General features: G+C 48.0%; 1 protein-coding gene across 1 annotated transcript; it reads right to left on the bottom strand.

The window, feature by feature from the left end:
* Positions 1-22588: 22588 nt before the first annotated feature.
* Positions 22589-45253, bottom strand: CHCHD1 (coiled-coil-helix-coiled-coil-helix domain containing 1). The gene is made up of 3 exons (XM_063963682.1): positions 45000-45253; positions 30142-30260; positions 22589-22948 (listed from the first exon to the last, which is right to left on the bottom strand). Exons 1-3 carry the CDS (start codon positions 45133-45135, stop codon positions 22841-22843), a joined length of 363 nt encoding a protein of 120 aa, XP_063819752.1. The 5' UTR covers positions 45136-45253; the 3' UTR covers positions 22589-22840.
* Between the last annotated feature and the right edge of the window lie 26836 nt (positions 45254-72089).

The raw sequence follows: 72089 nt of genomic DNA, 5'->3' as shown, positions 1-72089 counted from the left end.
ACCTATATAGCCTTCCTGACTATATATTGTGATGATTTGCCTGCCAAGGTGTCTTATATTGCCCTCAGGGCACCCCCCCCCCCAGCGCCCTGCACCCATCAGTGACCGGAGTGTGAGGTGTGCATGAGGAGCAATGGCGCACAGCTGCAGTGCTGTGCGCTACCTTGTTGAAGACAGAAGTCTTCTGCCGCCGATTTTCCGGAATACTTCATGCTTCTGGCTCTGTAAGGGGGCCGGCGGCGCGGCTCCGGGACCGAACATCGAGGTCGGGTCCTGTGGTCGATCCCTCTGGAGCTAATGGTGTCCAGTAGCCTAAGAAGCCCAAGCTACCACCAGTTAGGTAGGTTCGCTTCTTCTCCCCTTAGTCCCTCGCTGCAGTGAGTCTGTTGCCAGCAGATCTCACTGAAAATAAAAAACCTAACATATACTTTCTTTTCTAGGAGCTCAGGAGAGCCCCTAGTGTGCATCCAGCTCAGCCGGGCACAAGATTCTAACTGAGGTCTGGAGGAGGGTCACAGTGGGAGGAGCCAGTGCACACCAGGTAGTCCTAAAGCTTTCTTTAGTTGTGCCCAGTCTCCTGCAGAGCCGCTATTCCCCATGGTCCTTACGGAGTCCCAGCATCCACTTAGGACGTCAGAGAAAGTATGTGAACACTTTGGAATTTCCTGGATTTGTGCATAAATTGGTCATAAAATGTGTTTGGAGTCTGCTGAAACTAATACCACACAAATTATATGTTCTCATGTTTTTATTGAACACACCATGTAAACATTCACAGTGCAGGGTGGACAAAGTATGTGAACCCCTAGCCTAATGACTTCTCCAAGAGCTAATTTGAGTCAGGAGTCAGCGAACCTGGAGTCCAATCAATGATATGAGATTGGAGGTGTTGGTTAAAGATGCCCTGCCCTATAAAAAACCACACATCAGTTTTGAGTTTGCAATTCTCAAGAAGCATTGCCTGATGTAAACCATGCCTCGCAGAAAAGAGCTCTCAGAAGACCTATGATTAAGAATTGTTGACTGGCATAAAGCTGGAAAGGGTTACAAAAGTATCTCTAAAAGCCTTGATGTTCATCAGTCCACGGAAAGCCAAATTGTCTATAAATGGAGAAAGTTCAGCACTGTTGCTACTCTCCCTAGAAGTGGGCATCCTGAAAAAGATGACTGCAAGAGCACAGCGCAGAATGCTCAATGAGGTGAAGAAGAATCCTAGAGAGTGTCAGCTAAAGACTTACAGAAATCTCTGGCACATGCTAACATCTCTGTTGACGAATCTACCATACGTAAAACACTGAAAAAATAAGATTTTACTCACCGGTAAATCTATTTCTCGTAGTCCGTAGTGGATGCTGGGGACTCCGTAAGGACCATGGGGATTAGCGGCTCCGCAGGAGACTGGGCACAACTAAAGAAAGCTTTAGGTCTACCTGGTGTGCACTGGCTCCTCCCACTAAGAACCTCCTCCAGACCTCAGTTAGGATACTGTGCCCGGAAGAGCTGACACAAATAGGAAGGATTTTGAATCCCGGGTAAGACTCATACCAGCCACACCAATCACACCGTATAACTCGTGATACTATACCCAGTTAACAGTATGATAACAACTGAGCCTCTCAACAGATGGCTCAACAATAACCCGTTAGTTAGGCAATAACTATATACAAGTATTGCAGACAATCCGCACTTGGGATGGGCGCCCAGCATCCACTACAGACTACGAGAAATAGATTTACCGGTGAGTAAAATCTTATTTTCTCTAACGTCCTAAGTGGATGCTGGGGACTCCGTAAGGACCATGGGGATTATACCAAAGCTCCCAAACGGGCGGGAGAGTGCGGATGACTCTGCAGCACCGAATGAGCAAACTCTAGGTCCTCCTCAGCCAGGGTATCAAACTTGTAGACTCTTGCAAGAGTGTTTGACCCCGACCAAGTAACAGCTCGGCAAATTTGTAAAGCCGAGACCCCTCGGGCAGCCGCCCAAGAAGAGCCCACTTTCCTCGTGGAATGGGCTTTTACAGATTTAGGGTGCGGCAGTCCAGCCGCAGAATGTGCAAGTTGAATCGTGCTACAGATCCAGCGAGCAATAGTCTGCTTAGAAGCTGGAGCACCCAGCTTGTTGGGAGCATACAGGATAAATAGCGAGTCAGTCTTTCTGACTCCAGCCGTCCTGGAAACATATTTTTCAGGGCCCTGACTACGTCCAGAAAACTTGGAATCCTCCAAGCCCCAAGTAGCCGCAGGCACCACAATAGGTTGGTTCACATGAAAAACTGATACCACCTTTGGAAGGAATTGGGAACGAGTCCTCAATTCCGCCTTATCCATATAAAATACAGATAAGGGCTTTTGCATGACAAAACCGCCAATTCTGATACACGCCTGGCCGACGCCAAGGCCCACAGCATGACCACTTTCCACGTGAGGTATTGTAGCTCCACGGATTTAAGTGGCTCAACTCAATGCGACTTCAGGAAATCCAACACTACGTTGAGATCCCACGGTGCCACTGGAGGCACAAACGGGGGCTGACTATGCAGCACTCCCTTAACAAAAATCCGAACTTCAGGCAGTGAAGCCAGTTCTATTTTGGAAGAAAATCGATAGAGCCGAAATCTGGACCTTCATGGAACCCAATTTTAGGCCCATAGTCACCTCTGACTGTAGGAAGTGCAGAAATCGACCTAGCTGAAATTTCTCCTTTGGGGCCTTCCTGGCCTCACAGCACGCAACATATTTCCACCATATGCGGTGATAATGGTTTGCGTTCACTTCTTTCCTAGCTTTAAATAGCGTAGGGATAACTTCCTCCGGAATGCCCTTTCCCTTCAGGATCCGGCGTTCAACCGCCATGCCGTCAAACGCAGCCGCGGTACGTCTTGGAACAGACAGGCCCCCTGCTGCAGCAGGTCCTGTCTAAGCGGCAGAGGCCATGGGTCCTCTGAGATCATTTCTTGGAGTTCTGGTTACCAAGCTCTTCTTGGCCAACCCGGAACAATGAGTATAGTTCTTAATCCTCTCCTTCTTATTATTCTCATTACCCTGGGTATGAGAGGCAGAGAAGGGAACACATACACCGACTGGTACACCCACGGTGTTACCAAAGCGTCCACAGCTATCGCCTGAGGGTCCCTTGACCTGGCGCAATATCTTTGTAGCTTTTTGTTGAGGCGGGACGCCATCATGTCCACCTGTGGCCTTTCCCAACGGTGTACAATCATTTGGAAAACTTCTGGATGAAGTCCCCACTCTCCCGGGTGGAGGTCGTGTCTTCTGAGAAAGTCTGCTTCTCAGTTGTCCACTCCGGGAATGAACACTGCTGACAGTGCTAACACATGATTTTCCGCCCATCGGAGAATCCTTGTGGCTTCTGCCATCGCCATCCTGCTTCTTGTGCCGCCCTGTCGGTTTACATGAGCGACCGCCGTGATGTTGTCTGACTGGATCAGCACCGGCCGGTGTTGAAGCAGGGTCTAGCCTGACTTAGGGCATTGTAAATGGCCCTTAGTTTCAGAATATTTATGTGTAGGGAAGTCTCCTGACTTTTCCATAGCCTTGGAAGTTTCTTCCCTGTGTGACTGCCCCCCAGCCTTGAAGGCTGGCATCCGTGGTCACCAGGACCCAGTCCTGTATGCCGAATCTGCGGCCCCCTAGAAGATGAGCACTCTGCAGCCACCACAACAGCGACACCCTGGCCCTTGGAGACACGGTTATCCGCCGATGCATCTGAAGATGCGACCCGGACCACTTGTCCAACAGATCCCACTGGAAAATCCTTGCATGGGACCTGGCGAATGGAATTTCTTCGTAAGAAGCTACCATCCTTCCCAGGGCTCGCGTGCATTGATGCACCGACACCTGTATACGTATTAGGAGGTCTCTGTCGAGAGACGACAACTCCTTGGACTTCTCCTCCGGGAGAAACCCTTTTTATCCTGTTCTGTGTCCAGAACCATACCCAGGAACAGTAGACGCGTCGTAGGAACCAGCTGCGACTTTGGAATATTCAGAATCCAGCCGTGCTGTTGTAGCACTTCCCGAAATAGTGCTACTCCGCCGAACAACTGCTCCCTGGACCTCGCCTTTATAAGGAGATCGTCCAAATACGGGATAATTATTTCGGCCATTACCTTGGTAAATACCTCTGTGCCGGGGACAGACCAACGGCAACGTCTGGAATTGGTAATGACAATCCTGTACCACAATTTTGAGGTACTCCTGGTGAAGAGGGTAAATAGGGACATGCAGGTAAGCATCCTTGATGTCCAGTGATACCATGAAATTCTCCAGGCTTGCAATAATCGCCCTGAGCGATTCCATTTTGAACTTGAACCCTCGTATATAAGTGTTCAAGGCATTCAATTTTAGAATGGGTCTCACCGAACCGTCTGGTTTCGGTACCACAACATTTTGGAATAGTAACCCCAGCCTTGTTGAAGGAGGGGTACCTTGATTTCACCTGCTGGAAGTACAGCTTGTGAATTGCCGCCAGTACTACCTTTCTCCGAGGGCAGCAGGCAAGGCTGATGTGAGGTAACGGCTAGGGGGAGTCGCCTCGAACTCCAGCCTGTATCGCAGAACCTAGGGATCCACCTGTGGGCAAGCCCACTGGTCCCTGAAGTTCCCGAGACACGCCCCTACCGCACCTGTCTCCACCTGTGGAGCCCCAACATCATGCGGTGGACTCAGAGTAAGCGGGGGAAGATTTTTGATCCTGGGAACTGGCTGCTGGTGCAGCTTTTTCCTTCTTCCCTTGTCTCTGTGCAGAAAGGAAGCGCCTTTGACCCGCTTGCTTTTCTGAAGCCGAAAGGACTGTACCTGAAAATACAGTGCTTTCTTAGGCTGTGAGGAAACCTGAGGTAAAAATTTTTCTTCCCAGCTGTTGCTGTGGATACGAGGTCCCAGAGACCATCCCCAAACAATTCCTCACCCTTATAAAGGCTGAATCTCCATGTGCCTTTTATAGGCAGCATCACCTGTCCACTGCCGGGTTTCTAATACCCTCCTGGCAGAATGGACATTGCATTAATTCTGGATGCCAGCCGGCAAATATCCCTCTTCCTTTATATCTAAGACGACGTATTTAATATGCTCTATGTTAGCAAACTATAATCCCTGTCTTAGAGTTTATATTATCTGACTGGGTATCAGACCACGCTGCAGCAGCACTATTTATGCTGAGGCAATTGCAGGTCTCAGTATATAACCTGAGTGTGTATATACAGACTTCAGGATAGCCTCCTGCTTTTTATCAGCAGGCTCCTTCAAGGTGGCCGTATCCTAAGACAGCAGTGCCACCTTTTTTGACAAACGTGTGAGCGCCTTATCCACCCTAAAGGGATATCTCCCAACGTGACCTATCCTCTGGCGGGAAAGGGTACGCCATCAGTAACTTTTTAGAAATGACCAGTTTCTTATCGGGGGAACCCACGCTACTTTACACACTTCATTCATTCATCTGATGGGGGAACAAAACACTGGCTGCTTTTTCTCCCCAAAAATAAAACCCCTTTTATGTGGTACTTGGGTTCATGTCAGAAATGCGTAACACATTTTTCATTGCCGAGATCATGTAACGGATGTTCCTAGTGGATTGTGTATATGTCTCAACCTCGTCGACACTGGAGTCAGACTCCGTGTCGACATCTGTGTCTGCCATCTGAGGTAACGGGCGCTTTTTTGAGCCCCTGATGGCCTTTGAGACGCCTGGGCAGGCGCGGGCTGAGAAGCCGGCTGTCCCACAGCTGTTTTACGTCATCCAGCCTTCTATGTAAGGAGTTGACATTGTCGGTTAATAACTTCCACCTATCCATCCATTCTGGTGTCGGCCCCACAGGGGGCGACATCCCATTTATCGGCCTCTGCTCCACCTCCACGTAACCTTCCTCATCCCACATGTCGGCACAGCCGTACCGACACACAGCACACACACAGGGAATGCTCTGACTGAGGACAGGACCCCACAAAGTCCTTTGGGGAGACAGAGAGGGAGTATGCCAGCACACACCAGAGCGCTATATAATGCAGGGATTAACACTATAACTGAGTGATTTTTCCCCCAATAGCTGCTTGTATAAACAATATTGCGCCTAAATTTAGTGCCCCCCTCTCTTTTTAACCCTTTGAGCCTGAAAACTACAGGGGAGAGCCTGGGGAGCTGTCTTCCAGCTGCACTGTGAAGAGAAAATGGCGCCAGTGTGCTGAGGGAGATAGCTCCGCCCCTTTTTCGCTGACTTTTCTCCCGCTTTTTTATGGATTCTGGCAGAGGTATTTATCACATATATAGCCTCTGGGGCTATATATTGTGATATATTTGCCAGCCAAGGTGTTTTTCTCTAACGTCCTAAGTGGATGCTGGGACTCCGTAAGGACCATGGGGAACAGCGGCTCCGCAGGAGACAGGGCACAAAATAAAAGCTTGAGATATCAGGTGGTGTGCACTGGCTCCTCCCCCTATGACCCTCCTCCAAGCCAGTTAGATTTTTGTGCCCGGCCGAGAAGGGTGCAAACTAGGTAGCTCTCCAGAGCTGCTTAGAATAAAAGTTTAGTTAGGTTTTTTTTATTTTCAGTGAGTCCTGCTGGCAACAGGCTCACTGCATCGTGGGACTAAGGGGAGAAGAAGCGAACTCACCTGAGTGCAGAGTGGATTGGGCTTCTTAGGCTACTGGACGTTAGCTCCAGAGGGACGATCACAGGTTCAGCCTGGATGGGTCACCGGAGCCGCGCCGCCGTCCCCCTTACAGAGCCAGAAGAGACGAAGGTCCGGTGAAAGCGGCGGCAGAAGACATCCTGTCTTCAAGACTAAGGTAGCGCACAGCACCGCAGCTGTGCGCCATTGCTCTCAGCACACTTCACACTCCGGTCACTGAGGGTGCAGGGCGCTGGGGGGGAGCGCCCTGAGACGCAATATAACACAAATATACCTTAGCTGGCAAAAGGAATACATCACATATAGCTTCAGGGCTATATGGATGTATTTTTTCCCCTGCCATTTTACACAAAAAAGCGGGCGTTAAGGACGTCGTGAAGGGGCGGGGCCTATCTCCTCAGCACACTGGCGCCATTATTCCCTCACAGCTCCGCTGGAAGGACGGCTCCCTGATTCTCCCCTGCAGTACTGCATCTGATTCAGGGTAAAAAAGAGAAGGGGGGGCATTTTGGCAGCAAATAACTAGATTAACAGCAGCTATAAGGGATTAACACTTATATAAGGTTATCCCTGTATATATATAGCGCTGGGTGTGTGCTGGCAGACTCTCCCTCTGTCTCTCCAAAGGGCTAAGTAGGGTCCTGTCCTCTATCAGAGCATTCCCGGTGTGTGTGCTGTGTGTCGGTACGCGTGTGTCGACATGTATGAGGAGGAAAATGAGGTGGAGGCGGAGCAGTTGCCTGTGTTAGTGATGTCACCCCCTAGGGAGTCGACACCTGACTGGATGATTGTGTTTAAGCAATTAAGTGATAATGTCAGCAATTTACAAAAAACTGTTGACGACATGAGAAAGCCGGCAAATCAATTAGTGCCTGTTCAGGCGTCTCAGACACCCTCAGGGGCCCTAAAACGGCCGCTACCTCAGTGGGTCGACACGGATCCAGATACAGATACTGAATCTAGTGTCGACGGTGACGAGACAAACGTAATGTCCAGTAGGGCCACACGTTACATGATCACGGCAATGAAAGAGGCATTGAACCTTTCTGACACTACAAATACCTCAAAGGCGGGTATTATGTGGGGTGTGAAAAAACTGCCAATAGTTTTTCCTGAGTCTGAGGAAATAAATGAGGTGTGTGATAAAGCGTGGGTTTCCCCCGATAAAAAACAGCTAATGTCTAATAAGTTATTAGCACTATACCCTTTCCCGCCAGAGGTTAGGGCACGGTGGGAAACACCCCCTAGGGTAGATAAGGCGCTCACACGTTTATCTAAACAAGTAGCGTTACCGTCCCCTGATACGGCCACCCTCAAAGAACCAGCTGATAGGAGGCTGGAAAATATCCTGAAAAGTATATACACACACATACTGGTGTTATACTGCGACCAGCAATCGCATCAGCCTGGATGTGCAGTGCTGGAGTCGCATGGGCGGATTCCCTGACTGAGAATATTGATACCCTGGATAGGGACAATATTCTGTTAACTATAGAACATTTAAAGGATGCATTGCTATATATGCGTGATGCGCAGAGGGATATTTGTACCCTGGCATCAAGAGTAAGCGCAATGTCCATCTCTGCCAGAAGAGCATTATGGACCAGACAGTGGTCAGGGGACGCAGATTCCAAACGGCACATGGAAGTATTGCCGTATAAGGGGGAGGAGTTATTTGGGGCTGGTCTAACAGACCTGGTGGCCACGGCAACGGCTGGAAAATCCACCTTTTTACCCCAGGTTACTTCACATCAACAGAAAAAGACAGTCTTTTCAAACTCAGTCCTTTCGTTCCCATAAGTACAAGCGAGCAAAAGGTCACTCTTTTCTGCCCAAGGGCAGAGGAAGAGGAAAAAGGCAGCACCATGCAGCCGCTTCCCAGGAGCAGAAGCCCTCCCCTGCTTCTGCCAAGTCTTCAGCATGACGCTGGGGCTTTACAAGCAGACTCAGACACGGTGGGGGCCCGTCTCAAGAATTTCAACGCGCAGTGGGCTCACTCGCAAGTGGATCCCTGGATTCTACAGGTAGTATCACAGGGGTACAAACTGGAATTCGAGGCGTTTCCTCCTCATCGGTTCCTGAAGTCTGCTTTACCAAAGTCTCCCTCCGACAGGGAGGCAGTTCTGGAAGCCATTCACAAGCTGTACTCCCAGCAGGTGATAATCAAGGTACCCCTCTTACAACAGGGGAAGGGGTATTATTCCACACTATTTGTGGTACCGAAGCCGGACGGCTCGGTGAGACCAATATTAAATCTAAAATCTTTGAACACTTACATAAAAAGGTTCAAATTCAAGATGGAGTCACTCAGAGCGGTGATAGCGAACCTGGAAGAGGGGGACTATATGGTGTCGCTGGACATCAAGGATGCTTATCTCCACGTCCCAATATATCCTTCTCACCAAGGGTACCTCAGGTTTGTAGTACAAAACTGTCATTATCAGTTTCAGACGCTGCCGTTTGGATTGTCCACGGCGCCTCGGGTCTTTACCAAGGTAATGGCCGAAATGATGATTCTTCTACGAAGAAAAGGCATCTTAATTATCCCTTACTTGGACGATCTCCTGATAAGGGCAAGAACCAAGGAACAGTTAGAAGTCGGAGTGGCACTATCTCAGGTAGTGCTAAGTCAGCACGGATGGATTCTAAATATTCCAAAATCGCAGCTGATTCCAACGACACGTCTACTGTTCTTAGGAATGATTCTGGACACAGTCCAGAAGAAGGTGTTTCTCCCGGAGGAGAAGGCCAGGGAGTTATCCGAGCTAGTCAGGAACCTCCTAAAACCAGGACAGGTCTCAGTGCATCAGTGCACAAGGGTCCTGGGAAAAATGGTGGCTTCTTACGAAGCGATTCCATTCGGAAGATTCCATGCAAGAACTTTTCAGTGGGATCTACTGGGAAAATGGTCCGGATCGCATCTTCAGATGCATCAACGGATAACCCTGTCGCCAAGGACAAGGGTGTCTCTCCTGTGGTGGCTTCAGAGGGCTCATCTACTAGAGGGCCGCAGATTTGGCATTCAGGATTGGATCCTGGTAACCACGGATGCCAGCCTGAGAGGCTGGGGAGCAGTCACACAGGGAAGGAATTTCCAGGGCTTGTGGTCAAGCATGGAAACATCTCTTCATATAAACATTCTAGAACTAAGGGCCATTTACAATGCCTTAATTCAAGCAAAACCTCTGCTTCAGGGTCAGGCGGTGTTGATCCAGTCGGACAACATCACGTCAGTCGCCCACATAAACAGACAGGGCGGCACGAGAAGCAGGAGGGCAATGGCAGAAACTGCAAGGATTCTTCGCTGGGCGGAAAATCATGTGATAGCACTGTCAGCAGTGTTCATTCCGGGAGTGGACAACTGGGAAGCAAACTTCCTCAGCAGACACGACCTTCACCCGGGAGAGTGGGGACTTCACCCAGAAGTCTTCCACCAAATTGTAAACCGTTGGGAAAGACCAAAGGTGGACATGATGGCGTCACGTCTAAACAAAAAACTGGACAGATATTGCGCCAGGTCAAGGGACCCTCAGGCAATAGCAGTGGACGCTCTGGTAACGCCGTGGGTGTACCAGTCAGTGTATGTATTCCCTCCTCTGCCCCTCATACCGAAAGTATTGAGAATCATAAGAAGGAGAGGAGTAAGAACTATACTCGTGGTTCCGGATTGGCCAAGAAGGTCTTGGTACCCGGAACTTCAAGAGATGCTCACGGACGAACCGTGGCCTCTACCTCTAAGACAGGACCTGCTACTGCAGGGGCCTGGTCTGTTCCAAGACTTACCGCGGCTGCGTTTGACGGCATGGCGGTTGAACGCCGGATCCTGAAGGACAAGGGCATTCCAGAAGAAGTCATCCCTACTCTGGTAAAAGCCAGAAAGGAAGTAACCGCAAAACATTATCACCGCATTTGGCGTAAATATGTTGCGTGGTGTGAGGCCAAGAAGGACCCTACACAGGAATTTCAACTGGGTCGTTTCTTGCATTTCCTGCAAACAGGACTGTCTATGGGCCTAAAATTAGGGTCCATTAAGGTTCAAATTTCGGCCCTGTCGATATTCTTCCAGAAAGAACTGGCTTCAGTACCTGAAGTTCAGACATTTGTGAAAGGGGTGCTGCACATACAGCCTCCTTTTGTGCCTCCAGTGGCACCTTGGGATCTCAATGTTGTGTTGAGATTTCTAAAATCACACTGGTTTGAACCATTGTCTACGGTAGATTTAAAATATCTCACGTGGAAGGTGTCGATGCTGTTGGCCTTGGCTTCAGCTAGGCGTGTGTCAGAATTGGCGGCTTTATCATGTAAAAGCCCTTACCTAAATTTTCATTCTGACAGGGCGGAATTGAGGACTCGTCCTCAATTTCTACCTAAGGTGGTTTCTGCATTTCACATGAACCAACCTATTGTGGTACCTGCGGCTACTAGGGACTTAGAGGACTCTAAGTTGCTGGACGTTGTCAGGGCCTTGAAAATATATGTTTCCAGGACGGCTGGAGTCAGGAAAACTGACTCGCTGTTTATCCTGTATGCACCCAACAAGCTGGGTGCTCCTGCTTCAAAGCAGACGATTGCTCGTTGGATTTGTAGTACAATTCAGCTTGCACATTCCGTGGCAGGATTGCCACAGCCAAAATCAGTAAAAGCCCATTCCACAAGGAAAGTGGGCTCATCTTGGGCGGCTGCCCGAGGGGTCTCGGCTTTACAACTTTGCCGAGCAGCTACTTGGTCAGGGGCAAACACGTTTGCTAAATTCTACAAATTTGATACCCTGGCTGAGGAGGACCTGGAGTTCTCTCATTCGGTGCTGCAGAGTCATCCGCACTCTCCCGCCCGTTTGGGAGCTTTGGTATAATCCCCATGGTCCTTACGGAGTCCCAGCATCCACTTAGGACGTTAGAGAAAATATTTTACTTACCGATAAATCTATTTCTCGTAGTCCGTAGTGGATGCTGGGCGCCCATCCCTAGTGCGGATTGTCTGCAATACTTGTATATAGTTATTGTTACAAAAAATTCGGGTTATTATTGTTGAGCCATCCTTTCAGAGGCTCCTTAAAATTTATCATACTGTTAACTGGGTTCAGATCACGAGTTGTACGGTGTGATTGGTGTGGCTGGTATGAGTCTTACCCGGGATTCAATATCCTTCCTTATTATGTACGCTCGTCCGGGCACAGTATCCTAACTGGCTTGGAGGAGGGTCATAGGGGGAGGAGCCAGTGCACACCACCTGATATCTCAAGCTTTTATTTTGTGCCCTGTCTCCTGCGGAGCCGCTGTTCCCCATGGTCCTTACGGAGTCCCAGCATCCACTACGGACTACGAGAAATAGATTTATCGGTAAGTAAAATCTTATTTTATTGCTGCTCAGGGCACCCTCCCCCCAGCGCCCTGCACCCTCAGTGACCGGAGTGTGAAGTGTGTATGAGGAGCAATGGCGCACAGCTGCAGTGCTGTGCGCTACCTTGGTGAAGACTGATGTCTTCTGCCGCCGATTTTCCGGACTCTTCTTGCTTCTGGCTCTGTAAGGGGGCCGGCGGGGTGGCTCCGGGACCGAACATCAATGGCCGGTTCCATGCGGTCGATCCCTCTGGAGCTAATGGTGTCCAGTAGCCTAAGAAGCCCAAGCTACCACCAGTTAGGTAGGTTCGCTTCTTCTCCCCTTAGTCCCTCGCTGCAGTGAGTCTGTTGCCAGCAGATCTCACTGTAAAATAAAAAAACCTAAAATATACTTTCTTTCTAGGAGCTCAGGAGAGCCCCTAGTGTGCATCCAGCTCAGCCAGGCACAAGAATCTAACTGAGGTCTGGAGGAGGGTCTTAGTGGGAGGAGCCAGTGCACACCAGGTAGTCCTAAAGCTTTCTTTAGTTGTGCCCAGTCTCTGCGGAGCCGCTAATCCCCATGGTCCTTACGGAGTCCCCAGCATCCACTTAGGACGTTAGAGAAAAGAATGGAGTTCATGGGAGGATACCACTGCTGTCCAAAAAATACACTGCTGCAAGTTTGAAGTTTGCAAAAGAGCACCTGAATGTTCCACAGCGCTACTGGCAAAATATTCTGTGGACAGATGAAACCAAAAGTGGAGTTGTTTGGAAGGAACACACAACACTCTGTGTGGAGGAAAAAAAAAGGCACAGCGCACCAACATCAAAACCTCATCCCAACTGTGAAGTATGGTGGAGGAGGCATCATGGTTTGGGGCTGCTTTGCTGCCTCAGGGCCTGGACAGATTGCTTTCATCGACGGAAAAATAAATTCAAGTTTATAAAGACATTTTGCAGGAGAACTTAAGGCCATCTGTCCACCAATTGAAGCTCAACAGAAGATGGGTGATGCAACAGGACAACGACCCAAAGCACAGAAGTAGATCAACAGAATGGCTTCAACAGAAGAAAATACGCCTTCTGGAGTGGCTCAGTCCTGACCTCAACCCAATTGAGATGCTGTGGCATGACCTCAAGAGAGCGATTCACACCAAACAACCCAAGAATATTGCTGAACTGAAACAGTTTTGTAAAGAGGAATGGTCCAAAATTCCCCCTGACCGTTGTGCAGTTCTGATATGCAACTATAGGAAACGTTTGGTTGAGGTTATTGCTGCCAAAGGAGGGTTAACCAGTTATTAAATCCTAGGGTTCACATACTTTGTCCACCCTGCACTGTGAAGGTTTACATGGTGTGTTCAATAAAAACATGAGAACATATAATTGTTTGTGTGGTATTAGTTTCAGCAGACTGTGTGTGTCTATTGTTGTTACTTAGATGAAGATTAGAACACATTTTATGACCAATTTATGCACAAATCCAGGAAATTCCAAAGGGTTCACATACTTTTTCTTACATCTGTAGTTGTAATCCCAACTATAACCTGCACACAGAGATTCAGCTGTCATCTTCCCATACCAACAAATCCTCATATTTAAATGTGGTATTTTTTTCTCTTAAGTGCTGCTTAATGAAGGCTCTCCTAATCTCATATATAAAAAGATATCCCCTCCAAATTCCATACAGACAATAGGATTTTAATTGCCTACCGTTAAATCCTTTTCTCGTAGTCCGTAGGGGATACTGGGAATCCAGTTAGTACCATGGGGTATAGACGGGTCCACTTGGAGCCATGGGCACTATAGAAGTTTGATAAAGTGTGCTGCTCCTCCCTCTATGCCCCTCCTATCAGACTCAGTCCAGGAAACTGTGCCCGAGGAGACGGACATACTTTGAGAGAAGGATATAGATAAGGAAAGTGGTGAGATTGCGAACCAGAACAAGAGGAAAACCATGCTAACCAAACTTGAAAACCAGAACAGCAACAGCTGAACCAAACAGTAGTTAAACAACTAACCGTGCAGGAAGAACGAAGCACGGGGCGAGAACCCAGTATCCCCTACGGACTACAAGAAAAGGATTTACCGGTAGGTAATTAAAATCCTATTTTCTCTTACGTCCTAGGGGATACTGGGAACCCATTTAGTACCATGGGCAAGTACCAAAGCTCCAAAACTGGGTGGGAGAGTGGTTCGAATCCGGCCAAGTAGCTGCTCGGCAGAGCTGTAATGCCGAGACACCCCGGGCTGCTGCCCAAGAGGAACCCACCGACCTAGTAGAGTGAGCTTGTACAGATTTTGGAATCGGCAAGCCTGCTGTGGAATAAGCATGCTGGATAGTGAGCCTGATCCAGCGAGCAAATGACTGCATTGAAGCAGGACACCCAATCTAGTTGGCATCAGAGAACGAACAGCAAGTCCGATTTCCTGTGACGAGCAGTTCGCTTTACATATACCTTCAAAGCCCTTACAACGTCTAAGGACTTTGAAGTAGTGGAAGGGTCAGTAACAACCCGGGACCACAATTGGCTGGTTGATGTGAAACACCGACACCACCTTAGGAAGGAATTGCTGACGAGATCAGAGTTCAGCTCTGTCCTCATGGAAAATCAAGTAGGGGCTCCTGTGAGACAACGCCCCCAGCTCCAATGTGCGCCTTGCCGAAGCAAAGGCCAACAGCGTGACGGTCTTCCACGTAAGATACTTTACGTCTACCTCCTGTAACGGTTCAATCCAGTCTGAGTGGAGGAAACAGCATAACCAAATTGAGATCCCAAGGTGCCGTGGGAGGCACAAAGGGAGGTTGGATGTGAAGAACACCTTTCAAGAACGTCTGCACCTCAGGGAGAGAAGCCAATTGTTTCTGAAAGAAAATAGACAAGGTTGAAATCTGAACTTTTATGGAACCTAGGCATAGGCCCACGTCAACTCCCGACTGCAGAAAAAGCAGGAAACGTCCCAGATGAAATTCCACCGTGGAATAATGTCTGCTCTCACACCAAGAGAATTTTTTTCCAGATACGATGGTAATGCTTTGACGTTAACCCCTTCCTGGCCTGGATCAGTTTCGGGATGACCTGGTCAGGAATCCCTCTCCTGGCTAGAATCAGCCGTTCAACTTCCATACAGTCAAACGTAGCCATGGTAAGTCTTGATAAACGGACGGGCCTTGCTGCAGAAGATCCTCTCGAAGAGGCAGAGGCCACGGATCTTCGATTAGTATCTCAAGAAGATCTGCATACCAGGCCCTTCGCAGCCAGTCCAGAGCAATGAGGATTGCTTGAACTCTTTCCATTTTTATTCTTTTGAGAATTCTTGGGATCAGAGGAATGGGAGGAAACAAGTACACCAACTGGTAGACCCATGGAGTTGTCAGGGTGTCAAACGCTACAGCTTGGGGGGTCCCTCAACCTGGAACAATACCTCTTGAGCTTCTTGTTGAGTCGAGAGGCCATCATGTCGATTTGTGGATACCCCCACCGACGTGTCAACCACTGGAACACCTCCAGGTGGAGGCCCCATTCCCCTGGGTGCAGGTCGTGTCTGCTGAGGAAATATGCTTACCAGTTGTCTACTCCCGGAATGAAGATCGCCGACAATGCCACGGCGTGTTTTTCTTGCCCAGAGGAGAATTCTTGACACCTCTGCTTTTCGTTCCGCCCTGTCGATTTATGTACGTTACCGCCGTCACATAGTCCAACTGGATTTGAAGGGCCTGATTATGAAGAAATGAGGCCTGCAGAAGGGCGTTGTAGATAGCCCTGAGTTCCAGGATGTTTATTGGAAGGACAACTTCCTGACTTGACCATCTTCCTTGAAACTGTACCCCCTGGGTGACTGCACCGTAACCTCTGCGGCTTGCGTCTGTGGTTAGAAGAATCCAATTCTGAATTCCGAACAGTCGACCCTCAAGTAGGTGAGAAGTTTGCAGCCACCACAGGAGGGAGATCCTGGCTTTCGGCAACAGGAATCCTCTGGTGCATGCGAATATGCGATCTGGACCATATGTCCAACAGATCCAGCTGGAAGGGCCTCGCATGAAACCTTCCGTACTGAATTGCTTCGAAAGAAGCCACCATTTTAGGCGGATGCATAGATGTACTAAGATCCGGGTTGCCTTTTTCCAAGGGAAGGAACACTTTCTGAGACTGTGTCCAGTATCATTCCCGGGAAATGAAGCTTTTTGTGTTGGTTCTAGGTGAGATTTTGGTAGGTTCAGAATCCACCCATGATCCAGGAGTAATCTGGTAGTGAGACCAATGTTCTCCAACAACTGCTCCCTGGATGCAGCCTTTATCAAAAGATCATCATCATCATCTCTGCCATCACTTTGGTAAACACCCTTGGTGCCGTGGAGAGACCAAATGGCAGGGCCTAGAACTGGTAGTGACAGTCCTGCAGTGCAAACTGTAGATAAGCCTGATGAGGCGGCCTGATCGGAACGTGAAGGTACACAACCTTGATATCCAGAGACACTAGGAATTCCCCCTCTTCCAGAACGGAGATCACCGCTCTCAGAGACTCAATCTTGAATTTGAACACTCGTAAGTACGGGTTCAATGACTTGAGGTTTAGAATCGGTCTTACCAAATCGTCCAGTTTCGGTACTACAAACAAGCAGGAATAGTAACCCTTGTTTTGTAGATGAGGTGGAACTGGAACAATGACCTGGGTCTGCAACAGTTTCTGAATGGCATCCTGTAAGGTTATGCTTGCCTTTTGTGAAACTGGTAAGCCTGATTTGAAGAGCCTGTGAGGTGGGAGATCCTTGAACTCCAGTCTGTAGCCCTGGGATATAAGGTCTATGACGCAGGGATCCTGGCAAGATCTTGTCCAGATGTGACTGAAGAATTTTTAGCTGGGCTCCCACCTGCCTATCTCCCAGGCATCTCGGTCTACAGTCATGCGGAAGGTTTTAAGAAGGCAGAGCCTGAGCTCTGTTCCTGTGAACCAGCAGTCGCTGGTTTGCGTGGTTTACCTCTAGCACCTCTGGCGGCGGCAGAAGAACCTCCGACCTTGCCCCTAAACTTGGCAGTCTGAAAGGGCAGTAAATTGGTTCCTGAGTAGACCTTCCTAGCTGGCAGAGCTGCAGAAGGTAGGTAAGTGGACATACCAGCAGTAGCTCGCGAGATCCATCTGTCGAGTTCATCGCCAAATAAGGCCTCACCTGTGAAAGGCAGGCCTTCCACACCTTTCTTGTAGTCCGCATCAGCAGTCCACTGACGTAGCCATAATCCCCTGCGTGCCGACACTGCCATAGCTGTAGTGCGTGCATTAAGCAAACCTCTCTTTAATGGCTTCCACCATAAAGTTTGCAGAGTCTTGTTTATGTGTTGCAGGAGTAAAACAATTTCCCCTTGAGGTAAAGGTGTCTAACCCTCCAATTAAATTACCAGACCATTTAGCAATGGCTCAAGTAATCCACCCACATTCTATAGTGGGTCTCTGGGCCACCCCTGCAGCTGTATACAAAGATTTGAGTGTAGTCTCAATCTTACGATCAGCTGTATCCTTTAGGGAGTCTGCACCAGGAACAGGTAATATTATTTTACGCGAGATCGGATTTTTACTATCGGTGGATTTTCCCATTTTTTTCCCTATCCTTAGGAGGAAAAGGAAAAGATAATAACCGCCTAGGAATTTGAAATTTCTTATCTGGATTAACCCACGGTTCTTCATACAGGGTATTTAGGGGGTCATTCCGAGTTGTTCGCAAGCTGTTTTCGGTCGCAGCGCAGCGTTCAGGCAAAAAAGCGGGACTTCTGCGCATGTGCGACGTTCTTTCACAACGGCCGATGCAGTTTCACACAAGGTCTAGCGAAGCAATTCAGTCACACTGCTGGCCGCAGAGTTATTGACAGGAAGAGGGCGTTTCTGGGTGTCAACTGACCGTTTTCAGAGAGTGTTCGAAAAAACGCAGGCGTGCCAGGAAAAACGCAGGCGTGTCTGGGTGAACGCAGTGTGTGTTTGTGACGTCAAAACAGGAACTAAATTGTCTGAAGTGATCGCAAGCGCCGAGTAGGTCTGGAGCTGCTCAAACTGCAAAAAAAAAAAAAAAAAATTGTAGCCGCTCTGCGATCCTTTCGTTCTCACTTCTGCTAAGCTAAAATACACTCCCAGAGGGCGGCGGCTTAGCATTTGCACGACTGCTACAAACTGCTAGCGAGCGAACAACTCTTTGACACAGGAAAAGTGGCTGAGGATTTTTTCTTTATATTAAAGAAAGATTCCTCACACTCCTCTGTCACCTTATCAGGGATATTTAGGACGTCTCTGATAGAATCTATGAGAGCCTCTACACACTGCGACAGAGTACCCTCCCCTACGTTTTTGCGGACAAATGGTAGAGGACTGAGACGCTGGCCTGTACGGAGTCTTTTTGCATGAACTCAGCCATATGAAACAAATGGTAATATAGGATCCCTGGCGCACAACCTTCATAGATGTAAAATGCACATTCCCAACCTGTCCATCCTTATTACCCGGATGGGGGCTCGACTGTCACATAGGTGATTTCCATGGGCACATAATTATGAAAAATACAAAAATATGGACATGATTAAAACAAAATGATTTAATTCAAAATAGCAGCTAAATTTTATATTAAAATTCATAAAAACCACTTTAACTCAAAATCAACATTCAATCCATTTGATTTCAGAGTATCTAACATGTAGATCCACCTCATCTCACTTTGTGCTAAACGGGTTTCCACATTGTTACTCTTCCAATTGGATTTGATTTGTTGTATACCCAAATAGCGTTTAATTTGTGCTTCACATTTCTTATGTGTAGCCCTAAAATGCTGACAGAGGATGGGTTTCTAATCCCTTACGGATATTATACACATTTTCAGCTACCCTTGTCTTAAAGGGTCTAGAGGTCTTTCCAATATACCGTATATACTCGAGTATAAATCGACCCGAATATAAGCCGAGGCACCTAATTCTACCACAAAAACCTGGGAAAACTTATTGACTCGAGTATAAGCCTAGGGTGGGAAATGCAGCTCTAGCCGTACACAGCCCTCTGTGCCAGATATGCCCCCACAGTGCCAGATATGCCCTCATACTGCCAGATATGCCCCACAGTGCCAGATATGCCCTCATGCTGCCAAATATGCCCCACAGTGCCAGATATGCCCTCATGCTGCCAAATATGCCCCACAGTGCCAGATACGCCCTCATGCTGCCAAATATGCCCCACAGTGCCAGATATGCCCTCATGCTGCCAAATATGCCCCACAGTGCGATATGCCCTCATGCTGCCACATATGCCCCTCATGCTGCCAGATATGCCCCCTCATGCTGCCATATATGCCCCATCCCCAAGTGCCAAATATGCTCCCCCAGTGCCTGTTACTTACCCCTCCGTCGATCCCGCGCTGTCTTCTGAAGGAGGGACACGGAGCGCACAGCGCGCGCCTCTCCCGTGTCCCTCCTGCATCTCCGGCGGCCGAGGCGGGTCTATTAAAAGAAGTGTCGGTTCGTGATCAGAGGTCACGAACGGGTACTTCCTTTAATAGACCCGCCGCTGCCGCCGGAGATGCAGGAGGGACACAGGAGAGGCGCGCGCTGTGCGCTCCGTGTCCCTCCTTCACACTGCTCTGCCTGTCACACTGACTCACTCGAGTATAAGCCGAGGTGGCTTTTTCAGCACAAAAAAAAAAAGTGCTGAAAAAGTCGGCTTATACTCAAGTATATACGGTATATATAGCCACATCCACATTCCAGCAAATCACTTACATTTCTGGAATGACATGTGATAAAGTCCTTAATTTTGTAGACTTTCCCCTTGATTTAGAATTCAGTAGTTTTTCTTACTACAACTTTTTTTGTTGTAGTGCGACACATAAGGCATGAACCACACAGATGAAACCCTTTATTACAAGTTCTAACCGTATTATTTTCCTGAAGGCTACTTTTAACCAAATGATCCTTGATTTTTTATATATGAACACCGGTTTGGAGGGTAAGTGGTTACTCAGGATAGGATCACCCTGTAATATTCTCCAATTATCCTTGAAGAAGATTTTTATCTATCTTCCTATGATTCCCACCATACAGGGTGATGAAAGCCCATTGATACGGGTTGTCCCCTTGATGATGATGATGTTCTTTTTTTTTTTTCCAGTAGATCTTCTCTCTCTATTTTCACCACTTCCAAACATTATAACCCTTTTCAAGAAATCTATTGGACATTTCTTCTACCTGCGAACCTAGGACTTCAGGATCAGTGCAATTTCTCTTAAGGCGTTTGAATTGGCCTAAAGGAATATTTCCCATCCATCTCTGGTGGTGTTCACTATCAATGTGGAGGTAGGCATTCAAATCCGTGGGCTTACGGTGTGTTTGAGTAAAAATGGCCATATTTTCAATGTATATTTTTAAATCCAGGAATACCAATTCCTTTGTGCTTTGAGTAAAAGTTACAACAATGTTAAATTGATTCGAATTTAAAAACATCCTTAAAATGCTCCAAGGACTGATCACTGCCCCTCCAAATACAAAAAATGTCGTCTATGAACCGCCACCTGCATACCAGGCCCAGTGAGAGACTGTTTTTTTGTGTGTGTAATTGAGCACAAGTCACTTTCATCAAGGCACCTAGCTCCCATCTACCTCACAAAAGCTTGCTATATTTGCACATTGTATTCATGTTTTTAATTTTGTTGATTGCTCCAATAAATGTCATTTCTGTGTGTTAAAATTATACACAGTGGCTCCTTGTTTTAGCACTATTAAGAGCATTTTACATCTAAGAAGGTTGTTCGCCAGGGATCCTATATTACCATTTGTTTCATATATATTGGGGATTGGTGTTTATCTCTCCATATATTGGATCCAGGCAGCATGGTCTTTATTACTGCGCTCTCGGAAAATACTGTCTTCTTGAATGAACTCAGCCATAGACTATTTTAAGTATTGCGTCTCTCTCATTACGAGATAATTTAGTAGAAATGGTGGAAATCATCCCCCTAATGGAGTCCAGCCATGTGAACCCCATGGAGAAGAGGAACACTGCCTTACATGAAACACACTTTTTGCCTGACATACTGCAGCAGTGACAGCACACATACAGGAAAAGATTATATGCACAATTAACCCACAAAAAGCCCTTCCATAGAGACACAGAGAGAGGATAGAACCAGCACACGGCGCCCTTATCGCTCAAGTCAAGCTTAGCCAGGTCACAGACTAAGTTCACGGTGTAGCGATGAGGCTAAAAAACGGCACTTCTGCGCATGCGGCGCAATGCGCACGCGCGTCGTACTATTACAACGACCAATGTAGTTTCACACAGGGTCTAGCGAAGCTTTTCAGTCGCACTGCTGGCCGCAGAATGATTGACATGAAGTGGGCGTTTCTGGGTGTCAACTGACCATTTTCAGGAAGTGTTCGTAAAAACGCAGACGTGCCAGGAAAAACGCAGGCATGGCTGGGCGTGTTTGTGACGTCAAAACAGGAACTGAACAGTCTGAAGTGATCGCAAGCGAGGAGTAGGTTTTGAGCTACTCAAACTGCACAAAAAACAACTTTGTAGCCACTCTGCGATCCTTTCGTTCGCAATTCTGCCAAGTTAAAATACACTCCCAGTGGGAGGCGGCATAGCATTTGCACAGCTGCTAAAAACTGCTAGCGAGCTATCAACTCGGAACGACCACCTAAGTACCTAGATTAGGGACTTAGTACACTAGTATATAGCGCCCCCCCTTGCTATCACCCCCTGATACCGCTGAGGTAATCTGGAGGCTTCAGGAGGAGTTGCGCGTCCCTGTAGTCAGCGTCTGTGTAGCTGTAGTAAGGCAAGATGGCGCCTGTGAGCTGCTGGATCCGCTGATACTGAAGCCCCGCCCCTTCAATAGCATGCGGTCTTCCCACTCTTCTTTTTACTGGATTTGTGTGTCCGAGTGCATAAAATGGAGTTAGCCCCCTTTAAAGCCTGTATTGCCATTCTAAGTACTGTGTACACAACAGTCTACAAAGTCTGGAGACTCATTCCACCCCGTGTAGAAGCCGTGCATCTCCGTACCCTCATGCCTCCATAATGGCCGTCGACCCGGCTTCGTACTCAGCACTCTTCTGGCTCTGTTAGGGGTGGCGGCGTGCTGCGGGAATGTACGCTCGCCGTGGTGGTGCTTGTAAATAGTTCCCTCAGGAGCTAGCATCCTGTCAGCGGGGAACGGGATCATTAACCCTTAGTGGGGTGGGGGCAGGTGCCTCCCCCAAAGTCCCACGAAGCAGGCAGGCTGGTGTCATCCAGTCCTGCCTGAAAATAACAAACTTTAAAAATAAATGCAGAAAGCTCTTCAGGAGCTTCCAGAGATGTGACCGGCTCCTTCAAGCACATTTTCTAAACTGAGCCTGGTAGGAGGGGCATAGAGGGAGGAGCCAGCACACGTTATCAAACTTCTATAGTGCCCATGGGTCCAAGTGGACCAGTCTATACCCCATGGTACTAAATAGATTCACAGTATCCCCTAGGACGTAGGAGAAATAATGACATGATAATTATTACTCTGTACTTCATGTTAATAAAAATGTACATCTGGATGGAGTATTCCTCAGGTTCTCAATTACCTTGTTTGGCATACCACGACTTAATGACTTTGAAAATAGAGATGTATAAAAATAATTTATTTTGGTAGATGAGGGCTCTTCAGACATTAACAAGATGTATTCAAGCTATAAGAATTGCATTGTAAAGAGTTGGGTTTTTTTTTTTTTTTTTTTTTAACATCGCAATGTTCATCCATCACCTTATGAAGAAGGGCACACAGGGCCCAAATGTCACTGGTCAGGGCCTTCCAGTGCTGCAAGTTCCAGGTTTTCCACAATTCAAAGTAACTTGCAATTCAAGGTCGTTTTCTAGATTTCATGTTTGATATTTGGGAACTTTTTAAGCAATTTGTTAGCTTGCTGTGGATCCAACCAGCCTGAGGGTTTATCTTCAGTTTGGCCTAACAATCGAGCAGTCTGCCAGAAAATACAATATTGAAAAAAAAAAAAAAAAAATTGTTAATATTTTAAATATTTAGGAAGCTTTATCACTGGTTGTAAATATACACCATATACCAGAGGTTCTCAAATGCGGACCACAAGGCACCCCCAATGGTTTTAAACCATGTGAGCTGGGCCATGGATATACCTAAAACCTGGACCGTTGGGATGCCTTGAGAACAGCATTGGAGAACCTCTGCCGTATAAAACAAAGTATTTCATACAAAACCACTTTACTCTGCTTATCTGGTTAGCAAACTGGCACAATCAGCAATGCTATTTTATGACTTTAAAAATAAGAATTTACTTACCGATAATTCTATTTCTCGGAGTCCGTAGTGGATGCTGGGGTTCCTGAAAGGACCATGGGGAATAGCGGCTCCGCAGGAGACAGGGCACAAAAAGTAAAGCTTTAGGATCAGGTGGTGTGCACTGGCTCCTCCCCCTATGACCCTCCTCCAAGCCTCAGTTAGGTACTGTGCCCGGACGAGCGTACACAATAAGGAAGGATTTATGAATCCCGGGTAAGACTCATACCAGCCACACCAATCACACTGTACAACCTGTGATCTGAACCCAGTTAACAGTATGATAACAGCGGAGCCTCTGAAAGGATGGCTCACAACAATAATAACCCGATTTTTGTAACTATGTACAAGTAATGCAGATAATCCGCACTTGGGATGGGCGCCCAGCATCCACTACGGACTCCGAGAAATAGAATTATCGGTAAGTAAATTCTTATTTTCTCTATCGTCCTAGTGGATGCTGGGGTTCCTGAAAGGACCATGGGGATTATACCAAAGCTCCCAAACGGGCGGGAGAGTGCGGATGACTCTGCAGCACCGAATGAGAGAACTCCAGGTCCTCCTTAGCCAGGGTATCAAATTTGTAGGATTTCAAACGTGTTTGCCCCTGACTAAATAGCCGCTCGGCAAAGTTGTAAAGCCGAGACCCCTCGGGCAGCCGCCCAAGATGAGCCCACCTTCCTTGTGGAATGGGCATTTACATATTTTGGCTGTGGCAGGCCTGCCACAGAATGTGCAAGCTGAATTGTATTACACATCCAACTAGCAAAGTCTGCTTAAAAGCAAGAGCACCCAGTTTGTTGGGTGCTTACAGGATAACAGCAAGTCAGTTTTCCTGACTCCAGCCGTCCTGGAACCTATATTTTCAGGGCCCTGACCACATCTAGCAACTTGGAGTCCTCCAAGTCCCTAGTAGGCGCAAGACACCACAATAAGCTGGTTCAGGTGAAACACTGACACCACCTTAGGGAGAGAACTGGGGACGAGTCCGCAGCTCTGCCCTGTCCGAATGGACAAACAGATATGGGCTTTTTTGAGAAAAAAACCACCAATTTGACACTCGCCTGGTCCAGGCCAGGTCCAAGAGCATGTTCACTTTTCATGTGAGATGCTTCAAATCCACAGATTTGACTGGTTTTAAACCAATGTGTTTTGAGGAATCCCAGAACTACGTTGAGATCCCACAGTGCCACTGGAGGCACAAAAGGGGGTTGTATATGCAATACTCCCTTGACAAACTTCTGGACTTCAGGAACTGAAGCCAATTCTTTCTGGAAGAAAAATCGACAGGGCCGAAATTTGAACCTTAATGGACCCCAATTTGAGGCTCATAGACACTCCTGTTTGCAAGAAATGCAGGAATCGACCGAGTTGAAATTTCTTCGTGGGGCCTTCCTGGCCTCACACCACGCAACATATTTTCGCCACATGTGGTGATAATGTTGTGCGGTCACCTCCTTTCTGGCTTTGACCAGGGTAGGAATGACCTCTTCCTGAATGCCTTTTCCCTTAGGATCCGGCGTTCCACCGCCATGCCGTCAAACGCAGCTGCGGTAAGTCTTGGAACAGACATGGTACTTGCTGAAACAAGTCCCTTCTTAGCGGCAGAGGCCATAAGTCCTCTGTGAGCATCTCTTGAAGTTCCGGGTACCAAGTCCTTCTTGGCCAATCCGGAGCCATGAGTATAGTTCTTACTCCTCTACGTCTTATAATTCTCAGTACCTTAGGTATGAAAAGCAGAGGATGGAACACATACACCGACTGGTACACCCACGGTGTTACCAGAACGTCCACAGCTATTGCCTGAGGGTCTCTTAACCTGGCGCAATACCTGTCCCGTTTTTTGTTCAGACGGGACGCCATCATGTCCACCTTTGGTAATTCCCAACGGTTTACAATTATGTGGAAAACTTCCCCATGAAGTTCCCACTCTGCCGGGTGGAGGTCGTGCCTACTGAGGAAGTCTGCTTCCCAGTTTCCATTCCCGGAATGAAACACTGCTGACAGTGCTATCACATGATTTTCCGCCCAGCGAAAAGTCCTTGCAGTTTTTGCCACTGCCCTCCTGCTTCTTGTGCCGCCCTGTCTATTTACGTGGGCGACTGCCGTGATGTTTTATCCCACTGGATCAATACCGGCTGACCTTGAAGCAGAGGTCTTGCTAAGCTTAGAGCATTATAAATTTACCCTTAGCTATATTTATGTGGAGAAAAATCTCCAGACTTGATCACACTCCCTGGAAATTTTTTCCTTGTGTGACTGCTCCCCAGCCTCTCGGGCTGGCCTCCGTGGTCACCAACATCCAAAACTGAATGCCGAATCTGCGGCCCTCTAGAAGATGAGCACTCTGTAACCACCACAGGAGAGACACCCTTGTCCTTGGATATAGGGTTATCCGCTGATGCATCTGAAGATGCGATCCGGACCATTTGTCCAGCAGATCCCACTGAAAAGTTCTTGCATGAAATCTGCCGACTGGAATTGCTTCGAAGGAAGTCACCATTTTTTTACCATGGCCCTTGTGCAATGATGCACTGATTTTAGGAGGTTCCTGACTAGCTCGGATAACTCCCTGGCTTTCTCTTCCGGGAGAAACACCTTTTTCTGGACTGTGTCCAGAATCATCCCTAAGCACAGGAGACTTGTTGTCGGGATCAGCTGCGATTTTGGAATCTTTAGAATCCACCCCTGCTGTTGTAACAGTATCCGAGATAGTGCTACTCCGACCTCCAACTGTTCCCTGGACTTTGCCCTTATCAGGAGATCGTCCAAGTAAGGGATAATTAAGACGCCTTTTCTTCGAAGAAGAACCATCATTTCGGCCATTACCTTGGTAAAGACCCGGGGTGCCGTAGACAATCCAAACGGCAGCGTCTGAAACTGATAGTGACAGTTCTGTACCACGAACCTGAGGTACCCTTAGTGATAAGGGCAAATTTGGGACATGGAGGTAAGCATCCCTGATGTCTCGGGACACCAGATAGTCCCCTTCTTCCCGGTTCGTTATCACTGCTCTGAGTGACTCCATCTTGATTTGAACCTTTGTAAGTGTTCAAAATTTTTTTAGATTTAGAATAGGTCTCACCTAGCCTTCTGGCTTCAGTACCACAATATAGTGTGGAATAATACCCCCTTTTCTTGTTGTAGGAGGGGTAATTTAATTATCACCTGCTGGGAATACAGCTCGTGAATTTTTTCCCATACTGCCTCCTTGTCGGAGGGAGACCTTGGTAAAGCAGACTTCAGGAGCCTGCGCAGGGGAAACGTCTCGACATTCCAAACTGTACCCCTGGGATACTACTTGTAGGATCCAGGGGTCCTGTACGGTCTCAGCGTCATGCTGAGAGCTTGTCAGAAGCGGTGGAACGCTTCTGTTCCTGGGAATGGGCTGCCTGCTGCAGTCTTCTTCCCTTTCCTCTATCCCTGGGCAGATATGACTCTTATAGGGACGAAAGGACTGAAGCTGAAAAGACGGTGTCTTTTTCTGCAGAGATGTGACTTAGGGTAAAAACGGTGGATTTTCCAGCAGTTGCCGTGGCCACCAGGTCCGATGGACCGACCCCAAATAACTCCTCTTCCTTTATACGGCAATACACCTTTGTGCCGTTTGGAATCTGCATCACCTGACCACTGTCGTGTCCATAAACATCTTCTGGCAGATATGGACATCGCACTTACTCTTGATGCCAGAGTGCAAATATCCCTCTGTGCATCTCGCATATATAGAAATACATCCTTTAAATGCTCTATAGTCAATAAAATACTGTCCCTGTCAAGGGTATCAATATTTTTAGTCAGGGAATCCGACCAAGCCACCCCAGCTCTGCACATCCAGGCTGAGGCGATCGCTGGTCGCAGTATAACACCAGTATGTGTGTATATACTTTTTATGATATTTTTCCAGCCTCCTGTCAGCTGGCTCCTTGAGGACGGCCCTATCTATAGACGGTACCGCCACTTGTTCTGATAAGCGTGTGAGCGCCTTATCCACCCTAAGGGGTGTTTCCCAACGCGCCCTAACTTCTGGCTGGAAAGGGTATACCGCCCATATTTTCTATCGGGGGGAACCCACGCATCATCACACACTTCATTTAATTTATCTGATTCAGGAAAAACTACGGTAGTTTTTTCACATCCCACATAATACCCTCTTTTGTGGTACTTGTAGTATCAGAAATATGTAACACCTCCTTCATTGCCCTTAACGTGTGGCCCTAATAAGGAATACGTTTGTTTATTCACCGTCGACACTGGATTCAGTGTCCCTGTCTGTGTCTGTGTCGACCGACTAAAGTAAACGGGCGTTTTAAAAACCCCTGACGGTGTTTTTGAGACGTCTGGACCGGTACTAATTGTTTGTCGGCCGTCTCATGTCGTCAACCGACCTTGGCGCGTGTTGACATTATCACGTAATTCCCTAAATAAGCCATCCATTCCGGTGTCGACTCCCTATAGAGTGACATCACCATTACAGGCAATTGCTCCGCCTCCTCACCAACATCGTCCTCATACATGTCGACACACACGTACCGACACACAGCACACACACAGGGAATGCTCTGATAGAGGACAGGACCTACTAGCCCTTTGGAGAGACAGAGGGAGAGTTTGCCAGCACACACCAAAAACGCTATAATTATATAGGGACAACCTTATATAAGTGTTTTCCCTTATAGCATCTTTTTTATATATTTCTAACGCCAAATTAGTGCCCCCCCTCTCTGTTTTAACCCTGTTTCTGTAGTGCAGTGCAGGGGAGAGCCTGGGAGCCTTCCCTCCAGCCTTTCTGTGAGGGAAAATGGCGCTGTGTGCTGAGGAGATAGGCCCCGCCCCTTTTTCGGCGGCCTCGTCTCCCGCTCTTAACGGATTCTGGCAGGGGTTAAATATCTCCATATAGCCCCCGGAGGCTATATGTGAGGTATTTTTAGCCAAAAATAGGTTTTCATTGCCTCCCAGGGCGCCCCCCTCCCAGCGCCCTGCACCCTCAGTGACTGCCGTGTGAAGTGTGCTGAGAGGAAATGGCGCACAGCTGCAGTGCTGTGCGCTACCTTAAGAAGACTGAGGAGTCTTCATGCCGCCGATTCTGGACCTTCTTCTTGTTTCAGCATCTGCAAGGGGGCCGGCGGCGAGGCTCCGGTGACCATCCAGGCTGTACCTGTGATCGTCCCTCTGGAGCTAATGTCCAGTAGCCAAAGAAGCCAATCCATCCTGCACGCAGGTGAGTTCACTTCTTCTCCCCTAAGTCCCTCGTTGCAGTGATCCTGTTGCCAGCAGGACTCACTGTAAAATAAAAAACCTAAGCTAAACTTTTCTAAGCAGCTCTTTAGGAGAGCCACCTAGATTGCACCCTTCTCGGCCGGGCACAAAAATCTAACAGGCTTGGAGGAGGGTCATAGGGGGAGGAGCCAGTGCACACCACCTGATCCTAAAGCTTTACTTTTTGTGCCCTGTCTCCTGCGGAGCCGCTATTCCCCATGGTCCTTTCAGGAACCCCAGCATCCACTAGGACGATAGAGAAAAACAATGAATATGTATGACAGTTGGTAATAACACCAAAACAAATTTTTGATAGCAATTTGACAACCAACACTGGCAGTGGCTACTCCAGATGCAACGCAGTCCGAAGTTCAAATAGGGCTGCCAGCTACTGGCTCGTAAATCAAAATAAATTTTGCCTTTAATGTAAAATTGAAAGTAACAAACGATCATTTAGAATTCTTTGTATTTAATTTCTAAAGTGTTTTATAATGTATATATACGTTGCTGGGATGTGAGTGGACACAAGTGTAGAGTTGAATGACATTTATATGATGCAGAACTTGGATATACACAGCGCGATTTTCTGCACTATATCGCACACTACCTGGCTAGGGTGCGATATACTGCACCATGGGGGTGATTCAGATCTGATCGCAGATATGCTAAACTTAGCACATCTGCGATCAAGTATCTCAGACATGCAGGGTGGGGGGGGAGGGGGGGGGGGGGTGTCACCCAGCACAGGGCTACCCCCCCCCCACACAGATACATAAGCATTGCACAGCGGCGATGCTTTTGTACCTGATAAGTAGCTTCCTGCCAGCGCAGCTCCTGCGCGCAGGCGGGTTGCTACTCATCGTGTCCTGTGACGCAGAGGCTGCGTGAGATGTTTCGCAGCCACTGTGGCCCGCCCCGACGGTCCCTGCATGCTTCCGTTGTCCGGACTGCGCCCCGCCAACGACGTGCTGCAGCGATCCAGTCTGAATTAGGCCCTATATCGCACCGTGTGTACTCACTATATAGTATGCAATATAAGTGCCGATTCAGACCTGAACGCTACAGTGTATTTTCGCACAGCAGGCGATCAGGGGTTTGAACTGCGCATGCACAGCAATGCGCAGGGGTGACAGTCCGCAGCGCCGGGATGTTCGTTTTTGAGGAGTGTCCGTAAAAAGGCAGAAGGGAACAGGCGTTTGGAGCGAGGGTTTCTGACGTCAGCTCCGGCCACGATTATTGCACTGGATGAGTAAGTCCTGGACTGCGCAGGGACTGCACAAAATTGGTTTCTGCAGTCTCTCTAACACATCCGAGCGCACACATACTCAGCGATTTCCCCCTCCCACTGTAGGTGGCAACTACCTGATCGCAGGGATGCAAAAAACGCACCCTAGCGACCAGGTCTGAATTATCTTGTGTGGAGTGTGTTTGTATAGGACTGTGAAAGGCCCTCTTACCTCTTTGGCTGTTATTACCCAAGCTTGTTTTATTACTCTTTGCACCAAACCGGAAGTGCAGCAGAATAAGCTTGGGCTATACAAGATAATAATAATAATAATAATAATAATAATAAATAATTAATTTTATTAAGTAAGGAAAATTTACCTGTGCTTGGGCAACACAATCATTGAAAATCTTGATCTCCTTAGAACAAACTGTATCACTGAAAGCATTCTCTTTCCAACATGCCATCAGAACTGACATTTCAGTTATGCAGGTTGCCTCTGTGGTGGAGGGTGGAGAGGCACATTAAAAACTTTATGATTATCTTTGACACAACGTAGTAAATGTAAACGTGCAACAACTAAACAAGCTTCAAAATAATCATTTACAACACATGCTGTGAAATGCTGTAGGAATTGTTTATGTGCAGAACATAAGCCTTCACAATATTTAAAAGCGTAACATGATATAGTAATGCTGCTTTCAGATCGCAAATGCCGGATCCTACCCGGTAAGAGAAACGTGTCCTTACCGGGTGGGATCCGGCATTTGCTCTCCTCTGCTGGCTTTCCGACCCGGCAATATACCGGGTCGGTTGCCATAGCAGCTGGGGGCGCAGCAGCAGCAGGGTCGGGGGTGGAGGCGGCGCTGGGAGATGAGCTCATCTCCTGCACCGCCTCTCCCTATGCTGTGAATGGGAGCCGTGTCGCATCGAAACGGCTCCCATTCACACTGCACCTGACCCGGTATTGAACCCAGTAATAACCCTTCTTTTTAACCGGGTTGAATTACCGGGTCAGGCGACCCGCTAATTCGGCAAAGGCGCTTTCACATCGCACACTGACCCGTTTCGACACGGCAATATGCCGTGTCGATACCGGGTTATTTGTGCGATGTGAAAGGGGTATATAATTATAGGTACACCACCTACAGTGCAGGTTTTAGTGATATCCAGGCTTCAGCACAGGTGAGTTAATTATTAGCTCAGTTATTTTGATTTAACCATCTGTGCTACAGCCTGGATATCACTAAAACCTGCACTGTTGGTGTGCCTTGAGGACCGTGGTTGGGAATGCCTGCCCTAGAGTATCAGTATATTGTCCACGCACCCCTAAGATAAAAGTTTCTTATTGAGAAATTAGGCAATAAAATAAATAAATAGGATTTTAATATACCTACCGGTAAATCCTTTTCTCATAGTCCGTAGAGGATGCTGGGGTCCATTTTAGTACCATGGGGTATAGACGATTCCGTAGGAGCCTCCGGCACTTTAAGACTTTTCAACAGTGTGAACTGGCTCCTCCCTCTATGCCCCTCCTCCAGACCTCGGTATGGGAACTGTGCCCGAGGAGACAAACAACTTCGAGAGAAGAATTTAACATTAAGCTAGTGGCGAGATTCACACCAGCTCACACCGTACAAACCATGCCTCACAACATGGCAGTCAACAAAAACCATACCAACGAGCATGACTAACGTAACAGCAACGGCTGTATAACGGCTTAACACATGAGGACCTGTGTAAAAGACAAAAACAATGCAGGAAAAAGGAGCACTGGTCGGGCGCCCAGCATCCTCTACAGCATGGGTCTTCAACCTGCGGCCCTCCAGCTGCTGTGGAACTACACATACCAGCATGCCCTGCTTCAGTTTTAGCAAACCTTAATAGCAAAACTGTGGCAGGGCATGCTGGGATGTGTAGTTTCAGAGCAGCTGGAGGGCCACAGGTTGAAGACCCATGCTCTACAGACTATGAGAAAAAGATTTACCGGTAGGTATATTAAAATCCTATTTTCTCTTACGTCCTAGAGGATGCTGGGGTCCATTTTAGTACCATGGGGATGTACCAAAGCTCCCAGTACGAGCGGGAAGGTGCTAATGTTCCTGCAGAACTGACTGACCAAACAGAAGGTCGTCAGCAGCCAAGGTGTCAAACTTGTAAAATTAAGCAAACGTGTTTGCACCTCACCAAGTAGCTGCTCAGCAAATCTGAAACGGCGAGGCACCCCGGGCAGCCGCCCAGGAAGAACCCACTTTCCTTGTAGAGTGGGCCTTTACTGAAGTCGGTATCGGCAATCCTGCCGTGGAATGAGCGTGCTGAATCGTACCTCTGACCCAGCACGCAATAGTCTGCTTAGAAGCAGGACACCCAATCTTGTTGGGGTCAGAGGACAAACAAAGCTTCAGTTTTCCTTATCCGAGCCGTTCTTGCAACATAAGTCCTCAAAGCTCTGACGACATCCAAGAACTCCAATGGTGCCGCAGGAGGCACAAATGGAGGGTGGATGCCCAGAACCCCTTTCACGAACGTCTAAACCTCGGGAAGGGAAGACAACTGTTTCTGAAAGAAAATGGACAAGGCCGAAAGTTGGACCTTGATGGACCGTAATCTTAAGCCTGCATCCACACCAGTCTGTAGAAATAGGAGAAGATGCCCTAATTGAAACTCCACCGCAGGAGACTTCTTGGATTCACACCAAGATACATATTTTCTGCAAATACGATGGTAAAGTTTGGGCGTTACTACCTTCCTGGCCTGAATAAGTGTGGGAATTACTTCCTTGGGAATACCCTTTCAGGCTAGGATCTGGCGCTCAACAGCCATGCCGTCAAACGTAGCCGCGGTAAGTCTTGATAAACCAACGGCCCCTGCTGAAGCAGGTCCTCGCGCAGAGGAAGAGGCCAAGGATCTTCTATCAGTAACTCCTGAAGATCTGGATACCAAGCGCTCCATGGCCAGTCTGGAGCAATGAGAATTGCCCGAACCCTTGTTCTTCTTACGATCTTGAGAATTTTTGGCATTAGTGGAAGTGGAGGGAACACATACACTGACTGGAACACCCACTGGGTCACCAGTGCATCCACTGCTATTGCTTGTGGGTCTCTCAACCTGGAACAATATTTCTGCAGCTTCTTGTTGAGACGAGATGCCATCATGTCTACTTAATGAACGCCCCAACGACTTGCTACCTCTGCAAAGACTTCTGGGTGGAGGCCCCATTCTCCTGGATGGAGATCATGTCTGCTGAGGAAGTCCGCTTCCCAGTTGTCCACTCCCGGAATGAAGATCGCCGACAGAGCTCTTGCATGTCTTTCTGCCCAGAGGAGTATTTTTGTCACCTCTGCCATTGCTGCTCTGCTTTTCGTTCCGCCCTGACGGTTTATGTAAGCTACTGCCGTTACATTGTCTGACTGGATCTGTATGGGACAATCTTGAAGAAGATGCGCCGCTCGATGAAGGCTGTTGTACACAGCTCTCAACTCCAGAACGTTTATGTGAAAAAGTGTTTCTTGACTTGACCATCTTCCTTGGAAGCTTTCCCCTTGCATGACTGCTCCCCAACCTCGGAGACTTACATCTGTGGTCACCAGGATCCAGGCATGAATCCCGAACCTGCGTCCCTCCAGGAGGGGAGAACTTTGTAGCCACCACAGGGGCGAAATTCTGGCTTTCGTCGACAATATAATCCTCTGATGTGTAGATGCGATCCAGACCACTTGTCCAGTAGGTCCCACTTGAACACCGTGGCATGGAATCCGCCATATTGTAGAGCCTCGTAAGCAGCCACCATCTTCCCCAGCAGGCGGATGCACTGATGAATCGACATGCGTGCTGGTTTCAAAATCTGTTTGACCATCTTCTGGATCTCCAGTATCATTCCCAGAAATGATAATCTCATTGTCTATTCCAATTGCGATTTTGGAAGGTTTATTATCCAACCGTGCTGTTGAAGCAGTCAGGGATAGTGCAATGTTCTGCACTAACTTCTCTCAGACGATCTCCTGATAAAAGCGAGATCCAAAGTACGGAATTATGTTGACTCCTCTCTTGCGAAGGAGAACCATCATCTCCGCCATCACCTTGGTGAATATTCTCGGAGCCGTGGAGAGCCCGAAAGGCAATATTTGGAACTGGTAGTGACAGTCCTGAACAGAAAACCTCAGGTATCCTTGATGTGGAGGGTAAATGGGAACATGCAAATAAATTCCTTTACCTCCAAGCCGGAGATCACCGCTCTTAGGGACTCCATCTTGAATTTGAATCTTTTTCAATAAAGATTCAGAGATTTTAGGTTTAAAATCTGTCTGACCGAGCCGTCCACCTTCGGAACCACAAACAGGCTTGAATAAAAACCTCTCTCCTGTTGTGGTGCAAGAACTAAGGAAATTACTCCGTCTTGACATAATTTCTGTATTGCGTTCAGTACTTTTGTTCTGTCCGGAACAGAAACTGGTAAGGCTGATTTGAAAAATCGGCATGGGGGAAGGTCTTGAAATTCCAACTTGTAACCTTGGGATACTATCTGTAATATCCAAGGATCCAGATCTGAGTGAACCCAGACCTGGCTGAAGAACAGTAGACACGCCCCCACCCGATCGCACTCCCGCAGGGGAGTCCCAGCGTCATGCTGTGGTTTCAGCAGAAGTAGCTGTTGACTTCTGCTCCTGCGAGCCTGATGGTGTTGTAGGTTTCCTACCTCTTCCTGTGAAGAAGGGGGTACCTTTTGCTTTTTTGTACTTGTTGGGCCGAAAGGACTGCATTGTATGAGAATGATACCCTTTCCTAGGTGGAGCAGCTGCGGAAGGCAGAAATGCTGACTTGCCTGATGTAGTCGTTGAAATCATGGCGTCCAGCTCGTCTCCAAAGAGAGCCTCCCCATTATAAGGGAGCGCCTCAATATTCTTCTTTGAGTCCGCATCAGCATTCCATTGGCGGATCCGTAGTGCCCTGCGGGCTGAAATCGCCATAGCGGAGGATCTTGTACCCAGCAAACCAACATCCTTCATAGCTTCAACTAATACCCCTTTCACATCGCACAAATAACCCGGTATCGACACGGCATATTGCCGTGTCGAAACGGGTCAGTGTGCGATGTGAAAGCGCTTTTGCCGAATTAGCGGGTCGCCTGACCCGGTAATTCAACCCGGTTAAAAAGAAGGGTTATTACCGGGTCAGGTGCAGTGTGAATGGGAGCCGTTTCAATGCGACACGGCTCCCATTCACAGAATAGGGAGAGGCGGCGCAGAAGATGAGCTCATCTCCCAGCGCCGCCTCCACCCCCGCTGCGCACCCCCGCTGCTATGGCAACAGACCCGGTATATTGCCGCGTTGGAAAGCCAGCAGTGGAGAGCAAATGCCGGATCCCACCCGGTAAGGACACGTTTCTCTTACCGGGTAGGATCCGGCATTTGCGATCTGAAAGCAGCATAAGTAACCTGCAGCATCTTTGATATGGCCGAGAAGTAGGACTAACTCATCCTTGTCAACTGTGTTCATATTCACTAGCAAGTTGTCTGACCATTTTACCACAGCGTTACCCACCCACACACAAGCAATGGTGGGCATGAGTAACGTTCCGTTAGCCGTATAGATGGACTTTAAGGTTGCCTCTAATTTACGGTCAGCAGGATCCTTTAATGAAGCTGACCCTAGGGCAAGCAAACCAATTTTCTTAGACAGCTTAGAAATTGAGGTGTCTACCATTGGGGGTGATTCCCATTTGCGCCTGTCTTCCTCAGGGAACGGGTACGCTACACGTATCCTCCTAGGAATGGTAAATTTATTTTCTGGGGTAGACCAGGATTCCTCAAAGAATGTATTCAGATCCTTTGAAGGAGGAAAAGTCACTACCTGCTTTTTATTCAGTTTAAAATAATCCTTTTCCTCAGGAACAGGTGTTGTCTCAGTAAACTCCAACACCTCTTTAATAGCAACAATCATACATTGAATGCTTTTGGCTAGTTTGGGGTCAACCCCTCTTAAATCCCCAGTGTCGACCTCAGAGTCAGAATCTGTGTCTGTGTCCCCTTGCATTATCTGGGCCAGAGACCTTTTCTGGGAACTGGAAGGGACCCGAATGGATGACATGGAGGGATCAGCAAACCGTGCATCCTCCACAGACTGCCTCCAATACTTTGTTGTTCAGACTCAGAGAATTTCTTTGCAAGTTGTGCCATATTCTTCTGCAACTTTCTCACCCACTCCGGCTCCTTCTGAGAGGAAAGGGCCACCACATTACCCTCTTGTGCATCTAAAATGGGTTCCTCCGGGGAAGAACTCTCCCCGTTGTCTGACATGTTACACACATGTACACACACCCCTATCACACAGGAGAGCTATCGGGGACAGACTCACACTAATGTCTGTCAGAGAAACACAGAGGGATTTGCCAGTCCACACACTGCACCCTATATGTAAATTGTGCAAGTATTACACAATTACAGCGCTTTACCAATATTAGGTCCGCAGACCTAATGTAATGTACACTCCCTATCCCCTCTATAAGGCCTTGGTACTTGTATCAGTGTAGTCTTGAGGAGAAACAGTGTTTAGGAGCCTCACAGCGGCGGTTCTGCAGGAGAAAATGGTGCCCAGTGAGTGGTCCGGTCACTCTGAGGAGAAGCCCCGCCCCCTTGTAATGGCGTGATTCAGCCTCAGCAAGGAACAATATTTATACTGGCCCCGGGGTAACACAGCCACGGACACCTTGGATGTACTCTATTTCGCCAGTGAGAGTAATGATTTACAACATGCCGCACAGAGTGCGACGCCCGCGCCCTCCCCTGCGCGCACGCTCTGCACCCGTGTGCTGAGAGACATGGTGCGCAGCGTCCCGCCGCTGCGCTTGTACCTGTATGCCGCCAATGATGACCCCTCTCTGCAGGACTCCGGTAATTATACTCACCAGCCTTCTGACTCTGTTAGTGGGTGGCGGCAGTGCTGTGGGAGTGAACGCTGCCCAGGCTTGGGCTGTGTTCAGTACCCTTCAGGAGCTAATGGTGTCCTGTCAGCGGAAGCAGAACCATTAACTAATGTAGAAGTTGGTTCCTGCTTCCCCCCCTAAGTCCCACGAAGCAGGGAAGCTGTTGCCAGCATCTTCCCTGAAAAATAAAAAACCTAACACTATTTTCAGCAGACCTCTGTAGAGCTCCACTAGTGTGCATCCAGTCTCCTGGGCACATTTTCTAAACTGAGGTCTGGAGGAGGGGCATAGAGGGAGGAGCCAGTTCACACTGTTGAAAATTCTTAAAGTGCCAAGGACTCCTGCGGAACCGTCTATACCCCATGGTACTAAAATGGACCCCAGCATCCTCTAGGACGTAAGAGAAAAAATAAAAAAAAAATAAGAATTAACTTACCGATAATTCTATTTCTCATAGTCCGTAGTGGATGCTGTGGACTCCGAAAGGACCATGGGGAATAGCGGCTCCGCAGGAGACTGGGCACAAAGTAAAAAGCTTTAGGACTACCTGGTGTGCACTGGCTCCTCCCCCTATGACCCTCCTCCAAGCCTCAGTTAGGATACTGTGCCCGGACGAGCGTACACAATAAGGAAGGATTTTGAATCCCGGGTAAGACTCATACCAGCCACACCAATCACACCGTACAACTTGTGATCTGAACCCAGTTAACAGCATGATAACAGAAGGAGCCTCTGAAAAGATGGCTCACAACAACAATAACCCGATTTTTGCAACAATAACTATGTACAAGTAATGCAGACAATCCGCACTTGGGATGGGCGCCCAGCATCCACTACGGACTATGAGAAATAGAATTATCGGTAAGTAAATTCTTATTTTCTCTAACGTCCTAGTGGATGCTGGGGACTCCGAAAGTGGATGCTGGGGATTATACCAAAGCTCCCAAACGGGCGGGAGAGTGCGGATGACTCTGCAGCACCGAATGAGAGAACTCCAGGTCCTCCTCAGCCAGGGTATCAAATTTGGAGAATTTAGCAAACGTGTTTGCCCCTGACCAAGTAGCTGCTCGGCAAAGTTGTAAAGCCGAGACCCCTCGGGCAGCCGCCCAAGATGAGCCCACTTTCCTTGTGGAATGGGCTTTTACAGATTTTGGCTGTGGCAGGCCTGCCACAGAATGTGCAAGCTGAATTGTACTACAAATCCAACGAGCAATAGTCTGCTTAGAAGCAGGAGCACCCAGCTTGTTGGGTGCATACAGGATAAACAGCGAGTCAGATTTTCTGACTCCAGCCGTCCTGGAAACATATATTTTCAGGGCCCTGACTACGTCCAGTAACTTGGAATCCTCCAAGTCCCTAGTAGCCGCAGGCACCACAATAGGCTGGTTTAAGTGAAATGCTGAAACCACCTTAGGGAGAAATTGAGGACGAGTCCTCAATTCTGCCCTGTCCGTATGAAAAATTAGGTAAGGGCTTTTATAGGATAAAGCCGCCAATTCTGAAACACGCCTGGCCGAAGCCAGGGCTAACAGCATTACCACTTTCCATGTGAGATATTTTAAGTCCACAGTGGTGAGTGGTTCAAACCAATGTGATTTTAGGAACCCCAAAACTACATTGAGATCCCAAGGTGCCACTGGAGGCACAAAAGGAGGCTGTATATGCAGTACTCCCTTGACAAACGTCTGAACTTCAGGAACAGAAGCTAGTTCTTTTTGGAAGAATATTGACAGGGCCGAAATTTGAACCTTAATGGACCCTAATTTTAGGCCCATAGACAGTCCTGTTTGCAGGAAATGCAGGAATCGACCCAGTTGAAATTCCTCTGTAGGGGCCTTCCTGGCCTCGCACCACGCAACATATTTTCGCCAAATACGGTGATAATATTGTACGGTCACATCCTTCCTGGCTTTGATCAGGGTAGGGATGACTTCATCCGGAATGCCTTTTTCCTTCAGGATCCGGCGTTCAACCGCCATGCCGTCAAACGCCGCCGCGGTAAGTCTTGGAACAGACATGGTCCCTGCTGGAGCAGGTCCTTTCTTAGAGGTAGAGGCCACGGGTCTTCCGTGAGCATCTCTTGAATTTCCGGGTACCAAGTCCTTCTTGGCCAATCCGGAGCCACGAGTATAGTCCTTACTCCTCTCCTTCTTATGATTCTCAGTACTTTTGGTATGAGAGGAAGAGGAGGGAACACATACACTGACTGGTACACCCACGGTGTTACCAGAGCGTCCCCAGCTATTGCCTGAGGGTCCCTTGACCTGGCGCAATATCTGTCCAGTTTTTTGTTGAGGCGGGACGCCATCATGTCCACCTTTGGTTTTTCCCAACGGTTCACAATCATGTGGAAGACTTCTGGGTGAAGTCCCCACTCCCCCGGGTGAAGATCGTGTCTGCTGAGGAAGTCTGCTTCCCAGTTGTCCACTCCCGGAATGAACACTGCTGACAGTGCTATCACATGATTTTCCGCCCAGCGAAGAATCCTTGCCACTTCCGTCATTGCCCTCCTGCTTCTTGTGCCGCCCTGTCTGTTTACGTGGGCGACTGCCGTGATGTTGTCCGACTGGATCAACACCGGCTGACCCTGAAGCAGAGGTCTTGCCTGACTTAGGGCATTGTAAATGGCCCTGAGTTCCAGGATATTTATGTGAAGTGACGTTTCCATGCTTGACCACAAGCCCTGGAAATTTCTTCCCTGTGTGACTGCTCCCCAGCCCCTCAGGCTGGCATCCGTGGTCACCAGGACCCAATCCTGAATGCCGAATCTGCGGCCCTCTAGGAGATGAGCACTCTGTAACCACCACAGGAGAGACACCCTTGTCCTTGGAGACAGGGTTATCCGCTGATGCATTTGAAGATGCGATCCGGACCATTTGTCCAGCAGATCCCACTGAAAAGTTCTTGCGTGGAATCTGCCGAATGGAATCGCTTCGTAAGAAGCCACCATCTTTCCCAGGACCCTTGTGCATTGATGTACTGACACTTGGTCTGGTCTTAGGAGGTTCCTGACTAGGTCGGATAACTCCCTGGCTTTCTCTTCCGGGAGAAACACCTTTTTCTGTACTGTGTCCAGAATCATTCCTAGGAACAGCAGACGTGTCGTCGGAATCAGCTGCGATTTTGGAATATTTAGAATCCATCCGTGCTGTCGTAGTACTACTTGAGATAGTGCTACTCCGACCTCTAACTGTTCTCTGGACCTTGCCCTTATCAGGAGATCGTCCAAGTAAGGGATAATTAAGACGCCTTTTCTTCGAAGAAGAATCATCATTTCGGCCATTACCTTGGTAAAGACCCGGGGTGCCGTGGACAATCCAAATGGCAGCGTCTGAAACTGATAGTGACAGTTCTGTACCACAAACCTGAGGTACCCTTGGTGAGAAGGGCAAATTGGGACATGGAGGTAAGCATCCTTGATGTCCAGAGACACCATATAGTCCCCTTCTTCCAGGTTCGCTATCACTGCTCTGAGTGACTCCATCTTGAACTTGAACCTTTTTATGTAAGTGTTCAAGGATTTCAGATTTAAAATGGGTCTCACCGAGCCGTCCGGCTTCGGTACCACAAACAGCGTGGAATAATACCCCTTTCCCTGTTGTAGGAAGGGTACCTTGATTATCACTTGCTGGGAATACAGCTTGTGAATGGCTTCCAATATCGCCTCCCTGTCGGGGGGAGACTATGGTAAAGCAGACTTCAGGAACCGGCGAGGGGGAGACGTCTCGAATTCCAATTTGTACCCCTGAGATACTACCTGCAGGATCCAGGGGTCCACTTGCGAGTGAGCCCACTGCGCGCTGAAATTCTTGAGACGGGCCTCCACCGTCTTGCCTGAGTCCGCTTGTAAGGCCCCAGCGTAATGCTGAGGACTTGGCAGAAGCGGGGGAGGGCTTCTGTTCGTGGGAAGAGGCTGTCTGCTGCAGTCTTTTTCCCCTTCCTCTGTCCCGGGGCAGATATGAGTGGCCTTTTGCCCGCTTGCCCTTATGGGGACGAAAGGACTGAGCCTGAAAAGACGGTATCTTTTTCTGCTGTGAGGTGACTTGGGGTAAAAAGGTGGATTTCCCAGCCGTTGCCGTGGCCACCAGGTCCGATAGACCGACCCCAAATAACTCCTCCCCTTTATACGGCAATACTTCCATATGCCGTTTGGAATCCGCATCACCTGACCACTGTCGCGTCCATAACCCTCTTCTGGCAGAAATGGACATCGCACTTACTCTTGATGCCAGAGTGCAAATATCCCTCTGTGCATCACGCATATATAGAAATGCATCCTTTAAATGCTCTATAGTCAATAATATATTGTCCCTGTCCAGGGTATCAATATTTTCAGTCAGGGAATCCGACCAAGCCACCCCAGCACTGCACATCCAGGCTGAGGCGATTGCTGGTCGCAGTATAATACCAGTATGTGTGTATATACTTTTTAGGATATTTTCCAGCTTCCTATCAGCTGGTTCCTTGAGGGCGGCCGTATCAGGAGACGGTAACGCCACTTGTTTTGATAAGCGTGTGAGCGCCTTATCCACTCTAGGGGGTGTTTCCCAACGCGTCCTAACCTCTGGCGGGAAAGGGTATAATGCCAATAATTTTTTAGAAATTAGTTTTTTTATCGGGGGAAACCCACGCTTCATCACACACCTCATTTAATTCATCTGATTCAGGAAAAACTACGGGTAGTTTTTTCACACCCCACATAATACCCTTTTTTGTGGTACTTGTAGTATCAGAAATGTTCAAAACCTCCTTCATTGCCGTGATCATATAACGTGTGGCCCTACTGGAAAATACGTTTGTTTCCTCACCGTCGACACTGGAGTCAGTGTCCGTGTCAGTGTCTGTATCGACCTGAGGTAACGGGCGTTTTATAGCCCCTGACGGTGTTTGAGACGCCTGTACAGGTATTAACTGATTTGCCGGCTGTCTCATGTCGTCAACAGTCTTTTGTAAAGTGCCGACACTATCACGTAATTCTTTCCAGAAGACCATCCAGTCAGGTGTCGACTCCCTAGGGGGTGACATCACTAACACAGGCAATTGCTCCGCCTCCACACCATTTTCCTCCTCATACATGTCGACACAGCGTACCGACACAGCACAGACACAGGGAATGCTCTGATAGAGGACAGGACCCCACTAGCCCTTTGGGGAGACAGAGGGAGAGTTTGCCAGCACACACCAGAGCGCTATATATATATATATATATATATATATATATATATATATATATATATACATACAGGGATAACCTTATATAAGTGTTTTTCCCTAATATAGCTGCTGTATATATTTATATGCCAATTTAGTGCCCCCCCTCTCTTGTTTTACCCTGTTTCTGTAGTGCAGGACTGCAGGGGAGAGTCAGGGAGCCTTCCTCCAACGGAGCTGTGAGGAAAAAATGGCGCCAGTGTGCTGAGGAGATAGGCTCCGCCCCTTTTTCGGCGGCCTTTCTCCCGATTTTTTATGTAAAAATAGGCAGGGGTTAAATACATCCATATAGCCCAGGAGCTATATGTGATGTATTTTTTGCCCAAAAAGGTGTTTTTATTGCGTCTCAGGGCGCCCCCCCCCCAGCGCCCTGCACCCTCAGTGACCGGAGTGTGAAGTGTGCTGAGAGCAATGGCGCACAGCTGCGGTGCTGTGCGCTACCTTAGTGAAGACAGGACGTCTTCTGCCGCCGATTTTCCGGACCTCTTCAGTCTTCTGGTTCTGTAAGGGGGACGGCGGCGCGGCTCCGGGACCCATCCATGGCTGGGCCTGTGATCGTCCCTCTGGAGCTAATGTCCAGTAGCCTAAGAAGCCCAATCCACTCTGCACGCAGGCGAGTTCGCTTCTTCTCCCCTTAGTCCCTCGATGCAGTGAGCCTGTTGCCAGCAGGTCTCACTGAAAATAAAAAAACCTATTTAAACTTTTACTCTAAGCAGCTCAGGAGAGCCACCTAGATTGCACCCTTCTCGTTCGGGCACAAAATCTTAACTGAGGCTTGGAGGAGGGTCATAGGGGGAGGAGCCAGTGCACACCAAGTAGTCCTAAAGCTTTTTACTTTGTGCCCAGTCTGCTGCGGAGCCGCTATTCCCCATGGTCCTTTCGGAGTCCCCAGCATCCACTAGGACGTTAGAGAAAGTATTAAAATTAAGTAATCTGCTTACCCGTCACTCTTAGGTTTAGTTATGTGCTGGTGGATAGGACTGCGCTTCTATTTGCCCACATACTTTATGATTGGCAGCCACTAGAATATAGTTTTGCCTACCACATTTACCATACACAATTTGATTTGGTCCTGATCACCCCTGCAAGTGCACCCAGTTTGGAAACCGTGCCCTAAGGCTTTGGACACATGGACATTTTAAATGAGTCAAAGCTTAATAAGTATTATTGGATACTGCTACATTAATAATAAATTAAACTAAACAGACACAACCTACGTTTCATGAATTCACTTCAAATGCCAACGCCTATGCCAATGTGTTTTAAGTAGCACTTAAATTACACAGTACACTATGGCACAATCTATGAAAATACCAGTGTAAGCACTGAATAATGTACACAATGGCACAAACTATGCCAATTCCTGAAGTGACACATATAGTACGGTATGGCACAAGCTAGAACAACCATGTAAGTACTATGTAAAGTACACTATGGTGCGACGCAGCTTTGAGACCCCTTAATAAATGCTTTCTAAATGTTTTTTTTAAAAGGTAAAATGACTGCTCGTGTGACTGGGCACAAATGATGATTCATCATTACATAGCATTGAGTAACTGCAATTTGTGGTGTAAAAAACCCAAAATAATGTATTTGTTAAGCTTAGTTCTGCATTTCTTTATTACACAGTATATGGATGAAGCCTTTTTTATAACGTATTAAAAATACAATATATGAACAAAAGTATTTGGCCACACCTGTTAATTATTGAATTCAATCAGGCCCATTGCCACAGGTGTAGAAAATCAAGCACCTAGCCATGCAGTGTCCATTTGCAAACATTTGTGATAAAAAAAAATGGGTCATTCTGAAGAGCTCAGCTGCAAAAGGCGACTAACTCCATATTCAAGTATATGTATTTGAATACAATGTCATTACAATCCCTGTTGGTGTAACGGTCAGGTGTCCAAATACTTTTGTTCACATAGTGCATATCGAATGTCAGTAGCCACATATATACACTCCCTATTACTGTATGAGAGAGAAGGATCAAGTACACACATAATGAGGCAGACAGGGCACACTTACCTCGTTCAACACAGAGCACACACACAACACACACATACCCTCCAACATGACCCGCCCCACTAGGTACAAAATGCTCTGTTTCTGGACTTCCCTCTTAATTTATTATTGCCATCACCTGTGAAGAAACAGCTTTCTTATTATTTAACTAGTTCAACACAGGTGATGGCAATCATAAATTAAGAGGGAAGTCCAGAAACAGAGCATTTTGTACCTAGTGGGGAGGGTCATGTTGGAGGGTATGTAAACACACACACACACACACACACACACACACACAAGTGAGAGAGACAGGGTAAACACGGAGAGACAGCATATACACATGTAACACACAGCTAGACAAGCAGTGCACACACATACCTCGTATAACACATGGCAATACAGCCAGTACACACACAGCGAGACAGAAAACGCACATACTTCATATACCAGCAAAATACAGCACACACGTATATAAAACACACAGCAAGACAAACACACACCTCATATAAACACACAGCGAGACCGACCTGGCATACACATAACACACAAGCGAGACAGACAAGGTACACAAATCTCATATAACACAACTGTGAGACCGGAAAGGCACACAAAAGAGGCAGACAGGGCACACACAACACACTGCAAGACAGTACACATACGTAACACAAATGGAGAGACAGACAAGGCACACCTCACATAACACGAGTCAGACAGGGCACACACACACACACACACACACATCATACAGAGAGCCAGCGCACACATAAAACACACGGCGAAAGACAGCATACACACATAGAACACACACACAAACATAACACATGGCAATACACAACACACATATACCACGTATAACAGAGCGAGACAGGGCACACGCATAAAACAAGGCAAGAAAGACATCACACACAGTAGGACACACAGCACACACATATAACAGAGGCAGTACATACAAACACGTAAAAGAGACAGCACACATCACACACACAGCGAGACAGAGCACACACATAAGTAGAGCCAGTGAGACAGCACATACACACATGTAATAGAGCTACAATACACGGCACCCACAGTCCTGGCTGCTGCACGTCCCATACCGACCTCCCAGCCTGTAGCTCCGGTTGGAGACTTTGTCAGCGAGCACCAGAGGCCGGTTCGGCTTGAGGACAGGTTTCCCGTAGCGCCGGCTGACCAATTTGGCCACCTTGCTGTGCAGAGTAGGTACATGAGACGCCATGACACTCAAGGGCACCGCAAAGGACTGTGGGGAGGACGTTGTCGGAGGGGAGGGGGGAATCAGGGGTGGCCCGTCCTCCTTCTCGTTACATCGCTGTGGTCAGTGTTTTGTTATGATTGTCGGGAGGGCTGGCTATCTGGCTTTTTTTGTGAGGACACCCCGCCCTCAGTTACTACTTGCTGACAGCAGCAGCAGCCTGGCACGGGTCACTGATATGTCACCTAATTTTTTATTACAGGCACAGAATATTATTTTTGATTTACATTGATGGGTCTATTGGGGGTGAAGTTAGCTCACCACCTAATTACTAAAGGTAATAGTTGGTGGCGTGGATAGTAGAGGAACTATCCCGCTGGCCTAGCTCCTCCCCCTTGCGTCGTAACTCCTCCCCCTTACGGAAAAGGTCCCTTAGCCCACTTGATTCTAGCATCTACCGTGAAGTTAGGGTGTAACACAGCTTCTTTCCTTTCACACGGGTTTGCTGTTCCACTATTTTATACATGTGTGCAGGTCCACTGTCTTTATAAGATTCTTGCACAGCGGGCAGTCCCATCAGTAACGTTCTATTTATCCTGAGGGGTTTATCATTACATTTTCTCTTACGTCCTAGAGGATGCTGGGGTTCCATTTAGTACCATGGGGTATAGACGGGTCACTTGGGAGCCATAGGCACTTTAAGAGTTTAATAGTGTGGGTTGCCCCCTCCCTATATGCCCCTCCTACCAGACTCCGTTTAGAAAATGTGACCAGAGGAGCCGGTCACAGCTAGGGGAGCTCGGTCACCCAAGGGGAAGACTTCCAAAGAAAGTGGTCAAAGAAAGCTCTCCTTCCGGTAAACATTCTGGAACTAAGGGCCATATACAACGGCCTTCTACAAGCGGCACATCTTCTGAAAGATCAAGTCGTTCAAGTTCAGTCGGACAACGTCACGGCAGTGCCCTACATCAACAGGCAAAGCAGAACGAAGAGCAGAGCAGCAATGTCAGAGGTAATGAGTATCCTCTGGGCAGAAAGACACGCGCTGGCGCTGTCAGCAATCTTCATTCCGGGAGTGGACAACAGACTTCCTCAGCAGACGCGATCTCCATCCAGGAGAATGGGGCCTCTATCCGGAGGTATTCGCAGAGGTAACAAGCCGATGAGGTGTACCTCAGATAGATATGATGGCCTCTCGCCTCAACAAGAAGCTTCGGAGGTACCGTTCCAGGTCGAGAGACCCACAAGCATTGGCGGTGGACGCCCTGGTAACTCCATGGGTGTCCCAGTCAGTGTATGTGTTCCCTCCACTTCCACTCATCCCAAGGATTCTCAAACTGATAAAAGGAACAAGAGTTCAGGTGCTCCTCTTTGCTCTGGACTGGCCAAGAAGGGCTTGGTACGCGGATCTTCTGGGATTACTCTTGGAGGATCCGAGGCCTCTTCCTATTCGTGAGGACCTTCTTCAACAGGGGCCATTCGCTTTTCAAGACTTACCGTGGCTACATTTGACGGCATGGAGGTTGAAAGCCAGATCTTAGCTCGGAAAGGCATTCCGGAAAAGGTCATTACTACAGGCTAGGAAGGGAGTAACGTCAAAACATTACCATCGGATTTGGTAAAAAGTGTGTGTCTTGGTGTGAATCAAAGAAGTTTCCTACGGTGGAGTTGCATCTAGGACGTTTTCTCTTCTTTCTGCGAGCAGGTGTGGATGTAGGCCTTCGCTTGGGCTCCATAAAAGTTCAGATTTCGTCCTCCATTTTCTTCCAGAAAAAAATGTCTGCCTTCCCTGAGGTTCAGACATTCTTAAAAGGAGTTCTGCACATCCAACCACCCTTTGTGCCTCTTACGGCACCTTGTGATCTTAATGTGGTGTTGCAGTTCCTGCAATCGGATTGGTTCGAAACTTTGCAGGAGGTGGACGTCAAGTTTCCTACTTGGAAGGCTGTCACAATGTTGGCATTGGCGTCTGCGTGGCGTGTGTCAGGATTGGGGGCATTGTCGCACAAGAGCCCCTACTTGATTTTCCAAGAGGATAGAGCTGAGCTCGGAACGCGTCGGCAATTTCTTCCATAGGTTGTGTCGGTTTTTCATATCAATCAACCTATTGTGGTGCCAGTGACTACTGACACCTCGATTACCTCAAAGTCATTGGATGTTGTGAGGGCTTTAAAAAAATATGAGAAGAGAACTTCTCGTCACAGAAAGTCGAATGCTCTGTTTGTCCTTTATGATCCCAACAAAGTTGGGTGTCCTGCTTCTTAGCAGACAATTTCTCGCTGGAACAGGTTTACTATCCAGCATGATTATTCTACAGCAGGCTTGCCATGTCCAAAATCTGTTAAGGCCCACTCTACTCGTAAAGTGGGTTCTTCCTGGGCGGCTGCACGGGGTGTCTCAGTTTTACTGCTTTGCCGAGCGCTACTTGGTCAGGGTCGAACATGTTTGCTAAGTTCTACAAGTTCGATACTTTGGCCTCTGATGACCTAATGTTTGGTCAATCTGTTCTGCAGGAGCCTCAGCACTCTCCCTCCCATACTGGGAGCTTTGGTACATCCCCATGGTACTAAATGGAACCCCAGCATCCTCTATGAAGTAAGAGGAAATAGGATTTTAATTAACTACCGGTAAATCCTTTCTCTAACGTCCTAGTGGATGCTGGGGACTCCGTAAGGACCATGGGGATAGACGGGCTCCGCAGGAGACATGGGCACTTTAAGAAAGAATTTAGGTTCTGGTGTGCACTGGCTCCTCCCTCTATGCCCCTCCTCCAGACCTCAGTTTGATACTGTGCCCAGACGAGCTGGGTGCTTTTCAGTGAGCTCTCCTGAGTTTGCTGAGAGAAAGTATTTTGTTAGGTTTTTTATTTTTAGGGAGCTCTGCTGGCAACAGACTCCCTGCATCGTGGGACTGAGGGGAGAGAAGCAGCCCTACTCTCTGAAGCTAGATCCTGCTTCTTAGGCTACTGGACACCATTAGCTCCAGAGGGATCGTACGCAGGATCTCACCCTCGCCGTCCGATCCCAGAGCCGCGCCGCCGTCCCCCTCGCAGAGCCGGAAGACAGAAGCCAGGTGAGTATGAGAATCAAAGAAGACTTCACAGGCGGCAGAAGACTCCGTTCTTCACTGAGGTAACGCACAGCACTGCAGCTGTGCGCCATTGCTCCCACATACCTCACATACTCCGGTCACTGTAAGGGTGCAGGGCGCAGGGGGGGGCGCCCTGGGCAGCATTTGGGACCTCTTTTGGCAAAAGTTAAACATATATACAGCTGGGCACTGTATATATGTATGAGCCCCCGCCAAAAATTGCATATTTAAGCGGGACAGAAGCCCGCCGCCGAGGGGGCGGAGCTTCTTCCTCAGCACTCACCAGCGCCATTTTTTCTCCACAGCTCCGCTGAGAGGAAGCTCCCCAGGCTCTCCCCTGCAGATACACGGTAGAAGAGGGTAAAAAGAGAGGGGGGGGGCACATAATTAGGCGCAAAAAACGATATATAAACAGCAGCTACTGGGTTAACATTAAGTTACTGTGTTATTCCTGGGTTTATAGCGCTGGGGTGTGTGCTGGCATACTCTCTCTCTGTCTCTCCTAAGGGCCTTGTGGGGGAACGGTCTTCAAAAAGGGCATTCCCTGTTTGTGTGGTGTGTCGGTACGCTTGTGTCGACATGTCTGATGAGGAAGGCTATGTGGAAGCAGAGCGGGAGCAAATGAATGTGGTGTCTCCGCCGACGGCGCCGACACCTGATTGGATGGATATGTGGAAGGTTTTAAATGATAATGTTAATTCCTTGCATAAAAGGTTAGAAAAAGCTGAAGCCTCAGGACAGTCAGGGTCCCAACCCGTGCCTGATCCTATGTCGCAGAGGCCGTCAGGGTCTCAGAAGAGCCCACTATCCCAAATTGTTGACACAGATACTGACATGGATTCTGACTCCAGTGTCGATTACGATGATGCAAAGTTACAGCCAAAATTGGCTAAATCCATCCGTTATATGATTATAGCAATTAAGGATGTGTTGCACATCACAGAGGAAATCCCAGTCCCTGACAAGAGGGTACATATGTATGGGGAAAAGAAGCCGGAGGTAACCTTTCCCCCCTCACACGAGCTAAATGAGTTATGTGAAAAGGCTTGGGAATCTCCAGATAAAAAACTGCAGATTTCCAAAAGGATTCTTATGGCGTATCCTTTCCCGCCAACGGACAGGTTACGCTGGGAATCCTCCCCAAAGGTGGGCAAAGCTTTAACACGCTTATCCAAGAAGGTGGCCCTGCCGTCACAGGATACGGCTACCCTCGAAGATGCTGCGGATCGCAAACAGGAGATTACCCTGAAGTCCATTTATACACATTCAGGTACCTTACTGAGGCCGGCGATCGCGTCGGCCTGGGTGTGTAGTGCTGTAGCAGCATGGACAGATACCGTGTCTGAGGAAATTGATACCTTAGACAAGGATACTATATTGTTGACCTTGGGGCATATTAAAGACGCTGTCCTATATATGAGAGATGCTCAAAGAGACATTAGTCTACTGGGTTCTAGAATAAATGCTATGTCAATTTCTGCCAGAAGGGTCCTGTGGACTCGGCAATGGACAGGTGATGCCGACTCAAAAAGGCATATGGAGGTTTTACCTTACAAGGGTGAGGAATTGTTTGGGGAGGGTCTCTCGGACCTGGTCTCCACAGCTACTGCTGGAAAGTCAATTTTTTTGCCATATGTTTCCTCACAGCCTAAGAGAGCACTGTATTATCAAATGCAGTCCTTTCGATCACAGAATAACAAGAAAGTCCGAGGTGTGTCCTTTCTTGCCAGAGGCAGGGGCAGAGGAAAGAAGCTGCACAACACAGCTAGTTCCCAGGAACAGAAGTCCTCCCCGGCCTCTACAAAATCCACCGCATGACGCTGGGGCTCCACAGGCGGAGCTAGGCCCAGTGGGGGCACGTCTTCGAAATTTCAGCCACAAGTGGGTTCACTCCCAGTTGGATCCCTGGGCAATAGATATTGTGTCTCAGGGATACAAGCTGGAATTCGAGGAGATGCCCCCTCACCGATACCTCAAATCGGCCCTGCCAGCTTCCCCCCACGAGAGGGAAATAGTGTTAACTGCAATTCACAAATTGTATCTTCAACAGGTGGTGGTCAAGGTTCCCCTCCTTCAACAAGGAAGGGGTTATTATTCGACCAGGTTTGTAGTCCCGAAACCGGACGGTTCGGTCAGACCCATATTGAATTTAAAATCCCTGAACATATACCTGAAAAGGTTCAAGTTCAAGATGGAATCGCTGAGAGCGGTCATCGCAAGCCTGGAAGGGGGGGATTTTATGGTGTCTCTGGACATAAAGGATGCATACCTTCATATCCCCATTTATCCACCTCATCAGGCGTACCTCAGATTTGTGGTACAGGATTGTCATTACCAATTTCAGACGTTGCCGTTTGGTCTCTCCACGGCACCGAGAATATTTACCAAGGTAATGGCGGAAATGATGGTACTCCTGCGGAAGCAAGGAGTCACAATTATCCCATACTTGGACGATCTCCTCATAAAAGCGAGATCAAGAGAGCAGTTGCTGATCAGCGTAGCACTTTCTCTGGAAGTGTTACGGCAACACGGCTGGATTCTAAATATTCCAAAGTCGCAGTTGGTTCCTACGACTCGTCTGCCTTTCCTGGGCATGATTCTAGACACAGACCAGAAAAGGGTTTATCTCCCGATGGAGAAAGCTCAGGAACTCATGACACTGGTCAGGAACCTATTAAAACCAAAACAGGTGTCAGTGCATCACTGCACTCGTGTCCTGGGAAAGATGGTGGCATCATACGAGGCCATTCCCTTCGGCAGGTTCCATGCGAGGACTTTTCAATGGGACTTACTGGACAAGTGGTCCGGATCACATCTTCAGATGCATCGGTTAATCACCCTATCCCCCAGGGCCAGGGTGTCACTCCTGTGGTGGCTGCAGAGCGCTCACCTTCTCGAGGGCCGCAGACTCGGCATTCAGGACTGGGTCCTGGTGACCACGTACGCAAGCCTCCGAGGTTGGGGTGCATTCACACAGGGAAGAAATTTCCAAGGTCTGTGGTCAAGTCAAGAGACTAAGAGACTTGCCTTCACATCAACATCCTGGAACTAAGGGCAATATACAACACCCTACGTCAAGCGGAGACCCTGCTTCGCGACCAACCGGTTCTGATTCAGTCAGACAACATCACCACAGTGGCTCATGTAAACCGCCAAGGCGGCACAAGGAGCAGAGTGGCGATGGCGGAAGCCACCAGAATTCTTCGCTGGGCGGAGAGTCACGTAAGCGCACTGTCAGCAGTGTTCATCCCGGGATTGAACAACTGACTGGGAAGCAGACTTCCTCAGCAGACACGACCTCCACCCGGGAGAGTGGGGACTTCATCAGGAAGTCTTCGCACAGATTACAAGTCGGTGGGAACTGCCACAGGTGGACATGATGGCATCCCGCCTCAACAAAAAGCTACAGAGGTATTGCGCCAGGTCAAGAGACCCTCAGGCGATAGCTGTAGACGCCCTGGTGACAGCGTGGGTGTTCCAGTCGGTCTATGTATTTCCTCCTCTTCCTCTCATACCCAAGGTGCTGAGGATAATAAGAAAAAGAGGAGTGAGAACAATACTCATTGTTCCAGATTGGCCACGAAGGACTTGGTATCCAGATCTGCAAGAAATGCTCACAGAGGACCCGTGGCCTCTTCCTCTAAGACAGGACTTGTTGCAACAGGGGCCCTGTCTGTTCCAAGACTTACCGCGGCTGCGTTTGACGGCATGGCGGTTGAACGCCGGATCCTAGCAGAGAAAGGCATTCCGGATGAGGTCATTCCTACGCTGATAAAGGCTAGGAAGGACGTGACAGCTCAACATTATCACCGTATATGGCGAAAATATGTTGCTTGGTGTGAGACCAGGAATGCTCCTACGGAGGAATTCCAGCTGGGCCGTTTCCTTCACTTCCTACAGTCTGGAGTGAATTTGGGCCTAAAATTGGGTTCCATCAAGGTCCAGATTTCGGCCCTATCCATTTTCTTTCAAAAGGAGTTGGCTTCTCTACCTGAAGTTCAGACGTTTGTAAAGGGAGTGCTGCATATTCAGCCCCCTTTTGTGCCTCCAGTGGCACCTTGGGATCTTAACGTGGTGTTGAGTTTCCTGAAATCCCACTGGTTTGAACCACTCCAAACGGTGGAATTGAAATATCTCACGTGGAAGGTGGTCATGCTATTAGCCTTGGCTACGGCTAGGCGTGTGTCAGAGTTGGCGGCTTTGTCACATAAAAGCCCCTATCTGGTTTTCCATGCGGATAGAGCAGAATTGCGGACCCGTCCACAATTTCTGCCGAAAGTGGTTTCATCCTTTCATATAAACCAACCTATTGTGGTGCCTGTGGCTACTACTGACTTGGAGGATTCCGAGTTACTTGATGTGGTCAGGGCTTTGAAGGTTTATGTAGCCAGAACGGCTAGGGTCAGGAAAACAGAGTCTTTGTTTATCCTGTATGCTTCCAACAAGCTTGGTGCTCCTGCTTCAAAGCAAACTATTGCTCGCTGGATCTGTAACACGATTCAGCAGGCTCATTCTGCGGCTGGATTGCCGCTGCCAAAATCAGTTAAGGCCCACTCCACTAGGAAGGTGGGCTCTTCTTGGGCGGCTGTCCGAGGGGTGTCGGCATTACAGCTTTGCCGAGTGGCTACTTGGTCAGGTTCAAGCACTTTTGCAAAGTTCTACAAGTTTGATACCCTGGCTGAGGAGGACCTTGTGTTTGCTCAATCGGTGCTGCAGAGTCATCCGCACTCTCCCGCCCGTTTGGGAGCTTTGCTATAATCCCCATGGTCCTTACGGAGTCCCCAGCATCCACTAGGACGTTAGAGAAAATAAGATTTTACTTACCGGTAAATCTATTTCTTGTAGTCCGTAGTGGATGCTGGGCACCCGTCCCAAGTGCGGACTTCTTCTGCAATACTTGTATATAGTTTTCTCTGACGTCCTAAGTGGATGCTGGGGACTCCGTCAGGACCATGGGGAATAGCGGCTCCGCAGGAGACAGGGCACAAAAGTAAAAGCTTTAGGATCAGGTGGTGTGCACTGGCTCCTCCCCCTATGACCCTCCTCCAAGCCTCAGTTAGGTTTTTGTGCCCGGCCGAGAAGGGTGCAATCTAGGTGGCTCTCCTAAAGAGCTGCTTAGAGTAAAAGTTTTATTAGGTTTTTTATTTTCAGTGAGTCCTGCTGGCAACAGGCTCACTGCAACGAGGGACTTAGGGGAGAAGAAGTGAACTCACCTGCGTGCAGGATGGATTGGCTTCTTAGGCTACTGGACACTAGCTCCAGAGGGACGATCACAGGTACAGCCTGGATGGGTCACCGGAGCCGCGCCGCCGACCCCCTTGCAGATGCTGAAGAGAGAAGAGGTCCAGAAATCGGCGGCTGAAGACTTCTCAGTCTTCATGAGGTAGCGCACAGCACTGCAGCTGTGCGCCATTGCTCTCAGCACACTTCACACCAACGGTCACTGAGGGTGCAGGGCGCTGGGGGGGGCGCCCTGGGCAGCAATGAAAATACCTATACTGGCTAAAAATACATCACATATAGCCTCTGGGGCTATATAGATGTATTTAACCCCTGCCAGGTTGTCAGAAAAACGGGAGAAGAAGCCCACCGAAAAGGGGGCGGGGCCTATTCTCCTCAGCACACAACGCCATTTTCCCTCACAGAACTGCTGGTGGGAAGGCTCCCAGGCTCTCCCCTGCACTGCACTACAGAAACAGGGTTAAAACAGAGAGGGGGGGCACTTATTTGGCGATATGATTATATATTAAGATGCTATAAGGGGAAAACACTTATATAAAGGTTGTCCCTGTATAATTGTAGCGTTTTGGTGTGTGCTGGCAAACTCTCCCTCTGTCTCCCCAAAGGGCTAGTGGGGTCCTGTCCTCTATCAGAGCATTCCCTGTGTGTGTGCTGGGTGTCGGTACGTGTGTGTCGACATGTATGAGGACGATGTTGGTGAGGAGGCGGAGCAATTGCCTGTAATGGTGATGTTACTCTCTAGGGAGTCGACACCGGAATGGATGGCGTATTTAGGGAATTACGTGATAATGTCAACACGCTGCAAGGTCGGTTGACGACATGAGACGGCCGGCAAACACATTAGTACCTGTCCAGGCGTCTCAAACACCGTCAGGGGCTTTAAAACGCCCATTTACCTCAGTCGGTCGACACAGACACAGACAGGGACACTGACTCCAGTGTCGACGGTGAAGAAACAAACGTATTTTCCTTTAGGGCCACACGTTACATGTTAAGGGCAATGAAGGAGGTGTTACATATTTCTGATACTGCAAGTACCACAAAAAAGGGTATTATGTGGGGTGTGAAAAAACTACCTGTAGTTTTTCCTGAATCAGATAAATTAAATGAAGTGTGTGATGATGCGTGGGTTTCCCCCGATAGAAAATTATTGGCGGTATACCCTTTCCCGCCAGAAGTTATGGCGCGTTGGGAAACATCCCTTAGAGTGGATAAGGCGCTTACACGCTTATCAAAACAAGTGGCGTTACCGTCTCCAGATACGGCCGCCCTCAAAGAGCCAACTGATAGGAGGCTGGAAAATATCCTAAACAGTATATACACACATACTGGTGTTATACTGCGACCAGCGATCACCTCAGCCTGGATGGGCAGCGCTGGGGTGGCTTGGTCGGATTCCCTGACTGAAAATATTGATACCCTTGACAGGGACAGTATTTTATTGACTATAGAGCATTTAAAGGATGCATTTCTATATATGCGAGATGCACAGAGGGATATTTGCACTCTGGCATCAAGAGTAAGTGCGATGTCCATATCTGAAGGCCAGTCATATCTGCCCAGGGATAGAGGAAAGGGAAGAAGACTGCAGCAGGCAGCCCATTCCCAGGAACAGAAGCCCTCCACCGCTTCTGCCAAGTCCTCAGCATGACGCTGGGGCCGTACAAACAGGTGCGGTGGGGGGTCGTCTCAAGAGTTTCAGCACGCAGTGGGCTCACTCGCAAGTGGACCCCTGGATCCTACAAGTAGTATCCCAGGGGTACAGATTGGAAATTCGAGACGTCTCTCCCTCGCAGGTTCCTGAAGTTTGCTTTACCAACGTCTCCCTCCGACAGGGAGGCAGTATTGGAAACAATTCACAAGCTGTATTCCCAGCAGGTGATAATCAAAGTACCCCTCCTACAACAAGGAAAGGGGTATTATTCCACACTATATTGTGGTACTGAAGCCAGATGGCTCGGTGAGACCTATTCTAAATCTGAAATATTTGAACACTTACATACAAAGGTTCAAATCAAGATGGAGTCACTCAGAGCAGTGATAGCGAACCAGGAAGAAGGGGACTATATGGTGTCCCTGGACATCAGGGATGCTTACCTCCATGTCCCAATTTGCCCTTCTCACCAAGGGTACCTCAGGTTCGTGGTACAGAACTGTCACTATCAGTTTCAGACGCTGCCGTTTGGATTGTCCACGGCACCCCGGGTCTTTACCAAGGTAATGGCCGAAATGATGATTCTTCTTCAAAGAAAATGGACGATCGCCTGATAAGGGCAAGGTCCAGAGAACAGTTGGAGGTCGGAGTAGCACTATCTCAAGTAGTTCTACGACAGCACGGGTGGATTCTAAATATTCCAAAATCGCAGCTGTTTCCGACGACACGTCTACTGTTCCTAGGGATGATTCTGGACACAGTCCAGAAAAGGGTGTTTCTCCCGGAGAAGAAAGCCAGGGAGTTATCCGAGCTAGTCAGGAACCTCCTAAAACCAGGAAAAGTGTCAGTGCATCATTGCACAAGGGTCCTGGGAAAAATGGTGGCTTCTTACGAAGCGATTCCATTCGGCAGATTTCACGCAAGAACTTTTCAGTGGGATCTGCTGGAAAAATGGTCCGGATCGCATCTTCTGATGCATCAGTGGATAACCCTGTCTCCAAGGACAAGGGTGTTTCTTCTGCGGTGGCTGCAGAGTGCTCATCTACTAAAGGGGTCGCAGATTCGGCATTCAGGACTGGGTCCTGGTAACCACGGATGCCAGCCTGAGAGGCTGGGGAGCAGTCACACAGGGAAAAAATTTCCAGGGAGTGTGATCAAGTCTGGAGACTTCTCTCCACATAAATATACTGGAGCTAAGGACAATTTACAATGCTCTAAGCTTAGCAAGACCTCTGCTTCAAGGTCAGCCGGTATTGATCCAGTGGGACAACATCACGGCAGTCGCCCACGTAAACAGACAGGGCGGCACAAGAAGCAGGAGGGCAATGGCAGAAACTGCAAGGATTCTTCGCTGGGCTGAAAATCATGTGATAGCACTGTCAGCAGTGTTCATTCCGGGAGTGGACAACTGGGAAGCAAACTTCCTCAGCAGGCACGACCTCCACCCGGGAAAGTGGGGACTTCATCGGGAAGTCTTCCACATGATTGTGAACCGTTGGGAAAGACCAAAGGTGGACATGATGGCGTCCCGCCTGAACAAAAAACTGGACAGGTATTGCGCCAGGTCAAGAGACCCTCAGGCAATAGCTGTGGACATTCTGGTAACACTGTGGGTGTACCAGTCGGTGTATGTGTTCCCTCCTCTGCTTCTCATACCCAAGGTACTGAGAATTATAAGACGTAGAGGAGTAAGAACTATACTCGTGGCTCCGGATTGGCCAAGAAGGACTTGGTACCCGGAACTTCAAGAAATGCTCACAGAGGACTCATGGCCTCTGCCGCTAAGAAGGGACTTGCTTCAGCAAGTACCATGTCTGTTTCCAAGACTTACCGCGGCTGCGTTTGACGGCATGGCGGTGGAACGCCGGATCCTAAGGGAAAAAGGCATTCCGGAAGAGGTCATTCCTACCCTGGTCAAAGCCAGGAAGGAGGTGACCGCACAACATTATCACCACATGTGGCGAAGATATGTTGCATGGTGTGAGGCCAGGAAGGCCCCCACGGAGGAATTTCAACTCGGTCGATTCCTGCATTTCCTACAAACAGGAGTGTCTATGGGCCTCAAATTGGGGTCCATTAAGGTTCAAATTTCGGCCCTGTCGATTTTCTTCCAAAAAGAATTGGCTTCAGTTCCTGAAGTCCAGAAGTTTGTCAAGGGAGTACTGCATATACAACCCCCTTTTGTGCCTCCAGTGGCACTGTGGGATCTCAACGTAGTTCTGGGATTCCTCAAATCACATTGGTTTAAACCGCTCAAATCTGTGGATTTGAAATATCTCACATGGAAAGTGACCATGCTGTTGGCCCTGGCCTTGGCCAGGCGAGTGTCAGAATTGGCGGCTTTGTCTCACAAAAGCCCATATCTGATTGTCCATTCGGACAGGGCAGAGCTGCGGACTCGTCCCCAGTTTCTCCCTAAGGTGGTGTCAGCGTTTCACCTGAACCAGCTTATTGTGGTACCTGCGGCTACTAGGGACTTGGAGGACTCCAAGTTGCTAGATGTTGTCAGGGCCCTGAAAATATAGGTTTCCAGGACGGCTGGAGTCAGGAAAACTGACTTGCTGTTATCCTGTATGCACCCAACAAACTGGGTGCTCTTGCTTCTAAGCAGACGATTGCTAGTTGGATGTGTAGTACAATTCAGCTTGCACATTCTGTGGCAGGCCTGCCACAGCCAAAATATGTAAATGCCCATTCCACAAGGAAGGTGGGCTCATCTTGGGCGGCTGCCCGAGGGGTCTCGGCTTTACAACTTTGCCGAGCTGCTACTTGGTCAGGGGCAAACACGTTGAAAAATTCTACAAATTTGATACCCTGGCTGAGGAGGACCTGGAGTTCTCTCATTCGGTGCTGCAGAGTCATCCGCACTCTCCCGCCCGTTTGGGAGCTTTGGTATAATCCCCATGGTCCTGACGGAGTCCCCAGCATCCACTTAGGACATCAGAGAAAATAAGAATTTACTTACCGATAATTCTATTTCTCATAGTCCGTAGTGGATGCTTGGCGCCCATCCCAAGTGCGGATTGTCTGCAATACTTGTACATAGTTATTGTTACAAAAATCGGGTTATTATTGTTGTGAGCCATCTTTTCAGAGGCTCCGCTGTTATCATGCTGTTAACTGGGTTCAGATCACAGGTTGTACAGTGTGATTGGTGTGGCTGGTATGAGTCTTACCCGGGATTCAAAATCCTTCCTTATTGTGTACGCTCGTCCGGGCACAGTATCCTAACTGAGGCTTGGAGGAGGGTCATAGGGGGAGGAGCCAGTGCACACCACCTGATCCTAAAGCTTTTACTTTTGTGCCCTGTCTCCTGCGGAGCCGCTATTCCCCATGGTCCTGACGGAGTCCCCAGCATCCACTACGGACTACGAGAAATAGAATTATCGGTAAGTAAATTCTTATTATTGCTTCAATAAGGGTTAAGTTATGGTTGCATCAGGGTTTGACCTGATGCTCTGTTATTTGTCATACTGTTAACTGGTTGTTATCAGATGTTATACGGTGTGATTGGTGTGGCTGGTATGAATCTTGCCCTGGATTACCAAAATCCTTTCCTTGTACTGTCATCTCTTCTGGGCACAGTTTCTCTAACTGAGGTCTGGAGGAGGGGCATAGAGGGAGGAGCCAGTGCACACCAGAACCTAAATTCTTTCTTAAAGTGCCCATGTCTCCTGCGGAGCCGTCTATCCCCATGGTCCTTAAGGAGTCCCCAGCATCCACTACGGACTACGAGAAATAGATTTACCGGTAAGTAAAATCTTATTTTTCTCGTAGTCCGTAGAGGATGTTGGGTGCCCGCCCAGTGTTTCGTATTCCTGCATTTTTGCTTCGGTTAGTATTGCTTCAGCTGTTGCTGTTCCTATGTCATGCTGGTTAGCAGGGTTTCTTCTAGTTCCTGCTGGTTGCCATGGCTCCTTCATGTTGCATGCTGGTTGGCATGGTTTCTCCATGTTGCATGCTGGTCAGCATGGTTTTTCAATTCGGTGTGAGCTGGTGTGATTCTCACCACTATCTGTGTATTTCCTTCTCTCAAAGTATGTCCGTCTCCTCAGGCACAGTTTCTAGACTGAGTCTGGTAGGGGGGGCTTAGAGAAAGGAGCCAGCCCACACTATTAAACTCTTAAAGTGTCCATGGCTCCCAAGGGACCCATCTATACCCAATGGTACTAAATGGATCCCCAGCATCCTCTACGGACTACGGGAAAATGATTTACCGGTAGGTAATTAAAATCCTATTTTTGCAGCACATTCCCCGAAAACACCTGTTTGCGCCGCGGGGTATACCTGTAAATATTAAGTATCATCCAAATGTAAGAAGGCGATTTCTATGGGGGATGAGATGGCATGCTGTCAGATATACAAAGCTCCGCTAATGCCACCTGAAGATGGCATCGCTGTAGTCTATGGGCTAAATGCCGCAAAATTAAATGGGAAAGAGTTCCTCCCTATCCTTCAATCTGGCTCTGGGGGCCCCGGTGCACTTCAGACAGTCAGGCCCCTAATAAAGAGGCAGGCCGATGAATTATATTAATTAATAAAAAAATATATATGTGTATCTATCTATGTATATATAATCTCTCTATAAGTGTGTGTGTGTATTTGTATATATATATATATACACACACACATGTATACATATATTGTATATCTTTACATATAGTCAGTGTATATATGTGTGTGTATATATATATATATATATATACATTTATGTGTGTGTGTGTGTGTGTATATATATATATATATATATATACACACACACATGTGAAACTCAGAGAATTAGAATATTGTGCAAAAGTTCATTTATTTCAGTAATTCAACTTAAAAGGGGAAACTAATTTATTATATAGACTCGTTACATGCAAAGTGAGATATTTCAAGCCTTTCTTTATTATCATTTTGATGATTGTGGTTTACAGATTAAGATAACCCCAAATCCAAAATCTCAGAAAATTAGAATATTACATAAAATTAATAAAGGATTTTAAATACAGAAATGTCGGCCCTCTGAAAAGTTTAATCATGCATATGTACTCCGTACTTGGTTTGGGCCCCTTTCGCATGAATGACTGCCTCAATGCGGCGTGGCATGGATTCTATCATCCCGTGGCACTGCTGAGGTGTTATGGAAGACCAGGATGCTTCAATAGCGGCCTTCAGCTCTTCTGCATTGTTCGGTCTCATGTCTCTCATCTTTCTCTTGGCAATGCCCCATAGATTCTCTATAAATTCAGGTCAGACGAGTTTGCTGGCCAAACCAGCACAGTAATCCCACGGTCTCCACTATACTGAATTGGGGGCCTGGCCAACGTGATAACATGTTACATTTGAAATTAAACAGTATTTAAATTAGTGATGGTCAGTTCTAGACCTTGTAGAGCTCATAGCGAAAGTTTCCTTTGGGTGCCACCATCTATAAAATATGGACAGTGCGCACCGAAGGCGAGCAACTAAAATATTAGGCGTGGCCACATAATAGTACCAATTCACATTACACTGCACAGTAGTGTCCATTATTCACATTACACCACACAGTAGAGCCGCTTAAACACATTATGCCACAGTAGAGCTCCTTATACATATACCACAGTAGAGGCCCTTATACACGTTATACCATGGTAAAGCCCCTTATACACGTTACACAACAGTAGAGCCACTATGGAAGTAGCTGTATTCAAGTATTTACTTTTTTAATTCAAATAAATTAAAAACACTATGTATGCCCCTTGACTGACCTGACCTCACAACTCCCCAATCCCTTAATGAAAATAATACCCCAAATGTGACCTCACACAGACCTGATAATCCCCCCAATCTCTTAGTGAAAATAATGCCCCAAAACTGACGTCCTCCCCAGATCTGATAATCTCCCAATTTCTCAATGAAAATAATGTCCCAGAATTGTCTGAGTGGCAGAAATAGCTGCTCCGCAGCAGCTTGAGGGGCAGAGAGAGCTCCAGCATATGCTGGCTGTCAGTGTCTCCTGCTGACTCCTCTGCCTGCTCTAGTCTCAGAGTCCGAGTCAGTGTGCGCCTCCTCTGCTCCTTCTCCTCCTGCTCTGCGGCCCGCCCTCTAACGTTTCCGGCACCTGGAGCTCGTGTGAAAACACACCTTAGGTCGACATGGACAAAAGGTCGACAGGAACAAGGTCGACATGGAAAAAGGTCGACATGAGTTTTTCACGATTTTTTTCTTTTTTTGAACCTTTTCATACTTAACGATCCACGTGGACTACGATTGGAACGGTAAAGTGTGCCGAGCGAAGCGGTAGCGGAGCGAAGGCACCATGCCCGAAGCATGGCGAGCAAAGCGGTGCACTAATTGGGGTTCCCGGTCACTCTACGAAGAAAACGACACCAAAAAAACATAAAAAACTCATGTCGACCTTTTTCCATGTCGACCTTGTTCCTGTCGAACTTTTGTACATGTCGACCTAAGGTGTGTCGACCAATTGGCGTCGACCTAAGGTGTGTCGACCTTTGTGCTGTCGACCCTCAGTCCCAGACCCCTCTCTCTGTCTCTCCAAAGGGCCTTGTGGGGGAATGGTCTTCAGATGAGCATTCCCTGAGTGTGTGGTGTGTCGGTACATGTGTGTCGACATGTCTGAGGTAAAAGGCTCCCCTAAGGAAGAGATGGAGCAAATATGTGTGTGAGGGGTGTCTCCGTCGACAACGCGACACCTGTTTGGATATGTGTAATTAAGTGCTAAGGTGAATTTATTGCACAAAAGATTAGAGAACAGACAGGGAATCTACCCATGTCTGTCCCTATGTCGCAGAGACCTTCAGAGTCTCTCAATGCTCACTATCCAAAATAATAGGCATTGATATCGACACGGAATCTGACTCCAGTGTCGACTACGATAATGCAAAGTTACAGCCAAAATGGCAGGAAAGTATTCAATATATGATTATTGTAATAAAAGATGATTTGCATATCACTGATGACTCATCTGTCCCTGACACAAGGGTACACATGTTTAAGGGGAAGAAAGCTGAAGTAAATTTCCCTCCTCTCATGATGAAAAAGAGCGGGAATCTCCAGACAAGAGACTGCAGTTTCCCACAAGGAATTCTCAGGGAGTATCCTTTCCCTACTAGGGCCAGGATACGATGGGAATCTTCCCCTAGGGTGTCACGTTTGCCCAAAAGGTAGCCCTGACTTAACAGCTATCCTCAGGGATCCTGCGGATAGTGTACACATTCTGGTACACTACTCAGACCGGCGATAGTGTCGGCATGGGTTTATAGCGCTGTAGCAGCGTGGACAGGTACCTTATCAGCAGAGATTGAGACCCTAGTATGTATATATATATATATATATATATGTATATATATAGATATATATATTAAAGATGCTGTCTTAAGATATATATATATATATATATATATATATAAAACATGCCCAAAGAGGCATTAGTCTACTGGGTTCTAGAGTCAACGCTATGTCGATTTCTGCTTGACGTGTCCTGTAGATATGCAATGGACAGGTGATGCCGACTTAAGAGGCATATGGAAGGCTGAGGATTTTGTGGAGAAGGGATCTCGGACCTGGTCTCCACGGCTATGGCTGGTAATTCTGATCTTTTGCCTTATATTCCTACACAGCCTAGGAAAGCATGACATTATCAAATGCAGCCTTTCGATCACAAAGAAACAAGAAAGTCCGAGGTACGTCCTTTCTTGCCAGAGGCGGGGGCAGAGGAAAGAAGCTGCACAACACAGCTAGTTCCCAGGAACAGAAGTCCTCCCCGGCCTCTACAAAATCCACCGCATGTCGCTGGGGCTCCACAGGCGGAGCTAGGCCCGGTGGGGGCACGTCTTCGTAATTTCAGCCACAAGTGGGTTCACTCCCTGTTGGATCCCTGGGCAATAGATATTGTGTCTCAGGGATACTAGCTGGACTTTGAGGAGATGCCCCCTCACCGACGGCCCTGCCGGCTTCCCCCCACGAGAGGGAAATAGTGTTAACTGCAATTCACAAATTGTATCTTCAACAGGTGGTGGTCAAGGTTCCCCTCCTTCAACAAGGAGGGGGTTATTATTCGACCATGTTGTAGTCCCGAAACCGGACGGTTCGGTCAGACCCATATTGAATTTAAAATCCCTGAACATATACCTGAAAGGGTTCAAGTTCAAGATGGAATCGCTAAGAGCGGTCATCGCAAGCCTGAAAGGGGGAGATTTTATGGTGTCTCTGGACACAAAGGAGGCATACCTTCATGTCCCCATTTATCCACCTCATCAGGCGTACCTCAGATTTGCGGTACAGGATTGTCATTACCAATTTCAGACGTTGCCGTTTGGTCTCTTCACGGCCCTGAGAATCTTCACCAAGGTAATGGCGGAAATGATGGTGCTCCTGCGGAAGCAAGGTGTCACAATTATCCCGTACTGGGACGATCTCCTCATAAAAGCGAGATCAAGAGAGCAGTTGCTGAACAGCGTATCACTTTCTCTGGAAGTGTAACGGCAACACGGCTGGATTCTAAATATTCCAAAGTTGCAGTTGGTTCCTACGGCTCATCTGCCTTTCCTAGGCATGTTTCTAGACACAGACCAGAAAAGGGATTATCTCCCAATAGAGAGATCTCAGGAGCTCATGACACTGGTCAGGAACCTGTTAAAACCAAAACAGGTGTCAGTGCATCACTGCACTCGAGTCCTGGGAAGGATGGTGGCATCATACGAGGCCATTCCCTTCGGCAGGTTCCATGCGAGGACCTTTCAATGGGACTTACTGGACAAGTGGTCCGTATCACATCTTCAGATGCATCGGTTAATCACCCTATCCCCCAGGGCCAGGGTGTCTCTCCTGTGGTGGCTGCGGAGTGCTCACCTTCTCGAGGGCCGCAGATTCGGCATTCAGGACTGGATCCTGGTGACCACGGATGCAAGCCTCCGAGGTTGGGGAGCAGTCACACAGGGAAAAAAGTTCCAAGGTCTGTGGGCAAGTCAGGAGACTTGCCTTCACATCAACATCCTGGAACTAAGGGCCGTATACAACGCCCAACGTCAAGCGGAGACCCTGCTTCGCGACCAACCGGTTCTGATTCAGTCAGAAGCCACCAGAATTCTTCGCTGGGCGGAGAATCACGTAAGTGCACTGTCAGCAGTGTTCATCCCGGGAGTGGACAACTGGGAAGCAGACTTCCTCAGCAGGCACGACATCCACCCGGGAGAGTGTGGACTTCATCAAGAAGTCTTCACGCAGATTGCAAGTCGGTGGGAACTGCCACAGGTGGACATGATGGCATCCCGCCTCAACAAAAAACTACAGAGGTATTGCGCCAGGTCATGAGACCCTCAGGCGATAGCTGTGGACGCACTGGTGACACCGTGGGTGTTCCAGTCGGTCTATGTATTTCCTCCTCTTCCTCTCATGCCCAAGGTGCTGAGGATAATAAGAAAAAGAGGAGTGAGAACAATCCTCATTGTTCCAGATTGGCCACGAAGGACCTGGTATCCAGATCTGCAAGAAATGCTCACAGAGGACCCGTGGCCTCTTCCTCTAAGACAGGACCTGTTGCAACAGGGGCCCTGTCGGTTCCAAGACTTACCGCGGCTGCGTTTGACGGCATGGCGGTTGAACGCCGGATCCTAGCAGAAAAGGGCATCCGGACGAGGTCATTCCTACGCGGATAAAGGCTAGGAAGGACGTGACAGCTAAACATTATCACCGTATATGGCGAAAATATGTTTCTTGGTGTGAGGCCAGGAATGCTCCTACAGAGGAATTCCAGCTGGGCCGTTTCCTTCACTTCCTACAGTCAGGAGTTAATTTGGGCCTAAAATTGGGTTCCATTAAGGTACAGATTTCGGCCCTATCCATTTTCTTTCAAAAAGAGCTGGCTTCTCTACCAGAAGTTCAGACGTTGGTAAAGGGGAGTGCTGCATATTCAGCCTCCTTTTGTGCCTCCAGTGGCACCTTGGGATCTTAACGTGGTGTTAAGTTTCCTGAAATCACACTGGTTTGAACCACTTAAAGCGGTGGAGTTAAAATATCTCACGTGGAAAGTGGTCGTGCTATTAGCCTTGGCTTCGGCTAGGCGTGTGTCAGAATTAGCGGCTTTGTCACATAAAAGCCCCTATCTGGTTTTCCATATGGATAGAGCAGAATTGCGGACCCGTCCACAAGTTCTGTCAAAAGTGGTGTTATCTTTTCATATGAACCAACCTATTGTGGTGCCTGTGGCTACTCGTGACTTGGAGGATTCCGAGTTACTGGATGTGGTCAGGGCTTTGAAGGTTTATGTAGCCAGAACGGCTAGAGTCAGGAAAACTGAGTCACTGTTTATACTGTATGCATCCAACAAGCTGGGTGCTCCTGCTTCAAAGCAAACTATTGCTCGCTTGATCTGTAATACGATTCAGCAGGCTCATTCTGCGGCTGGATTGCCGCTGCCAAAATCAGTTAAAGCCCATTCCACTAGGAAGGTGGGCTCTTCTTGGGCGGCTGCCCGAGGGGTCTCGGCATTACAACTATGCCGAGCTGCTACTTGGTCAGGTTCAAACACTTTTGCAAAGTTCTACAAGTTTGATACCCTGGCTAAGGAGGACCTATTGTTTGCTCAATCGGTGCTGCAGAGTCATCCGTACTCTCCCGCCCGTTTGGGAGCTTTGGTATAATCCCCATGGTCCTTACGGAGTCCCCAGCATCCACTAGGACGTTAGAGAAAATAAGATTTTACTTACCGGTAAATCTATTTCTCGTAGTCCGTAGTGGATGCTGGGCGCCCGTCCCAAGTGCGGACTTTTTCTGCAATACTTGTATATTGTTATTGCCGCAATAAGGGCTATGTTATTGTTGCATCAGGGTTGAACTGATGCTCTGTTGTTGTTCATACTGTTGACTGGGTAAGTTTATCACAAGTTATACGGTGTGATTGGTGTTGCTGGTATGAGTCTTGCCCTGGATTTCCAAAATCCTTTCCTTGTACTGTCAGCTCTTCCGGGCACAGTTTCTCTAACTGAGGTCTGGAGGAGGGACATAGAGGGAGGAGCCAGAGCACACCAGAATCTAAATTCTTTCTTAAAGTGCCCATGTCTCCTTCGGAGCCCGTCTATTCCCCATGGTCCTTACGGAGTCCCCAGCATCCACTACGGACTACGAGAAATAGATTTACCGGTAAGTAAAATCTTATTTTTTTTGCAAGAGAGAAGGGCATTTTGCCAGGGATTGTATAAGTAACAGGACACATAACGTATATAGACCCCTAGACCTGAATACGAACCACGTTACCAGACACATAGTTGGGATCAGGGAACACATAGAAGGGATTATGAGTCGCATAGAGGGGAAACAAGGAGGTACCCACCAAGCAGGGCCTGGCAGGCCCCCGAAAACTCAGTTACCCCCTGCACATATTGTAGCTGCCAATGCCCTGAGGGAGGGTCCCACTACACAATAGAGGTTAGGTCATACCTGTAGTCTGCAACCGGTGAAATTGATTGCTGGCCTTGGCAGTGAACCTGAGGTCATGGTCGATGTAGCTGGTGTACCACTACCTTTTCTTGTAGACACAGGGGCGGCCAGATCAGTACTAAATACAACCACAGGTGTAATAACCACGGGTAAAACGATTTCGGCAATGGGAGTAATGGGAAAGGTGCAGGAATACCTTTTGAGTAAGACCTGCAGAGATTATGATAGGGCCGTTGCATACCAAGCATTCTTTCCTGTTGGCTGCATCGGCTCCGACTAATCTGCTTGGTAGAGATTTGTTGTGTAAAATGCGGTGTGTCATATACTGTACCCCTGAGGGTGTGTTCTTAGATATCCCTGAGAACCAGGCACAGGAAGTACAAGATATATTAGACACCCCTCATAGGCTAATATTGCACTCCACCATTATAGACACATGTCCATCTCAGGTAGAGGAAATTATCTCGCAAATACCAGGTTCCCTTTGGACCAAATATGGACAGGACACTGGATTGGTGAATGTAGCCCCAGTAGTAGTACAAATAAAAGGTGGCAGGATAGCTCCAAAAATCTCACAGTACCCGCTGAAACCAGAGGTGGAATAAGGAGTATACCCCGTCATAGAACGGCTGCTGCAGCAGGGCATCCTAGTCAGGATGTCCAGCACAGCCAATAGTCCCATCTTTCCTGTGAAAAAGAGTGGGGGAGGGCTTATAGGCTAGTGCAGGATCTAAGGGGGATAAACAAGATAGTTGAGAGTCAATTCCCCATAGTGCCCAATCCAGCTGTCATCCTCATGCAGATTCCCTCCACCTCCAAGTACTTCACTGTTCTCGACCTCTGTTCTGCATTCTTTTCTGTCCCTCTCCACCCTGACAGCCAATACCTCTTTGCTTTCACCTACAGGGGAGTACAATGTACCTGGATCCATCTCCCCCAAGGTTTCATTGACATCCCAAGTATTTTCTCCCAGGCCCTACATGACTGTTTGCAATCTTTTCAACCTGAGAGTGGGTCGGTGCTAATACAATATGTCGATGACTTGTTGTTGTGCTCTGACTCATTCGAGTCGTCCCAGGCAGACACTAAACAGCTTCTGTTTCATCTCTCCCAGACAGGACACAAGGTTTCAAAGGATAAGTTGCAGTTGTGCCGGACTAAGGTTAAATACTTGGGACACTGCTTGACGCAGGGACTTAGGCACCTGACCACTGACCGAATACAGGCTATCCGCGACATGACTCTGCCGCAAACTCAGCAACAGATCCGCACTTTCTTCGGAATGTGTGGGTACTGTCGGAATTGGATTCCAGGGTTCTCTGTTCTGGCACTACCTTTGCAAGAAATGGTCTCCTTGAACAAACCAGAACGGGTCTCTCATACAGAAGAGTCCGAACTGGCGTTTGAGAGACTAAAACAGTGCTTGTCACAAGCACCAGCATTGGTGATGCCAGATTACGAGAAGCCCTTTGAATTGTACGATACTGAAAGCGCTGGGTGCGCGGCAGGAGTAACACAGAAACATGGTGATGCCAGCAGACCGGTAGCCTACTACAGTGCACAGTTGGACACTGTAGCACGGTCTCTCCCCACTTGCTTATGAAGCGTTGCAGCCATAGCTTTGTTGGTAAGTAAAAGCGAGGACGTAGTGTTAGGACACGACTTGACCATCCATACACCACATGCAGTATCAGCTTTGCTAAATTCCGCCCAAACCAGACGTCTCATCCGCTTGGTTTACAAAGTGGGAACTATCACTGATGGCTCCTGTAAACATCACCATAAAGAGGTGCAGCACACTAAATCCTGCAACTTACTTGCCGAGTGTGCCTGGTCATGCACAAAGGGTGGAGGATGAGAATGATGGTGAAGAAGGATTTAGTGCAGACACTGATATGCATGATTGTATGGAATACCTGAACCAGACTTTCACTGCGAGACCTGACATCCGTGACAACCCACTGGAAGGCGTAGACTTTACCTTCTACACTGACGGTAGTTGCCACAGACAGACGGAATCTGGAGACCTGGGCACCAGATACGCAGTTGTAGATGACGAAGGTATCAAGGAAGCTGAACCCCTTGGTCCACCTCACTCGGCACAAGTCGCTGAGCTGGTAGCACTGACCAGAGCATGTGATTTGGCAAAGGGTAAGTCAGCTAATATATACACGGACTCTAGGTACGCCTTTGGAGTGGTGCATGATTTCGGGGCTCTATGGCGCCTCAGAAATGTCATGACAGCAGCTGGCACACCTGTAGCGCATGCGTCATACATCAAGAGGCTTCTGACAGCCATACAGGAACCGGACAGAGTGGCTGTTATCAAGTGTAAAGCACACACTTACAACCAAGACCCAATTTCACTTGGTAACAGCCGGGCAGACGAAGCTGCAAAATCAGCAGCAAACACCACCTTTCAAACTAACATCATACAACTAATGACATTTAACACGGTAAAAATGCAACAGTTAATTGAAATGCAAAATTTGTGTTCCCTACAGGAGAGGGCAGTCTGGAAGGCGAAGGGATATGGTCAGGAGTCCTCAGGACTTTGGACAGATGGACACGGTAAGCCAGTGGCCCCCAGGGCATATCTCCCAAGCCTAGCTGAGGCAGCACACGGTCTGACTCATCTGGGCAAGGAAGGTATGTGCAAATTGGTAAGAGCCTACTGGAGTGCGCCAGGGTTCTCTTCTCATGCAGGTAAGAAAGCAGTGACATGTCTTACTTGCTTGAGGAACAATATTGGTAAGACTATACCAACGGAACCATCCCATATCCCTCCTACAGACGGACCTTTTCAGGTAATACAAATCGACTTCATACAGTTACCATCCTATAGGAATTTAAAGTATGTGTTAGTATGTACCGATGTCTTTTCAAACTGGGTAGAAGCATTTCCCGCTGCCACAAATACTGCTGTGTTCACTGCAAAGAAAATTGTGCAAGAATTTGTGTGTAGATATGGTATCCCTAGATTGATTGAAAGCGATAGGGGTACAGGTGAAGTCTTTCAGGTCATGTGCAAACTGATGGGTATTAATAGTAAGCTGCATACTCCATACCGGCCACAGGCAAGTGCGAAGGTGGAGAGAATGAACAGCACTATTAAGAACAAGCTGAGCAAAGTGATGGCTGAAACTGGAATGTTGTGGCCAGAGGCACTGTCACTAGTGTTGTACAGCATCAGTACCACTCCCAGGTCACCGCTTAACTTATCACCCTTCGAAGTTCTTTTTGGACGACAACCTCATGTAATGATAGACCCCAGGATGATTTGAAGTGCAATAATGAGATAACTGTGCAACATTTGGTTAGGATGAGCCAGCAACTGAGAAACCAGCAAAGGAATCTAAAACTGGCGATTCCTGACCTACCAAACAGTAATTGTCATGACATTGAACCTGGGGATTATGCGATGATTCGACATTTTCTACGCTCTGGTCGCCTCATTGACAGGTGGGAAGGACCGTATCAAGTTTTGCTGACCAGCACAACAGCACTAAAGGTTGCAGAGAGAGAGACTTGGCTCCACTCGTCCCACTGCAAGAAGGTCGCTGACCCGGAGAAAACTAGTGACAAAGAGAAAGGTGAAGAGAACCTCGTATCACTGGAGAATCTATTCCAGGAAAGCTGAGAGGCAGGACTGTTGGATGGCACCTGAGCGTGGAGAACAGCAAAGTCAAGGACGGTTGTCGTACCATTTTTCTTCCCCCACTGCATTTTTCTTTTTTTCCCCTATTCTATTTTTGCTCCTTAACTAAATGGATCCACACCAAGAGACTGTGTTCTGGCTTTTTCTGGTGACTCTGTTTTTGATCAGGAAAATCTGTTTTTGTGAGGGCCCCCGAGACATTGAGCTAGGATCTGGAATGGGTTCTGATGGAGAGTACGGATTCGTAGGACCCCAGGATAAGCACATCACTTTGATCAAGGCTGGTATCAGTAAGAGATCTGGTAGTCACGGAGCTCAGAGGCAATGTGAAGGGTTATTGTCTGATGAATACTGCATATGTAGGTATTGCGAAAACATAGTCGAAGACGAGTGCATCCAGAGATGTCAGTCAAACAGTAATATCGACATGAGCGGACTTCCTTTGAGTGATTACCACTCATTAGTGGGTACGGTCTTAAACCAAACAGAATGCTGGGTGTGCTCACAAGTACCTCAAGGACAGAGTAAGTCGGGATTAGTGCCATATCCTTTAACAATAGATGAGGTACTCGAACTACGGGGTGGGAGACCGGTGGACAAGAAATTCAATATATCTAGGCCCCTTAGCTTGAAGCTCCACCAGTACCACGTAGATAGGTCACTATTGTGTTTTAACGTGTCCAATTTCCGGAAACCAGGAAATTGGGAAGTGACATGGAATAACCAGACAATGACCTTTTCACATAGAGCTGATAAAGTACCTATCGACTCCGAACTTGTACGTAAGATAGCCACAAGTGGGAAGTACTTTCGGTATAGGTAAACACGTGGGATCAAAACCATGTGGGCTGGAAAAGTGTTGCAGGGGTATTGTGCCCACATCATCCAGCACGATACTTGTACTGTGCAAATTAGAGAACTGGGGACCAGTTTCTTTATAAGGAAGATATGTGATATGGCGTTGTTGCATTTTGTCTCTTATGTTCTTCCAGACGATGCCTACTTCATATGTGGAAGGAAAGCGTACAAGTGGCTTACTCCGAGCTCTGAAGGGTTGTGCTATATTGGCAGAGTACTACCAGAGGTTATGACCATTGCACACGACAAAATGAAAGATATTCACCGCAACGCTCAAACTCCTTATACTCATACACATTATGAACACATTGTCAAGAGACACCTCATAGATAGGACAGAGCATGCAGCCTCTGATTTGATCCATGAATCCACCAGGATTCAAATTCTTCTCGCATTAGATATCACCCGTACTGCCAGAGGAATTATAAATTATAGGTGCATCCATGCGCTGGCGAACTTGATAGATAATATCACTGAGATGTATGATGACACCTTCAGGTATACGGGCAGGGAGTTACAAGCCTACAAGAAGGAGCTGGTCCAGCATAGAATGGTCCTGAATTATGTCACAGCTGTGACAGGTGAGTACTGTGTTACTCTGGCAACTCAATATGGTGTGAAGTGTTGTACGTATATTACGAACAGTGCTGAAGACCCAACGGAGATCATTGATCAAAAGATGGACGAGATCTTGCAGTTGAAGTGGGAATTCTGACGGAAGTACAACCTTACCTTGACGGCTGTGGGTAATGAATTGACCGGCTGGGCCTCATGGTTGAACCCACTCAAATGGTTTTCCGGATTAGAAGAGTGGGCGCAAAATGTAATTGCGAGTGTGGGAAAGTTTCCTGGGTGTCATCATAATTATTGGTTTGATATTCAGATGTGTTCGAATTTTGACGCAGCGCAAACACAGGACAAATTTGATGAGTCTAAGGAGCAAGGGCATTGTAACAGCGGCAGATTTGATTTATGACCCATCCGTAGAAACAGTGTTATGATAAGGATTGCAAATGAATTTCATGGCCTGTTTTTCACCATTTTTCTGTTTTC

This window comes from Pseudophryne corroboree, chromosome 3, assembly GCF_028390025.1.
Source record: "Pseudophryne corroboree isolate aPseCor3 chromosome 3, aPseCor3.hap2, whole genome shotgun sequence".
NCBI lineage: Eukaryota > Metazoa > Chordata > Amphibia > Anura > Myobatrachidae > Pseudophryne > Pseudophryne corroboree.
This window is presented reverse-complemented; position numbering and strand designations above follow the sequence as displayed.

What these genes read in the sequence shown, in the direction of transcription:
- CHCHD1 (XM_063963682.1), bottom strand. Translation starts at nt 45,135, where the DNA reads ATGGCGTCTCATGTACCTACTCTGCACAGCAAGGTGGCCAAATTGGTC. An exon ending in CCGGAGCTACAGGCTGGGAG is followed by an intron (nt 30,261 to 44,999) that starts GTCGGTATGGGA and finishes CCTCCACCACAG; the next exon opens with AGGCAACCTGCATAACTGAA. An exon ending in ATTGTGTTGCCCAAGCACAG is followed by an intron (nt 22,949 to 30,141) that starts GTAAATTTTCCT and finishes ATTTTCTGGCAG; the next exon opens with ACTGCTCGATTGTTAGGCCA.